The 72,089-nt window shown below is 46.4% G+C and overlaps 2 long non-coding RNA genes across 2 annotated transcripts; both read right to left on the minus strand.

Moving 5' to 3' along the window:
• Nucleotides 1-10,792: 10,792 nt before the first annotated feature.
• Nucleotides 10,793-14,015, minus strand: LOC309797602. The gene is made up of 3 exons (XR_016039671.1): nt 13,927-14,015; nt 12,358-12,474; nt 10,793-10,910 (listed from the first exon to the last, which is right to left on the minus strand). It is a non-coding gene; the product is annotated as an uncharacterized lncRNA (long non-coding RNA).
• Nucleotides 14,016-18,802: 4,787 nt separating this feature from the next.
• LOC309797605 lies at nt 18,803-25,956 on the minus strand. Its single transcript, XR_016039673.1, has 4 exons — nt 25,871-25,956; nt 24,302-24,418; nt 22,691-22,851; nt 18,803-19,032 (listed from the first exon to the last, which is right to left on the minus strand). It is a non-coding gene; the product is annotated as an uncharacterized lncRNA (long non-coding RNA).
• Nucleotides 25,957-72,089: the final 46,133 nt, after the last annotated feature.

Below are 72,089 nucleotides of genomic sequence, written 5' to 3' on the forward strand. Positions count from 1 at the left end.
CTATCTGTCATCTACATCTGTATCTTTCAAGGTTTGTGAACAAGCTTTCACATAAGCACTAGAGACGTCCGCCAGCATTTTCCAGAAGAGGCCTGCAAATTGCTGGGGACTCCTCACAAAGAGGGAACGGCCACAACCCCTGCCACACAGACTCTGCGCGTGGCCCTCCTGACGTACTCCCACTCTCTCTCTGAATTTCCCAACGTCTGAGATGAGGGTGCTGGCTGGAGGCAATGATCACGTGCAGGCTGAATCTTCTCCAGATTCTGATTCTCTTCCTGGGCATATCGTCCTCAAGCACAGTTTCCATGTCCCTGGCCACACTGATCTCTCTCCTTCAGTCCTTCCCTCCCTCCCTCTCCTGCCTCCCAGTGCAGAGAATACTTTTTTGCATTTGAGACGACATTTATTTTTTGTTCACAGAATTCTCACCTGTTTTACTGTGGCCTCCGTTGTGAACATTCCAAAGCTGAGAAGTTTCTCTTTTTCTCCCTCATTTCTGCTGAGTCTTTACCTTCCTAATGCAGTGAGCTCACAGAGCCTAGCTGACTGGATGAGGAAAAAAAATCCAGGGAGCAAAGAGAAATAATAAAAGAATATATCAGTTAATTTTTCATAGTGTTATCCAACTACATATTTTTAAAATTTTGGAATAATATTAGGAATCTTCTCTTTATAAAAAACTGAATTATTGGGCTTCTCTGGTGGAGCAGTAGTTAAGAACATGCCTGCGAATGCAGGGGACATGGGTTCGAGCCCTTGTCTGGGAAGATCCCACGTGCCACGGAGTAACTAAGCCCACGCGCCACAACTACTGAGCCTGCGCTCTAGAGCCCGTGTGCCACATCAACCGAGCCCACGTGCCACGACTACGGAAGCCTGCGTGCCTAGAGCCCATGCTCCGCAACAAGAGAAGCCACTGCAATGAGAAGCCCGTGCACCACAGCCAAGAGGAGCCCCGGCTCACTGCAACTAGAGGACGCCCGCTAGCAGCAACAAAGACCCAATGCAGCCCAAAATAAATTAATTAATTTTAAAAAATTGAATTAGTTTCAAGGGTACAATGTATAAAAGTACAATAAAAGCCCCCCTTCATAACCCCCCAACCCCACTCTCAAGATGGAATAGATATGCTGTGATACAATTTATAGTCGTAGTACTACTACTCCTCCCACCACATCCGAAATCCTCTGAGCCAGGTGCAGCAGCTTCCTTTCACAATGCTAGGACCCGCCACAGGACACATGATAATCCCTTTGGACATTTCAAGGAGCGGCACCAAGGGAACAGTACCGGGGAAATGCCACTGACAGCTCAGAATATCCATGGCATTTCTAGAGCTTCGGCACTGCTCTCGCTCTGGGAATGAAGGTCCAAAAAGCACATCGGAGAATGTTCATAGTTGTAAACTAGCTCCACCTTTGAAACACAATCTACATAGAACCACATATACAAGCCTGCACGATGGATGAAGCCAAGGTCTCCTCCATGATTTCCCTTCTGACCACCTTATTGTCTCCTCAACCATAAAAGGTGAACTTGAAACTCAGGACCTTGCCTTGTCACCAGAAACATCCAAGCTTGGATCAGTCTTTCTAAGACCAGATACTTGCTCTCTGAACTATTAGAGACTTGTCACATACACACAGGTAGAACAGGATTATTTCTATCTACCTGGGGACGTGGAATCTTTCACATTGCTCCTGTTAAAACTCTCACAACAGCAAAACTTTACCTACAAAGGGTTCAAGCTATGACACTCCCAATTTCCACAAACCTCCTCAGCTCTTGTGAGTCACATGCAGCCAATTCCAGGAATTGGAAACATGGTTGTGAGGATGAAACTGACTTTGGGGCTCCCCTTGGATATGGTCTTCCAGACTTACCAAAAGGCCATTAAGAGGAAGGTTTATCCCACCTCAGGGAAACCCGAGGCAGTACTTGCAGTCAAGGGCTGGCCTTGGCTTCTGAGCTACATCCAAAAAGAATTTCATACTGTACCTGGATCTGCTGAAGCCATTTCTGACTGTCCGAGAGCCAGCATGTACCGCTCCTCAACTGCCTCCATTGTGGATCATCAGTAGGGCTGTCAGATTTAGTAAATAAAATTACAGGATACCCAGTTAAACTTGAACTTCACATGAATAATAAGTCATTATTTTTAGTATAAGTAGATCCTATGAACTATTTGGGGCATACTTATCTTCAAAATGTACTCATTGTTTTTCAAACATTCATATTTAACTAAACAGCCTATATTTTATCTGTCAACCCTACTCAGCAGAAATGATGGAGGCTCATAGAGATCCAGGAGACGCCTCAGCGCCTCCTCAGCTTTTACTTCTACGTCCTGGACAGCGAGCACGCACCTTCCACTCCCAGTCATTGGCTAGAATGGAGGATATTCTCTGTTTTAGAGCTTTTTCTACTTGTCATTGTTATTATCTTCCTTATTTTAAAGAGATGTTTATTTTTCCCCAAACTTAATAGCTCAATCAAAAGTCTTTCAAAGCTCATTAGACAAGGGAAAAACAACATGGTTCTGAAAAGTGAAGGAAACCGCCTGGTGTTTAGTCAAGAAGTAGTAGGGAGATTGAAAAAGCCAAACTTAATAAGCAAATCTCTCCAAGGGTATTTTCAGAGCTTGATACCCTCCCACACCCTGAAAATATTATTACATCAAGAATGTAGAACTGCTAACCAAATGTAAGGCTCCCATATGATTCTATCAAACTGAGGATGCTTCTTTACTAAGCAGTGAGCACACTTGCTGCCCCAGGGACCTTGGCAGTTGCAAGGTAGGGCTCTTCCCTTTGGGATGGAAACAGCAAGTTTTCCTGTGGTCTACACACTGGCCCCCAAAATACTACACTCCCAATACTTGTCAACTTTAAGTATTTTTCTACATATCTCCATTTTTCTGTTACTATTTGGACTACATCCCAGACTTGACACTACATAAATTGCATTCAAGAAGCTATTTTTAAAAGTTGGTAGGAAAACTTAAATCTATAGCTTGCAGTCCCTGGCTTACTTTCATCCAGGTGCATAAGGGTTTTCAAAAGTAGTCAGGTTAGTTACCCCGGATCACAGCCCCATGCTTGTGTCACCGATATAAAAATGGAACATGATATTTAAGGTTTTAGTTGCCAAATCATCAAGCCTCCCAGACAGAGGCAATAGAGCAAAATGATTACAGAGGCATGGATTTTGATTTGCTCCAGTGTCTTGGGCAAGTCACTTGGCCTCTGTATTTATTTGTACTTATCTGCCCTTTTCTGTCACTTGGGGGTCATAATTGTACCTGGTCCATGGCTACGTTGTACAAATGATCTGTAAAGTAGTTACAAGAAACCGACACAGAGTAAGCACTCCACAGACATTGGCTATTAGCTATTGGAAATAGTTCTCCGTGAAACAGATGACTTTATCAGTGGATGACTCGGTGGGAGACAGTGAATCACAGAATCACAGCATGTTGAAAGTGACCTAGTTCACACTCTTATGTGAAAAGAAGAATAGTGTGCATGGGTAGAAAATGTCTGAAACTTTACCTAACAAATAGTTCATCGTGTTAGCATGGAGGATTAGAATAAATCAGGAAAGGAGGAAAGAAAAACTTGAGTGTAATTCCATTTCTCTATCATTTGTGTTTCTACACTGAGACTCTGAATACACTGGAAGTGCAATTTTTTTTTAATGTGGCGGGATAAAGGTTTTCAAGTTTTCCTGATCCATCCGTATTATTATCTCAGAATTGCTGGCAGTTCTTGCCATCTTCGGAACTACACCCATGTGAGTCAGTGGGCCATTCTGGACGGAGGAGATAATAGAGCAGAAGTGAAGTGAGAGGAAAGGAGAGACAAGATTTTCTCTTTTCTCTTCAAAGAGGAAAGGTCTTTGGAATGGGAACAACTCACAACCAAACTTTGGGGAAAGGATGTGATGGAAAATGAGACAAACATCCTACCCCTGTGATGAGAAGGATTCCCTGGGCTGGATGGAGGGAGGTCACAGGTGGCTGGACAAGGAAACCAACTAGGGAGAAACACACACAAGTGCAGGGCAAACACCCTGAGGCCACTCAGCCTGACTCCATGCAAACATGTGTCCAGCAGCCAGCCCTTCACCTGTGGTTCCCCAGCAAGACAGGTACCTCGGGGGTGCCAACTCATTCTGAGTCCGTTATGCCTGGCCATTCATAAACCGCTGTCTAACGTGTGAGGAATAAACTCTCAATGTTTATGAGGAAACTGGGGAAGGAGATTGAAAGGTTACTTAAACGGAAAAAAAAAGAAGTTCAGGAAGGCAGGATGGTAGAGAGACAAGAAAAAGACCTTAAAAGATAGAAAGGATTTGCCAAAGAAGAGAAAGAAAAAGAAATGATTCCGAATGGGTTAACCTGCAGCTAGGAAGTTAAGGAAGATTATTGATGGGTGAAGACTATGGAATAAAGTGAATAAAATTTATCAGAAGTTGCTGAGAATATGGTAAGCAGCATGATTATCAAATTATGAATTGGCTGCAATGGCATTCTAGGGGGACACTAGGAAGGGGAAGCAAATGTTCATGAGATGACAGTGGCAGGTGGAAAGTTGTTTCAGGGGAAGATCAGTCTTGCAGAGGGTGTATCAGAGGAGGGCAAGTGTGAGCAAGCAAGGAAATACTAAGTGTATACGGTTCCTTCACTGAGTGCACCCAGCCCCGCGCTCAGCCTTCAGAACAAGCAGGACTTCAGGTACTGGAGCTACATTTCAGTCATCAAGACTTGAGAAGACACCCTTAACTCAGGTCTTCTCTTCAAAGTCCATCTTTCCTTCTTGACCTTCATTTGGCCTCTTCCCTTACCCTCAAGCTGTGGACTGAGGCCACAGAGCAAGATGGGTCACTAGTGTCCTCCATCCCCTGGCGACTGTGGTTCACATCAGTGGAGTACCAAAGGCAATAACCAAGTAACAGACACAAGAGTGTATGAAGAAGAAGAGATTCTGATAAGGCTTTCTGTGACAGTGTGGGCCAAGTCGGATCTATATGGCTGGTATCACGTGAATTATGAGCAGCCTTAGGGGAGAAGTTCTCAGAAGGCAGAGCCTGGCTCTCTAGAGGCTCTGCGTGCTCACAGCCCACTCCAAGACCTCAGTTACAGCTTCGGCCCCCAATATCTCTCCCTCTGCCTGCTCACAGTTTTTGAAGTCTTCTTTCCTCCACATTTCTCTTGAGAGGTGGAGGGGGAAGATGAGGTTCAGGCCAGCTCAGACTCCCCTGGGATCCCAGCAGGATGCCTATCATTAACCTCCCACTTTCTAGGAAGCTCCTAAGATCTTCACATTTGGGACAGTTCTCATTTCAGCTGTGCTTCAAATTGCTGGCTGGAGACGGCCTGTTGGAAGGTGGCTAAAAGCAAGTAGCAATCCTTCGGGCAGCCTGGCCCTTCTCGACTGTCAGACATCTTCAGGGATATTCTAGGAAATGTTGTTTGTTCTAGAGAAGGGAGGGAAACAATCCAAGTGTCCAATAATGCTTGAATGGAAAATAAATGATGCTATATGCATGTGATCAAATAATATCAAACAGTCAAAAATCAAAGACCTAGATCTATATGGATTCACGTGGATAAATCTTGAAAACATAATATTGATTGAAAGAAAATAAGATAAAGAATGTTAGATTGTGATAACAGGTATGTAAGTATTTAAATATTTAAATCAATTCAACATATTGCTTCTATATAGAGAGATGCAAGAAAATAAACTTTATCCAAAGAACACATTATTTACATTTAATAGGCTCATTTATCTAGGAGACCCAAAAGAACCCACAGATAAACTAGCAGGAACTAATAAGACGGTTCAACAAGGCACACACATACAAGATCAATAAATTTTAAAAGTCAATCAGGCTCCTCTACACTGGCGATAACAAATTAGAAACTGTAAAAGAAAATAAGAAAAAAAGAAGATCTAAAAATTGTCACAAGAGCCATATAAATTATTTAGAGCTAAGCATACGTAGAAGGCAATATAACTAACAAACTGAGTACGAACAGATAAACTCCGCCCAACCTAAGGTTAGGAAAAGACTGTTGTTACTTTATGAGAACAGACCCTCTTCTTAAGGAGCAGATCAGTAAGTGAGAGTGAATCAAAGAAACACAGCATTTGAAAAGTCAGCTAGTCCAAGCCTCTTGATCACACATACAGAAGCTGAAGCCCAGATAGGTTGAGTTACTTGCTAAAGGGCCCAATGTCCTGACTCAAGGACTAGCATTTTTCACTCAGTCGCAAGACACAATCAAATGCAGCACCTTGGAAAGAGATGGGGAAAAAATGAAGACATCAATTATATAGTTCCTCATCTTTAAGTACAGAAATAGCCGTGACAAAATTACACGTATTGAGGGAAAATTGAAGTGCAGAGTTTAAAATGTCAATAATCCACAGGGAAACTGGAGACCATTTAAAATATTCATATTAAAGCTCTCTAGAAAAGACATTAAAAGATCTCCAATCAAAATGTGAATTTTATAATAGACATGGTATGATACAATTTATAATAGATATGGTATGAACCTTTCCCTTTCACGGGAAAGCTTCGGCTGGGAAAAAGGAATTGTTCTTGAAAATGGGGCCTGTGCTACTGCAGACACTGTGCTCAACCTAGGTCCACCGAATGCTCTGATGTCATCACTGAGGTCACAGAATTCCACTGTGCACCTGGCAACCTTGCAAACATAACAGCCCTGGTGAGCACTAGGCAGTACTGGTGGTTCACCAAGTGGTACAAGTTTTTCAGCCATTTAGGAGACTTGACCATTTTTATTTGTATTGAATCATTTCAACGGATTGCCCAAGAGCCAAGAAGGGCCAACCTGTAGGGAAGAGGAGGAGTTGGACATCTCTTGAGGCATCTTCTAAGGGAGACTTCTAGTTGGTACGATGGAACGGCGACAAAAGAGGAAACATCTGGGAAATGAAGAGTCCCAGGAAACTGCCGAGAACGGAGGAGGTATGTGGGGGGCAACTTGTCTGGGGCACATGGGTTTCTGCCAAACTGAAGCTTCTCTAGGAAACGGGGGACTGAGAACGTGTCACCTGTGAAGCAGGGAGCGAGAGACCTTGTCTCACTGATGCTGCCGTATCTATCCGGAGGGTCCCTGTGGTGTGAGACGGCACAGAACGGCCAGATGCCCCCTGGGAGATGGGAGGTCAGCTCCGCTGGTCTGAGGACTCTCTCCTGGGGCAGCCGGGCCTGGAGCTTTGTCGGACTCATAGCAGGCTGCATCCTGCTTGCACAGACCTAGAGGTGCAGCTTTTCTCAGTCCCCAATTTCTCTCTTATTCTCTTGGATCTTTCCCTGGGGTCATGAGGTGGGGGATGTGAAGGATGCAAGGATGCTGAGAGAGACCCATGAGTTGCTTGGCCTCTTTTACCAAAGTGGAAAGAGAAGCCCCATGAGTTGAAGGCCCTGTTGAAAAATATCTTGACAAGTGGAATGCACTTTGAAAGAAGATTGTTTGTCTAGGGATGGTGTCCTATTGAAAGCAAGGAGGTTTTATTCCTTCAACAGGAAGAATTTCCCAAAGGAGATCAAGGGAAGGGAAGGGTTTTCCAGAGACTGAGACCACGTGAGCGGGGGTGAGAAATGTCCTCAGGGTCCTGCGGGGAGCTCTGAGAGCCACGGGCCACGTGGTGCCTGCGTGCATGAAATGTAGGCGAGTAGCTTGCCCTGGGAGAGGGGTGGTCACCCCAGAGCTCCAGCTAGAGGCCTCTGCCCCAGATTAGAGCCCAGTAGCTCCTACCAGGCCCAGGGCCCTGGAGACTGTACGATGGGCCCTGGGAATGGAGCTCTAGACAGCAGGCAGATTTCCAGGCAGTGGCTGGGACAGGCTGGGGAAGGCAATGACTGACCCTGACCATTCAGAATATTTTGCTCTATGTTCCTGTGTGTGTGTGTGTGTGTGAGTGTGTGTGTGTGTGTGTGTGTGTGTGTGTGTGTGTGGTAATGCAGAGAAGAGCGAGATGAATGGGGGTAGAGTGCTTACCAGATATAAAGTCTGCATGGTAAAATTCTTGTCAACCTGTCTGGACCTGGCTGGCACTCGGTGTACGTAAGAGTGTATACAGAATTCTTGTTAGGGGTGTTTTATGAGACAGTAACTCATACACCCATGTACACTCTGATGCAGCAAAAATATCACACACCCCACATATAACTTCCTTAGTAAACCACACACAGCACATGGAGGTATATACACGGATCCCTCCTGTACTACGTTCTCATACAACCCACCTGTATCACAATCCTCTCCTCCAACACCAAACGCTGGAGATGAGATATACAGACACACACACTATATATATAGGACACACACACAAACACACAATATATATACATGTATCTCCTCAACTCTTGCACAAACACAGCTAACTTCAGCCATCTCTAAATACCTCTGTAAGAACCAGTCACGTGTCATACACACCACACTTATAACACATTCTTGAGTAATGCCAGACCCGCTTTGTACAAACCACAGTAAACCACAGTCTCAGTAACCCATGTCAGGATTGCCAGAGAAAATATGGGCTATCCAGTTCAATTTGAATTCCAGATAAACAACAAGTAATTTTTCAGTATCCGTATGTCCCACATATTGTATGGGCCATACTTACACTAAAACTAAGTCAGGCCAAATACTGCATGGGAATACTTACACTAAAAAATTATTCTGGGTTTATCTGAAACTGAAATTTAACTGGGTGCCTTGTATTCTTGTTCGCTAAGTCTGGCAACCCTTATATACTTACCACCAGCTGATGTATTATATAGTTATTGTAGTTTTGTTTAGTGTGTGTCTTCCCCTACTAGAATGTGCAGCGTTACCAAAGACTACAACACTGGAAGAGTGCCGGATACACAGGAGTAGCTGCTTACTGAATCTTGGTGAATGAATGAATGAACACGCACCATAACTACAAGCCACACCATGTAATGAGGAAAAGTTACATGTCCCAGAATTCCTGACTTGTGAACAGAAACCATGCACACAAAGGCCACAGACACAGATAGACACGTCTGCACTGTGCTCCCCATGCCAACCCCACACTTACCACAGACTTAACTGATACACATCACTCACTCTTCCCACACACTCACAGTCACCACCGAGGCCTACATTACCAACTAGACAGTGAGAGAATAAGTATTGATTGGAATTAAATCCTGGAGGATCCACTGGGAACCACACTCTCAACTGTGTGTATTCACTGCACCTGACACGTGTCACACACTCAGTAAATATTTGTGGACAGAGGACTGATGAACCCACCCTGAGCCTTTCATTCCTCCCTCAGGAATCTCGAAGTCACAAGAGGATCCCCCTCGGCTTGGATCCACTGTGGTGGCCCAAGGCTGCAGCCCAGGGGCAGGGGAGGTCTCCTCTGCCTCTAAATACTTCTTCCGTACTTCTACTCTGCGCAAGCTCAGCTACGCTGGTAAGGGCGCGGGGCTCCTCAGGTGAGGGGGTGCTTGGCTGTGAGGCAGGAGGCACACAGATCCCAGGGAGGCTGAGAGGAAATCCAGGGTCATCAGAGGTGATGAGGGCTCTGTGGAGGAGCCTGGGCAGGATGGCTGAGCTGTTCCGAGGGCGTGGATGCCAGCTGAGTCTGGGGGTGTGTGTGTGAATACTGCTACCACCATGGTGGGGAAGTCAAGGAGCAGGGGCCGGAAAGGTCTGGGCTTGAGGTGGAGGGAAGAGGGACCAGATTAAGCATCTTCAGAGGAAAATGTAGGCTTTGTCTTTGCCTTTGCTTCCAGAGAAGGACAGAGTTCTGCATCATACACCTCCAGCCTGAGAGCAGGACCACCCAGCTCAGGTGCACACAGCTCACACATACACGCGCCCTCCAGGCACAGCCCTTCTCAGTGCACATCAACCCCAAGCACGTGCTCCACAGTACTCTCCTGCACCACAGCCCCATTCCACAAGGAATGCACAACCGATATTCCCAAACTCACACTCCTCGTCGTACACGCATCCAGCCGCATCCCTCACATACTACAGCCCTCACCACCATACTCCACACCCCTGTATACAGACACCGCTCCAGTATCCCCCCCCACGCACATGAAAAGCCCACAGATGACACCAGATACACCACTCCGTCCTACGGCCAACAGACACCAAGCTCACGACATAGCTATGTCGTGCCAATGTCCCTCTCTCGTCTACCACACCTGCTCCCTCAGCTTCCGGCAGGGCCCATGCATGTTATTATGATTTTAATTTCCTTTTTCAGGAATCCGGAGATTTCATCGAGACACTGCCCAGCCTAGACCACCCCTAACCCAGGATCAGGAAGAAGGAGAGACCGCTTCCCCATCACACTGTGTCTCCTCCTCACCCTCTTCACCCTGTAAGAACTATCTGCACCCAGACAAAGAGGAAAGGGGCATGAAAATATACTACATGCAGGTACAAGTGAACAAGGGTGTCGCTGTCTCCTGGAAGACAAAGAAACCCTTGGAGTTGCCTGAAAAGCAGCTGAGGATAGAAGAAGTGACCCTTCCTGAGGATGTGTGCGCAGTAGCCACTGACCCCTCTTCTGATGTGTCCACCGAAAGCCTCCTGTCTGACAGTGAGCCCACTGGGGAGGAGAAAGAGTATGAGGAAAGGGCAGAGCCAGGCAGCCCATCAGGGCCCCCTGCCGTCGAGGAGAGACCCAGCGCCAAGACAGCGGACTGGATGCTGACCATGGAGACCGGCTTCAGGTGCATGGCCTGCTGCCGGGTCTTCCACACCTTGGAGATCCTCCAGCAGCACGTGAAGTTCGGCGTCCTGCAGGGCTTCAGCTGCCGTGTCTTTCATCTCAACATGGCCCAGTGGATGGGCAATGTGGAATCCGAGAGCACCCCTGAGGAGGAGGACGAGGAGGAGGAGGAGGAGAACGAGGAGGAGGAGGAGGAGGAGGAGGAGGAGGAGGAAGAGGAAGAGAAGCAAGAAGAAAAGGAGAATGAGGGAGAGCAGCCCACGGGGGAAGGCCCCAGCCCAAAGAGACCCCGCAGGCAGGGTCTTTTCTCTCCTTTGAGTTCCAAACAGCAACTGAGATTCATGGGACAGAAGATCCTGGAAGACGGTGTGGCCGTCCCTTGGAAGAGGTAAGGCTTGAGGCTGGCAGTCTTCTGAGCCTATGTCACGAGGGCCCAGAGGAGTCTAAGGGAAGGGGCCGCACACATGTGCTGGTTTACCTAATGGCTCTGCAGTTGCATCAAATGGGACACACCCAGCACTAACAAAGGCATTGACCTCTGTTGACGTAAACAAGAAGGTGGAGCCTTTTCCTAGTTTTCTCAGGGTCTGCACGATGGACCTCAACTCTTAGAGGACGTACTGCCAGCAGCTCCTTCTCGGCAGAGAGAGCCAGGAGTGGTCTCAAGAGAGGACAGGGGCCCTTGCAGGACCAGAACTTTGAGGTCTGAGAGGCTTGGGCCTGAGCCGAGATCTCACCCTGACCACTGGACCTAGCCTTCTGTGACAAAGGGGAATATGAAAGAGAGTCACGTGGAAATGAGGTCCCCCGAGATATGGAAATGTTCCAGAACCTTCGTTGCGTGGTAGTTGATCTGGAGCCAAGCTCACTGTGGTGTGTGTGGCTCTGAGCATTAAGGCAATGCTGGAGGGTAACCCTGACCAGCAGAGCTTGGAGTGTTTCTTGTCTCTTCCTGTTCTACCTCATTTGTTTTATCCCTTCCAGGGAGAAGAAAGGACCCTCGGGAGAGTAGCAGACAGAATGCCGTGGTCTGAAGGAGGATGAAGGGACCGGCACTCAGTCTAACATCATATGACAATAGAAGCGTCCTATGCAATAAAGGGCATTTTCCAAACCTTTCCTGGAGCTTTTATTTAATGACATTTTTCTATCTATGCATCTATCTGTCATCTACATCTGTATCTTTCAAGGTTTGTGAACAAGCTTTCACATAAGCACTAGAGACGTCCGCCAGCATTTTCCAGAAGAGGCCTGCAAATTGCTGGGGACTCCTCACAAAGAGGGAACGGCCACAACCCCTGCCACACAGACTATGCGCGTGGCCCTCCTGACGTACTCCCACTCTCTCTCTGAATTTCCCAACGTCTGAGATGAGGGTGCTGGCTGGAGGCAATGATCACGTGCAGGCTGAATCTTCTCCAGATTCTGATTCTCTTCCTGGGCATATCGTCCTCAAGCACAGTTTCCATGTCCCTGGCCACACTGATCTCTCTCCTTCAGTCCTTCCCTCCCTCCCTCTCCTGCCTCCCAGTGCAGAGAATACTTTTTTGCATTTGAGACGACATTTATTTTTTGTTCACAGAATTCTCACCTGTTTTACTGTGGCCTCCGTTGTGAACATTCCAAAGCTGAGAAGTTTCTCTTTTTCTCCCTCATTTCTGCTGAGTCTTTACCTTCCTAATGCAGTGAGCTCACAGTGCCTAGCTGACTGGATGAGGAAAAAAAATCCAGGGAGCAAAGAGAAATAATAAAAGAATATATCAGTTAATTTTTCATAGTGTTATCCAACTACATATTTTTAAAATTTTGGAATAATATTAGGAATCTTCTCTTTATAAAAATCTGAATTATTGGGCTTCTCTGGTGGAGCAGTAGTTAAGAATATGCCTGCGAATGCAGGGGACATGGGTTCGAGCCCTGGTCTGGGAAGATCCCACGTGCCACGGAGTAACTAAGCCCGCGCGCCACAACTACTGAGCCTGCGCTCTAGAGCCCGTGTGCCACATCAACCGAGCCCACGTGCCACGACTACGGAAGCCTGCGTGCCTAGAGCCCATGCTCCGCAACAAGAGAAGCCACTGCAATGAGAAGCCCGTGCACCACAGCCAAGAGGAGCCCCGGCTCACTGCAACTAGAGAACGCCCGCTAGCAGCAACAAAGACCCAATGCAGCCCAAAATAAATTAATTAATTTTAAAAAATTGAATTAGTTTCAAGGGTACAATGTGTAAAAGTACAATAAAAGCCCCCCTTCATAACCCCCCAACCCCACTCTCAAGATGCAATAGATATGCTGTGATACAATTTATAGTCGTAGTACTACTACTCCTCCCACGACATCCGAAATCCTCTGAGCCAGGTGCAGCAGCTTCCTTTCACAATGCTAGGACCCGCCACAAGACACATGATAATCCCTTTGGACATTTCAAGGAGCGGCACCAAGGGAACAGTACCGGGGAAATGCCACTGACAGCTCAGAATATCCATGGCATTTCTAGAGCCTCGGCACTGCTCTCGCTCTGGGAATGAAGGTCCAAAAAGCACATCGGAGAATGTTCATAGTTGTAAACAAGCTCCACCTTTGAAACACAATCTACATAGAACCACATATACAAGCCTGCACGATGGATGAAGCCAAGGTCTCCTCCATGATTTCCCTTCTGACCACCTTATTGTCTCCTCAACCATAAAAGGTGAACTTGAAACTCAGGACCTTGCCTTGTCACCAGAAACATCCAAGCTTGGATCAGTCTTTCTAAGACCAGATACTTGCTCTCTGAACTATTAGAGACTTGTCACATACACACAGGTAGAACAGGATTATTTCTATCTACCTGGGGACCTGGAGTCTTTCACATTGCTCCTGTTAAAACTCTCACAACAGCAAAACTTTACCTACAAAGGGTTCAAGCTATGACACTCCCAATTTCCACAAACCTCCTCAGCTCTTGTGAGTCACATGCAGCCAATTCCAGGAATTGGAAACATGGTTGTGAGGATGAAACTGACTTTGGGGCTCCCCTTGGATATGGTCTTCCAGACTTACCAAAAGGCCATTAAGAGGAAGGTTTACCCCACCTCAGGGAAACCCGAGGCAGTACTTGCAGTCAAGGGCTGGCCATGGCTTCTGAGCTACATCCAAAAAGAATTTCATACTGTACCTGGATCTGCTGAAGCCATTTCTGACTGTCCGAGAGCCAGCATGTACCGCTCCTCAACTGCCTCCATTGTGGATCATCAGTAGGGCTGTCAGATTTAGTAAATAAAAATACAGGATACCCAGTTAAACTTGAACTTCACATGAATAATAAGTCATTATTTTTAGTATAAGTAGATCCTATGAACTATTTGGGGCATACTTATCTTCAAAATGTACTCGTTGTTTTTCAAACATTCATATTTAACTAAACAGCCTATATTTTATCTGTCAACCCTACTCAGCAGAAATGATGGAGGCTCATAGAGATCCAGGAGACGCCTCAGCGCCTCCTCAGCTTTTACTTCTACGTCCTGGACAGCAAGCACGCACCTTCCACTCCCAGTCATTGGCTAGAATGGAGGATATTCTCTGTTTTAGAGCTTTTTCTACTTGTCATTGTTATTATCTGCCTTATTTTAAAGAGATGTTTATTTTTCCCCAAACTTAATAGCTCAATCAAAAGTCTTTCAAAGCTCATTAGACAAGGGAAAAACAACATGGTTCTGAAAAGTGAAGGAAACCGCCTGGTGTTTAGTCAAGAAGTAGTAGGGAGATTGAAAAAGCCAAACTTAATAAGCAAATCTCTCCAAGGGTATTTTCAGAGCTTGATACCCTCCCACACCCTGAAAATATTATTACATCAAGAATGTAGAACTGCTAACCAAATGTAAGGCTCCCATATGATTCTATCAAACTGAGGATGCTTCTTTACTAAGCAGTGAGCACACTTGCTGCCCCAGGGACCTTGGCAGTTGCAAGGTAGGGCTCTTCCCTTTGGGATGGAAACAGCAAGTTTTCCTGTGGTCTACACACTGGCCCCCAAAATACTACACTCCCAATACTTGTCAACTTTAAGTATTTTTCTACATATCTCCATTTTTCTGTTACTATTTGGACTACATCCCAGACTTGACACTACATAAATTGCATTCAAGAAGCTATTTTTAAAAGTTGGTAGGAAAACTTAAATCTATAGCTTGCAGTCCCTGGCTTACTTTCATCCAGGTGCATAAGGGTTTTCAAAAGTAGTCAGGTTAGTTACCCCGGATCACAGCCCCATGCTTGTGTCACCGATATAAAAATGGAACATGATATTTAAGGTTTTAGTTGCCAAATCATCAAGCCTCCCAGACAGAGGCAATAGAGCAAAATGATTACAGAGGCATGGATTTTGATTTGCTCCAGTGTCTTGGGCAAGTCACTTGGCCTCTGTATTTATTTGTACTTATCTGCCCTTTTCTGTCACTTGGGGGTCATAATTGTACCTGGTCCATGGCTACGTTGTACAAATGATCTGTAAAGTAGTTACAAGAAACCGACACAGAGTAAGCACTCCACAGACATTGGCTATTAGCTATTGGAAATAGTTCTCCGTGAAACAGATGATTTTATCAGTGGATGACTCTATCAGTGGATGACTCGGTGGGAGACAGTGAATCACAGAATCACAGCATGTTGAAAGTGACCTAGTTCACACTCTTATGTGAAAAGAATAATAGTGTGCATGGGTAGAAAATGTCTGAAACTTTACCTAACAAATAGTTCATCGTGTTAGCATGGAGGATTAGAATAAATCAGGAAAGGAGGAAAGAAAAACTTGAGTGTAATTCCATTTCTCTATCATTTGTGTTTCTACACTGAGACTCTGAATACACTGGAAGTGCAATTTTTTTTTAATGTGGCGGGATAAAGGTTTTCAAGTTTTCCTGATCCATCCGTATTATTATCTCAGAATTGCTGGCAGTTCTTGCCATCTTCGGAACTACACCCATGTGAGTCAGTGGGCCATTCTGGACGGAGGAGATAATAGAGCAGAAGTGAAGTGAGAGGAAAGGAGAGACAAGATTTTCTCTTTTCTCTTCAAAGAGGAAAGGTGTTTGGAATGGGAACAACTCACAACCAAACTTTGGGGAAAGGATGTGATGGAAAATGAGACAAACATCCTACCCCTGTGATGAGAAGGATTCCCTGGGCTGGATGGAGGGAGGTCACAGGTGGCTGGACAAGGAAACCAACTAGGGAGAAACACACACAAGTGCAGGGCAAACACCCTGAGGCCACTCAGCCTGACTCCATGCAAACATGTGTCCAGCAGCCAGCCCTTCACCTGTGGTTCCCCAGCAAGACAGGTACCTCGGGGGTGCCAACTCATTCTGAGTCCGTTATGCCTGGCCATTCATAAACCGCTGTCTAACGTGTGAGGAATAAACTCTCAATGTTTATGAGGAAACTGGGGAAGGAGATTGAAAGGTTACTTAAACGGAAAAAAAAAGAAGTTCAGGAAGGCAGGATGGTAGAGAGACAAGAAAAAGACCTTAAAAGATAGAAAGGATTTGCCAAAGAAGAGAAAGAAAAAGAAATGATTCCGAATGGGTTAACCTGCAGCTAGGAAGTTAAGGAAGATTATTGATGGGTGAAGACTATGGAATAAAGTGAATAAAATTTATCAGAAGTTGCTGAGAATATGGTAAGCAGCATGATTATCAAATTATGAATTGGCTGCAATGGCATTCTAGGGGGACACTAGGAAGGGGAAGCAAATGTTCATGAGATGACAGTGGCAGGTGGAAAGTTGTTTCAGGGGAAGATCAGTCTTGCAGAGGGTGTATCAGAGGAGGGCAAGTGTGAGCAAGCAAGGAAATACTAAGTGTATACGGTTCCTTCACTGAGTGCACCCAGCCCCACGCTCAGCCTTCAGAACAAGCAGGACTTCAGGTACTGGAGCTACATTTCAGTCATCAAGACTTGAGAAGACACCCTTAACTCAGGTCTTCTCTTCAAAGTCCATCTTTCCTTCTTGACCTTCATTTGGCCTCTTCCCTTACCCTCAAGCTGTGGACTGAGGCCACAGAGCAAGATGGGTCACTAGTGTCCTCCATCCCCTGGCGACTGTGGTTCACATCAGTGGAGTACCAAAGGCAATAACCAAGTAACAGACACAAGAGTGTATGAAGAAGAAGAGATTCTGATAAGGCTTTCTGTGACAGTGTGGGCCAAGTCGGATCTATATGGCTGGTATCACGTGAATTATGAGCAGCCTTAGGGGAGAAGTTCTCAGAAGGCAGAGCCTGGCTCTCTAGAGGCTCTGCGTGCTCACAGCCCACTCCAAGACCTCAGTTACAGCTTCGGCCCCCAATATCTCTCCCTCTGCCTGCTCACAGTTTTTGAAGTCTTCTTTCCTCCACATTTCTCTTGAGAGGTGGAGGGGGAAGATGAGGTTCAGGCCAGCTCAGACTCCCCTGGGATCCCAGCAGGATGCCTATCATTAACCTCCCACTTTCTAGGAAGCTCCTAAGATCTTCACATTTGGGACAGTTCTCATTTCAGCTGTGCTTCAAATTGCTGGCTGGAGACGGCCTGTTGGAAGGTGGCTAAAAGCAAGTAGCAATCCTTCGGGCAGCCTGGCCCTTCTCGACTGTCAGACATCTTCAGGGATATTCTAGGAAATGTTGTTTGTTCTAGAGAAGGGAGGGAAACAATCCAATTGTCCAATAATGCTTGAATGGAAAATAAATGATGCTATATGCATGTGATCAAATAATATCAAACAGTCAAAAATCAAAGACCTAGATCTATATGGATTCACGTGGATAAATCTTGAAAACATAATATTGATTGAAAGAAAATAAGATAAAGAATGTTAGATTGTGATAACAGGTATGTAAGTATTTAAATATTTAAATCAATTCAACATATTGCTTCTATATAGAGAGATGCAAGAAAATAAACTTTATCCAAAGAACACATTATTTACATTTAATAGGCTCATTTATCTAGGAGACCCAAAAGAACCCACAGATAAACTAGCAGGAACTAATAAGACGGTTCAACAAGGCACACACATACAAGATCAATAAATTTTAAAAGTCAATCAGGCTCCTCTACACTGGCGATAACAAATTAGAAACTGTAAAAGAAAATAAGAAAAAAAGAAGATCTAAAAATTGTCACAAGAGCCATATAAATTATTTAGAGCTAAGCATACGTAGAAGGCAATATAACTAACAAACTGAGTACGAACAGATAAACTCCGCCCAACCTAAGGTTAGGAAAAGACTGTTGTTACTTTATGAGAACAGACCCTCTTCTTAAGGAGCAGATCAGTAAGTGAGAGTGAATCAAAGAAACACAGCATTTGAAAAGTCAGCTAGTCCAAGCCTCTTGATCACACATACAGAAGCTGAAGCCCAGATAGGTTGAGTTACTTGCTAAAGGGCCCAATGTCCTGACTCAAGGACTAGCATTTTTCACTCAGTCGCAAGACACAATCAAATGCAGCACCTTGGAAAGAGATGGGGAAAAAATGAAGACATCAATTATATAGTTCCTCATCTTTAAGTACAGAAATAGCCGTGACAAAATTACACGTATTGAGGGAAAATTGAAGTGCAGAGTTTAAAATGTCAATAATCCACAGGGAAACTGGAGACCATTTAAAATATTCATATTAAAGCTCTCTAGAAAAGACATTAAAAGATCTCCAATCAAAATGTGAATTTTATAATAGACATGGTATGATACAATTTATAATAGATATGGTATGAACCTTTCCCTTTCACGGGAAAGCTTCGGCTGGGAAAAAGGAATTGTTCTTGAAAATGGGGCCTGTGCTACTGCAGACACTGTGCTCAACCTAGGTCCACCGAATGCTCTGATGTCATCACTGAGGTCACAGAATTCCACTGTGCACCTGGCAACCTTGCAAACATAACAGCCCTGGTGAGCACTAGGCAGTACTGGTGGTTCACCAAGTGGTACAAGTTTTTCAGCCATTTAGGAGACTTGACCATTTTTATTTGTATTGAATCATTTCAACGGATTGCCCAAGAGCCAAGAAGGGCCAACCTGTAGGGAAGAGGAGGAGTTGGACATCTCTTGAGGCATCTTCTAAGGGAGACTTCTAGTTGGTACGATGGAACGGCGACAAAAGAGGAAACATCTGGGAAATGAAGAGTCCCAGGAAACTGCCGAGAACGGAGGAGGTATGTGGGGGGCAACTTGTCTGGGGCACATGGGTTTCTGCCAAACTGAAGCTTCTCTAGGAAGCGGGGGACTGAGAACGTGTCACCTGTGAAGCAGGGAGCGAGAGACCTTGTCTCACTGATGCTGCCGTATCTATCCGGAGGGTCCCTGTGGTGTGAGACGGCACAGAACGGCCAGATGCCCCCTGGGAGATGGGAGGTCAGCTCCGCTGGTCTGAGGACTCTCTCCTGGGGCAGCCGGGCCTGGAGCTTTGTCGGACTCATAGCAGGCTGCATCCTGCTTGCACAGACCTAGAGGTGCAGCTTTTCTCAGTCCCCAATTTCTCTCTTATTCTCTTGGATCTTTCCCTGGGGTCATGAGGTGGGGGATGTGAAGGATGCAAGGATGCTGAGAGAGACCCATGAGTTGCTTGGCCTCTTTTACCAAAGTGGAAAGAGAAGCCCCATGAGTTGAAGGCCCTGTTGAAAAATATCTTGACAAGTGGAATGCACTTTGAAAGAAGATTGTTTGTCTAGGGATGGTGTCCTATTGAAAGCAAGGAGGTTTTATTCCTTCAACAGGAAGAATTTCCCAAAGGAGATCAAGGGAAGGGAAGGGTTTTCCAGAGACTGAGACCACGTGAGCGGGGGTGAGAAATGTCCTCAGGGTCCTGCGGGGAGCTCTGAGAGCCACGGGCCACGTGGTGCCTGCGTGCATGAAATGTAGGCGAGTAGCTTGCCCTGGGAGAGGGGTGGTCACCCCAGAGCTCCAGCTAGAGGCCTCTGCCCCAGATTAGAGCCCAGTAGCTCCTACCAGGCCCAGGGCCCTGGAGACTGTACGATGGGCCCTGGGAATGGAGCTCTAGACAGCAGGCAGATTTCCAGGCAGTGGCTGGGACAGGCTGGGGAAGGCAATGACTGACCCTGACCATTCAGAATATTTTGCTCTATGTTCCTGTGTGTGTGTGTGTGTGTGAGTGTGTGTGTGTGTGTGTGTGTGTGTGTGTGTGTGTGGTAATGCAGAGAAGAGCGAGATGAATGGGGGTAGAGTGCTTACCAGATATAAAGTCTGCATGGTAAAATTCTTGTCAACCTGTCTGGACCTGGCTGGCACTCGGTGTACGTAAGAGTGTATACAGAATTCTTGTTAGGGGTGTTTTATGAGACAGTAACTCATACACCCATGTACACTCTGATGCAGCAAAAATATCACACACCCCACATATAACTTCCTTAGTAAACCACACACAGCACATGGAGGTATATACACGGATCCCTCCTGTACTACGTTCTCATACAACCCACCTGTATCACAATCCTCTCCTCCAACACCAAACGCTGGAGATGAGATATACAGACACACACACTATATATATAGGACACACACACAAACACACAATATATATACATGTATCTCCTCAACTCTTGCACAAACACAGCTAACTTCAGCCATCTCTAAATACCTCTGTAAGAACCAGTCACGTGTCATACACACCACACTTATAACACATTCTTGAGTAATGCCAGACCCGCTTTGTACAAACCACAGTAAACCACAGTCTCAGTAACCCATGTCAGGATTGCCAGAGAAAATATGGGCTATCCAGTTCAATTTGAATTCCAGATAAACAACAAGTAATTTTTCAGTATCCGTATGTCCCACATATTGTATGGGCCATACTTACACTAAAACTAAGTCAGGCCAAATACTGCATGGGAATACTTACACTAAAAAATTATTCTGGGTTTATCTGAAACTGAAATTTAACTGGGTGCCTTGTATTCTTGTTCGCTAAGTCTGGCAACCCTTATATACTTACCACCAGCTGATGTATTATATAGTTATTGTAGTTTTGTTTAGTGTGTGTCTTCCCCTACTAGAATGTGCAGCGTTACCAAAGACTACAACACTGGAAGAGTGCCGGATACACAGGAGTAGCTGCTTACTGAATCTTGGTGAATGAATGAATGAACACGCACCATAACTACAAGCCACACCATGTAATGAGGAAAAGTTACATGTCCCAGAATTCCTGACTTGTGAACAGAAACCATGCACACAAAGGCCACAGACACAGATAGACACGTCTGCACTGTGCTCCCCATGCCAACCCCACACTTACCACAGACTTAACTGATACACATCACTCACTCTTCCCACACACTCACAGTCACCACCGAGGCCTACATTACCAACTAGACAGTGAGAGAATAAGTATTGATTGGAATTAAATCCTGGAGGATCCACTGGGAACCACACTCTCAACTGTGTGTATTCACTGCACCTGACACGTGTCACACACTCAGTAAATATTTGTGGACAGAGGACTGATGAACCCACCCTGAGCCTTTCATTCCTCCCTCAGGAATCTCGAAGTCACAAGAGGATCCCCCTCGGCTTGGATCCACTGTGGTGGCCCAAGGCTGCAGCCCAGGGGCAGGGGAGGTCTCCTCTGCCTCTAAATACTTCTTCCGTACTTCTACTCTGCGCAAGCTCAGCTACGCTGGTAAGGGCGCGGGGCTCCTCAGGTGAGGGGGTGCTTGGCTGTGAGGCAGGAGGCACACAGATCCCAGGGAGGCTGAGAGGAAATCCAGGGTCATCAGAGGTGATGAGGGCTCTGTGGAGGAGGCTGGGCAGGATGGCTGAGCTGTTCCGAGGGCGTGGATGCCAGCTGAGTCTGGGGGTGTGTGTGTGAATACTGCTACCACCATGGTGGGGAAGTCAAGGAGCAGGGGCCGGAAAGGTCTGGGCTTGAGGTGGAGGGAAGAGGGACCAGATTAAGCATCTTCAGAGGAAAATGTAGGCTTTGTCTTTGCCTTTGCTTCCAGAGAAGGACAGAGTTCTGCATCATACACCTCCAGCCTGAGAGCAGGACCACCCAGCTCAGGTGCACACAGCTCACACATACACGCGCCCTCCAGGCACAGCCCTTCTCAGTGCACATCAACCCCAAGCACGTGCTCCACAGTACTCTCCTGCACCACAGCCCCATTCCACAAGGAATGCACAACCGATATTCCCAAACTCACACTCCTCGTCGTACACGCATCCAGCCGCATCCCTCACATACTACAGCCCTCACCACCATACTCCACACCCCTGTATACAGACACCGCTCCAGTATCCCCCCACACGCACATGAAAAGCCCACAGATGACACCAGATACACCACTCCGTCCTACGGCCAACAGACACCAAGCTCACGACATAGCTATGTCGTGCCAATGTCCCTCTCTCGTCTACCACACCTGCTCCCTCAGCTTCCGGCAGGGCCCATGCATGTTATTATGATTTTAATTTCCTTTTTCAGGAATCCGGAGATTTCATCGAGACACTGCCCAGCCTAGACCACCCCTAACCCAGGATCAGGAAGAAGGAGAGACCGCTTCCCCATCACACTGTGTCTCCTCCTCACCCTCTTCACCCTGTAAGAACTATCTGCACCCAGACAAAGAGGAAAGGGGCATGAAAATATACTACATGCAGGTACAAGTGAACAAGGGTGTCGCTGTCTCCTGGAAGACAAAGAAACCCTTGGAGTTGCCTGAAAAGCAGCTGAGGATAGAAGAAGTGACCCTTCCTGAGGATGTGTGCGCAGTAGCCACTGACCCCTCTTCTGATGTGTCCACCGAAAGCCTCCTGTCTGACAGTGAGCCCACTGGGGAGGAGAAAGAGTATGAGGAAAGGGCAGAGCCAGGCAGCCCATCAGGGCCCCCTGCCGTCGAGGAGAGACCCAGCGCCAAGACAGCGGACTGGATGCTGACCATGGAGACCGGCTTCAGGTGCATGGCCTGCTGCCGGGTCTTCCACACCTTGGAGATCCTCCAGCAGCACGTGAAGTTCGGCGTCCTGCAGGGCTTCAGCTGCCGTGTCTTTCATCTCAACATGGCCCAGTGGATGGGCAATGTGGAATCCGAGAGCACCCCTGAGGAGGAGGACGAGGAGGAGGAGGAGGAGAACGAGGAGGAGGAGGAGGAGGAGGAGGAGGAGGAGGAGGAAGAGGAAGAGAAGCAAGAAGAAAAGGAGAATGAGGGAGAGCAGCCCACGGGGGAAGGCCCCAGCCCAAAGAGACCCCGCAGGCAGGGTCTTTTCTCTCCTTTGAGTTCCAAACAGCAACTGAGATTCATGGGACAGAAGATCCTGGAAGACGGTGTGGCCGTCCCTTGGAAGAGGTAAGGCTTGAGGCTGGCAGTCTTCTGAGCCTATGTCACGAGGGCCCAGAGGAGTCTAAGGGAAGGGGCCGCACACATGTGCTGGTTTACCTAATGGCTCTGCAGTTGCATCAAATGGGACACACCCAGCACTAACAAAGGCATTGACCTCTGTTGACGTAAACAAGAAGGTGGAGCCTTTTCCTAGTTTTCTCAGGGTCTGCACGATGGACCTCAACTCTTAGAGGACGTACTGCCAGCAGCTCCTTCTCGGCAGAGAGAGCCAGGAGTGGTCTCAAGAGAGGACAGGGGCCCTTGCAGGACCAGAACTTTGAGGTCTGAGAGGCTTGGGCCTGAGCCGAGATCTCACCCTGACCACTGGACCTAGCCTTCTGTGACAAAGGGGAATATGAAAGAGAGTCACGTGGAAATGAGGTCCCCCGAGATATGGAAATGTTCCAGAACCTTCGTTGCGTGGTAGTTGATCTGGAGCCAAGCTCACTGTGGTGTGTGTGGCTCTGAGCATTAAGGCAATGCTGGAGGGTAACCCTGACCAGCAGAGCTTGGAGTGTTTCTTGTCTCTTCCTGTTCTACCTCATTTGTTTTATCCCTTCCAGGGAGAAGAAAGGACCCTCGGGAGAGTAGCAGACAGAATGCCGTGGTCTGAAGGAGGATGAAGGGACCGGCACTCAGTCTAACATCATATGACAATAGAAGCGTCCTATGCAATAAAGGGCATTTTCCAAACCTTTCCTGGAGCTTTTATTTAATGACATTTTTCTATCTATGCATCTATCTGTCATCTACATCTGTATCTTTCAAGGTTTGTGAACAAGCTTTCACATAAGCACTAGAGACGTCCGCCAGCATTTTCCAGAAGAGGCCTGCAAATTGCTGGGGACTCCTCACAAAGAGGGAACGGCCACAACCCCTGCCACACAGACTATGCGCGTGGCCCTCCTGACGTACTCCCACTCTCTCTCTGAATTTCCCAACGTCTGAGATGAGGGTGCTGGCTGGAGGCAATGATCACGTGCAGGCTGAATCTTCTCCAGATTCTGATTCTCTTCCTGGGCATATCGTCCTCAAGCACAGTTTCCATGTCCCTGGCCACACTGATCTCTCTCCTTCAGTCCTTCCCTCCCTCCCTCTCCTGCCTCCCAGTGCAGAGAATACTTTTTTGCATTTGAGACGACATTTATTTTTTGTTCACAGAATTCTCACCTGTTTTACTGTGGCCTCCGTTGTGAACATTCCAAAGCTGAGAAGTTTCTCTTTTTCTCCCTCATTTCTGCTGAGTCTTTACCTTCCTAATGCAGTGAGCTCACAGTGCCTAGCTGACTGGATGAGGAAAAAAAATCCAGGGAGCAAAGAGAAATAATAAAAGAATATATCAGTTAATTTTTCATAGTGTTATCCAACTACATATTTTTAAAATTTTGGAATAATATTAGGAATCTTCTCTTTATAAAAATCTGAATTATTGGGCTTCTCTGGTGGAGCAGTAGTTAAGAATATGCCTGCGAATGCAGGGGACATGGGTTCGAGCCCTGGTCTGGGAAGATCCCACGTGCCACGGAGTAACTAAGCCCGCGCGCCACAACTACTGAGCCTGCGCTCTAGAGCCCGTGTGCCACATCAACCGAGCCCACGTGCCACGACTACGGAAGCCTGCGTGCCTAGAGCCCATGCTCCGCAACAAGAGAAGCCACTGCAATGAGAAGCCCGTGCACCACAGCCAAGAGGAGCCCCGGCTCACTGCAACTAGAGAACGCCCGCTAGCAGCAACAAAGACCCAATGCAGCCCAAAATAAATTAATTAATTTTAAAAAATTGAATTAGTTTCAAGGGTACAATGTGTAAAAGTACAATAAAAGCCCCCCTTCATAACCCCCCAACCCCACTCTCAAGATGGAATAGATATGCTGTGATACAATTTATAGTCGTAGTACTACTACTCCTCCCACGACATCCGAAATCCTCTGAGCCAGGTGCAGCAGCTTCCTTTCACAATGCTAGGACCCGCCACAAGACACATGATAATCCCTTTGGACATTTCAAGGAGCGGCACCAAGGGAACAGTACCGGGGAAATGCCACTGACAGCTCAGAATATCCATGGCATTTCTAGAGCCTCGGCACTGCTCTCGCTCTGGGAATGAAGGTCCAAAAAGCACATCGGAGAATGTTCATAGTTGTAAACAAGCTCCACCTTTGAAACACAATCTACATAGAACCACATATACAAGCCTGCACGATGGATGAAGCCAAGGTCTCCTCCATGATTTCCCTTCTGACCACCTTATTGTCTCCTCAACCATAAAAGGTGAACTTGAAACTCAGGACCTTGCCTTGTCACCAGAAACATCCAAGCTTGGATCAGTCTTTCTAAGACCAGATACTTGCTCTCTGAACTATTAGAGACTTGTCACATACACACAGGTAGAACAGGATTATTTCTATCTACCTGGGGACCTGGAGTCTTTCACATTGCTCCTGTTAAAACTCTCACAACAGCAAAACTTTACCTACAAAGGGTTCAAGCTATGACACTCCCAATTTTCACAAACCTCCTCAGCTCTTGTGAGTCACATGCAGCCAATTCCAGGAATTGGAAACATGGTTGTGAGGATGAAACTGACTTTGGGACTCCCCTTGGATATGGTCTTCCAGACTTACCAAAAGGCCATTAAGAGGAAGGTTTACCCCACCTCAGGGAAACCCGAGGCAGTACTTGCAGTCAAGGGCTGGCCATGGCTTCTGAGCTACATCCAAAAAGAATTTCATACTGTACCTGGATCTGCTGAAGCCATTTCTGACTGTCCGAGAGCCAGCATGTACCGCTCCTCAACTGCCTCCATTGTGGATCATCAGTAGGGCTGTCAGATTTAGTAAATAAAAATACAGGATACCCAGTTAAACTTGAACTTCACATGAATAATAAGTCATTATTTTTAGTATAAGTAGATCCTATGAACTATTTGGGGCATACTTATCTTCAAAATGTACTCGTTGTTTTTCAAACATTCATATTTAACTAAACAGCCTATATTTTATCTGTCAACCCTACTCAGCAGAAATGATGGAGGCTCATAGAGATCCAGGAGACGCCTCAGCGCCTCCTCAGCTTTTACTTCTACGTCCTGGACAGCGAGCACGCACCTTCCACTCCCAGTCATTGGCTAGAATGGAGGATATTCTCTGTTTTAGAGCTTTTTCTACTTGTCATTGTTATTATCTGCCTTATTTTAAAGAGATGTTTATTTTTCCCCAAACTTAGTAGCTCAATCAAAAGTCTTTCAAAGCTCATTAGACAAGGGAAAAACAACATGGTTCTGAAAAGTGAAGGAAACCGCCTGGTGTTTAGTCAAGAAGTAGTAGGGAGATTGAAAAAGCCAAACTTAATAAGCAAATCTCTCCAAGGGTATTTTCAGAGCTTGATACACTCCCACACCCTGAAAATATTATTACATCAAGAATGTAGAACTGCTAACCAAATGTAAGGCTCCCATATGATTCTATCAAACTGAGGATGCTTCTTTACTAAGCAGTGAGCACACTTGCTGCCCCAGGGACCTTGGCAGTTGCAACGTAGGGCTCTTCCCTTTGGGATGGAAACAGCAAGTTTTCCTGTGGTCTACACGCTGGCCCCAAAAATACTACACTCCCAATACTTGTCAACTTTAAGTATTTTTCTACATATCTCCATTTTTCTGTTACTATTTGGACTACATCCTAGACTTGACACTACGTAAATTGCATTCAAGAAGCTATTTATAAAAGTTGGTAGGAAACCTTAAATCTATAGCTTGCAGTCCCTGGCTTACTTTCATCCAGGTGCATAAGGGTTTTCAAAAGTAGTCAGGTTAGTTACCCCATATCACAGCCCCACGCTTGTGTCACAGATATAAAAATGGAACATGATATTTAAGGTTTTAGTTGCCAAATCATCAAGCCTCCCAGACAGAGGCAATAGAGCAAAATGATTACAGAGGCATGGATTTTGATTTGCTCCAGTGTCTTGGGCAAGTCACTTGGTCTCTGTATTTATTTGTACTTATCTGCACTTATCTGTCACTTGGGGGTCATAATTGTACCTGGTCCATGGGTACGTTGTACAAATGATCTGTAAAGTAGTTACAAGAAACCGACACAGAGTAAGCACTCCACAGACATTGGCTATTAGCTATTGGAAATAGTTCTCCGTGAAACAGATGACTTTATCAGTGGATGACTCGGTGGGAGACAGTGAATCACAGAATCACAGCATGTTGAAAGTGACCTAGTTCACACTCTTATGTGAAAAGAAGAAAAGTGTGCATGGGTAGAAAATGTCTGAAACTTTACCTAACAAATAGTTCATCATGTTAGCATGGAGGATTAGAATAAATCGGGAAAGGAGGAAAGAAAAACTTGAGTGTAATTCAATTTCTCTATCATTTGTGTTTCTACACTGAGACTCTGAATACACTGGAAGTGCAATTTTTTTTTAATGTGGCGGGATAAAGGTTTTCAAGTTTTCCTGATCCATCCGTATTATTATCTCAGAATTGCTGGCAGTTCTTGCCATCTTCGGAACTACACCCATGTGAGTCAGTGGGCCATTCTGGATGGAGGAGATAATAGAGCAGAAGTGAAGTGAGAGGAAAGGAGAGACAAGATTTTCTCTTTTCTCTTCAAAGAGGAAAGGTCTTTGGAATGGGAACAACTCACAACCAAACTTTGGGGAAAGGATGTGATGGAAAATGAGACAAACATCCTACCCCTGTGATGAGAAGGATTCCCTGGGCTGGATGGAGGGAGGTCACAGGTGGCTGGACAAGGAAACCAACTAGGGAGAAACACACACAAGTGCAGGGCAAACACCCTGAGGCCACTCAGCCTGACTCCATGCAAACATGTGTCCAGCAGCCAGCCCTTCACCTCTGGTTCCCCAGCAAGACAGGTACCTCGGGGGTGCCAACTCATTCTGAGTCCGTTATGCCTGGCCATTCATAAACGGCTGTCTAACGTGTGAGGAATAAACTCTCAATGTTTAGGAGGAATCTGGGGAAGGAGATTGAAAGGTTACTTAAACGGAAAAAAAAGAAGTTCAGGAAGGCAGGATGGTAGAGAGACAAGAAAAAGACCTTAAAAGATAGAAAGGATTTGCCAAAGAAGAGAAAGAAAAAGAAATGATTCCGAATGGGTTAACCTGCAGCTAGGAAGTTAAGGAAGATTATTGATGGGTGAAGACTATGGAATAAAGTGAATAAAATTTATCAGAAGTTGCTGAGAATATGGTAAGCAGCATGATTATCAAATTATGAAATGGCTGCAATGGCATTCTAGGGGGACACTAGGAAGGGGAAGCAAATGTTCATGAGATGACAGTGGCAGGTGGAAAGTTGTTTCAGGGGAAGATCAGTCTTGCAGAGTGTGTATCAGAGGAGGGCCAGTGTGAGCAAGCAAGGAAATACTAAGTGTATACGGTTCCTTCACTGAGTGCACCCAGCCCCGTGGTCAGCCTTGAGAACAAGCAGGACTTCAGGTACTGGAGCTACATTTCAGTCATCAAGACTTGAGAAGACACCCTTAACTCAGGTCTTCTCTTCAAACTCCCTCTTTCCTTCTTGACCTTCATTTGGCCTCTTCCTTTACCCTCAAGCTGTGGACTAAGGCCACAAGAGCAAGATGGGTCACTAGTGTCCTCCATCCCCTAGCGACTGTGCTTCACATCAGTGGAGTACCGAAGGCAATAACCAAGTAACAGACACAAGAGTGTATGAAGACGAAGAGATTCTGATAAGGCTTTCTGTGACAGTGTGGGCCGAGTCGGCTGTATATGCCTGCTATCACCTGAAGGATGAGCAGCCTTAGGGGAGAAGTGCTCAGAAGGCAGAGCCTGGCTCTCTAGAGGCTCTGCGTCCTCACAGCCCACTCCAAGACCTCAGTTGCAGCTTCGGCCCCCAATCTCTCTCCCTCTGCCTACTCACAGTTTTTGAAGTCTTCTTTCCTCCACATTTCTCTTGAGAGGTGGGGGAGGAAGATGAGGTTCAGGCCAGCTCAGACTCCCCTGGGATCCCAGCAGGATGCCTATCATGAACCTCCCACCTTCTAGGAAGCTCCTAAGATCTCCACACTTGGGGGAGGTTTCATTTCATCTGTGCTTCAAATTGCTGGCTGGAGATGGCCTGTTGGAAGGTGGCTAAAAGCAAGTAGGAATCTTCGGGCAGCCTGGCCCTTCTCGACTGTCAGACATCTTCAGGGATATTCTAGGAAACGTTGTTTGTTCTAGAGAAGGGAGGGAAACAATCCAATTGTCCAATAATGCTTGAATGGAAAATAAATGATGCTATACGCATGTGATGAAATAATATCAAACAGTCAAAAATCAAAGACCTAGATCTATATGGACTGATGTGGATAAACCTTGAAAAGATAATATTGATTGAAAGAAAATAAGATAAAGAATCTTAGATTATGATAACAGGTATGTAAGTATTTAAATATTTAAATCAATTCAACATATTGCTTCTATATATAGAGATGCAAGAAAATAAACTTTATCCAAAGAACACATTATTTACATTTAATATGTTCATTTATCTAGGAAACCCCAAAGAACCCACAGATAAACTAGCAGGAACTAAGAAGACGGTTCAACAAGGCACACACATACAAGATCAATACATTTTAAAAATCAATCAGGCTCCTCTACACTGGCGATAATAAATTAGAAACTGTAAAAGAAAATAAGAAAAAAAGAAGATCTAAAAAGAGTCACAAGAGCCATATAAATTATTTAGAGCTAAGCATACGTAAAAGTAAATATAACTAACAAACTGAGTACGACCACTTAAACTCCGCCCAACCCAAGGATTAAAAAACGCCTGTTCTTACTTTATGAGAACAGGCCCTCTTCTTAAGTAGCAGATCAGTAAAATAAGTGAGAGTGAATCAAAGAAACACAGCATTTGAAAAGTCAGCTAGGCCAAGCCTCTCGATCGCACAGACAGAAGCTGAAGCCCAGACAGGTTGAGTTACTTGGTAAAGGGCCCAAGGTCCTGACTCAAGGACTAGCATTTTTCACTCATTCGTAAGATACAGTCAAATTCAGTACCTTGGAAAGAGATGGGAAAAAATGAAGAAATCAATTATATAGTTACTCATCTTTAAGTACAGAAATAGCCGTGACAAAATTACAGGTATTGAGGGAAAATTGAAGCGCAGAGTTTAAAATGTCAATAATCCACAGGGAAACTGGAGACCATTTAAAATATTAATATTAAATCTCTATATAAGACATTAAAAGATCTCCAATCAAAATGTTCATTTTATTTTATTTTATTTTTTTTTTTTTTTTTTTTTTTGCTGTACACGGGCCTCTCACTGTTGTGGCCTCTCCCGTTGCGGAGCACAGGCTCCGGACGCACAGGCTCAGCGGCCATGGCTCACGGGCCCAGCCGCTCCGCGGCATATGGGATCCTCCCAGACCGGGGCACGAACCCGTATCCCCTGCATCGGCAGGCGGACTCTCAACCACTGCGCCACCAGGGAGGCCCCAAAATGTTCATTTTATAATAGATATGGTATGATACAATTTATAATAGATGTGGTACGAACCTTTCCCTTTCATGGGAAAGGTTCGGCTGGGAAACAGGAATTGTTCTTGAAAACGGGGCCTGTGCTATTGCAGAGACTGTGCTGTACCTAGGTCAACAGAATGCTCCAATGTCATCATTGAGGTCACAGAGTCCTGCTGTGCGCCTGGCAACCTTGGAAACTTAACAGCCCTGGTGAGCACTAGGCAGCACTGCTGGTTCAATAAGTGGTACCAGTTTTTCAGCCATTTAGGAGACTTGACTATTTTTACTTGTATTGAATCATTTCAACGGATTGCCCAAGAGCCAACAAGGGCCAACCTGTAGGGAAGAGGAGGAGTTGGACATCTCTTGAGGCATCTTCTAAGGGAGACTTCTAGTTGGTACGATGAAACGGCGACAAAAGAGGAAACATCTGGAAAATGAAGAGTCCCAGGAAACTGCCGAGAAGGGAGGAGGTATGTGGGGGGCAACTTGGCTGGGGCACATGGGTTTCTGCCAAACTGAACCTTCTCTAGGAAGAGGGGGACTGAGAACGTGTCACCTGTGAAGCAGGGAGCGAGAGACCTTGTCTCACTGATGCTGCCGTATCCATCCGGAGCGTCCCTGTGGTGTGAGACGGCACAGAACGGCCGGATGCCCCCTGGGAGATGGGAGGTCAGCTCCGCTGCTCTGAGGACTCTCTCCTGGGGCTGCCGGGCCTGGAGCTTTGTCGGACTCACAGCAGGCTGCATCCTGCTTGCACAGACCTAGAGGTGCAGCTTTTCTCAGTCCCCGATTTCTCTCTTATTCTCTTGGATCTTTCGCTGGGGTCATGAGGTGGGGGATGTGAAGGATGCAAGGATGCTGAGAGAGACCCATGAGTTGCTCGGCCTCTTTTACCAAAGTGGAAAGAGAAGCCCCATGAGTTGAAGACCCTGTTGAAAAATATCTTGACAAGTGGAATGCAGTTCGAAAGACGATTGTTTGCCTAGGGGTGGTGTCATATTGAAAGCAAGGAGGTTTTATTCCTTCAACAGGAACAATTTCCCAAAGGAGACCAAGGGAAGGGAAGGGCTTTCCAGAGACTGAGACCGCGTGGGCAACGGTGAGAAATGTCCTCAGGGTCCTGCGGGGAGCTCTGAGAGCCACGGGCCACGTGGTGCCTGCGTGCATTAAATGTAGGCGAGTAGCTTGCCCTGGGAGGGGGTGGTCACCCCAGTGATCCAGCTAGAGGTCTCTGCCCCAGATTAGAGCCCAGGAGCTCCTACCAGGCCCAGGGCCCTGGAGACTGTAGGATGAGCCCTGGGAATGGAGGTCTAGACAGCAGGCAGATTTTCAGGCAGTGGCTGGGACAGGCTGGGGAAGGCAATGACTGCCCCTGACCATTCAGAATATTTTTCTCTATGTTCCTGTGTGTGTGTGGGGGGGGGCGGAGGGGGTAGTGCAGAGAAGAGCAGAATGAATGGGTGTAGAGTTCTTATCAGATATAAACTCTGCGTGGTACAGTTCTTGTCACCCTGCCTGGACCTGGCTGACACTCGGTGTACGTAAGAGTGTATACAGAACACTTGTTAGGGGTGTTTTATGAGACAGTAACTCATACACCCATGTACACTCTGATACAGCAAAAATATCACTCCCCACATATAACTTCCGTATTTAAACCACACACAGCACATGGAGGTATATACACGCATCCCTCCTGTACTACGTTCTCATACAACCCACCTGTATCACAATCCTCTCCTCCAACACCAAACGCTGGAGATGAGATATGTATATAGACACACACACTATATATATAGGACACACACACACACACACTATATATATATATCTCCTCAACTCTCGCACAAACACACCTAACTTCAGCCATCTCTAAATACCTCTAAAAGAACCAGTCACGTGTCATACACACCACACTTGTAACACATTCTTGAGTAATGCCAGACCCGCTTTGTACAAACCACAGTAAACCACAGTCTCACTAACCCATGTCAGGGTTGCCAGAGAAAATATGGGCTATCCAGTTCAATTTGAATTCCAGATAAAGAACAAGTAATTTTTCAGTATCAGTATGTCCCAAATATTGTATGGGCCATACTTACACTAAAACTAAGTCAGGCCAAATACTGCATGGGAATACTTACACTAAAAAATTATTCTGGGTTTATCTGAAACTGAAATTTAACTGGGTGCCCTGTATTTTTCTTCGCTTAGTCTGGCAACCCTTATATACTTACCACCAGCTCAGGTATTATATATTTATTGAATTTTTGTTTAGTGTGTGTCTTCCTCTACTAGAATGTGCAGCGTTACCAGAGACTACAACAATGCAAGAGTGCCGGATACACAGGAGTAGCTGCTTACTGAATCTTGGTGAATGAATGAATGAACACACACCATAAATACAAGCCACACCATGTAATGAGGAAAAGTTACATGTCCCAGAATTCCTGACTTGTGAACAGAAACCATGCACACAAAGGCCACAGTCACAGATAAGACACATCTCCACCGTGCTCCCCATGCCAACCCCACACTTACCACAGACTTAACTGATACACATCACTCACTCTTCCCACATACTCACGGTCACCACCGAGGCCTACATTACCAACAAGACAGTGACAGAGTAAGTACTGGTTTGAATTAAATACTGGAGTATCCACTGGGAACCACACTCTCAACTGTGTGTATTCACTGCACCTGACACGTGCCAGACACTCGGTAAGTATTTGTGGACAGAGGACTGATGAACCCACCCTGAGCCTTTCATTCCTCCCTCAGGAATCTCGAAGTCACAAGAGGATCCCCCTCACCTTGGATCCACTGTGGTGGCCCAAGGCTGCAGCCCAGGGGCAGGGGAGGTCTCCTCTGCCTCTACATACTTCTCCTGTGCTTCTTCTCCGCGCAAGCTCATCTACGCTGGTAAGGGCGTGGGGCTCCTCAGGTGAGGGGGTGCTTGGCTGTGAGGCAGGAGGCACACAGATCCCAGTGAGGCTGAGAGGAAACCCAGGGACATCAGAGGTGATGAGGGCTCTGTGGAGGAGCCTGGGCAGGATGGCTGAGCTGTTACGAGGGCGTGGATCCCAGCTGAGTCTGGGACGGGGGTGTGTGAATCCTGGTACTACCATGGTGGCGAAGTCAAGGAGCAGGGGCCGGAAAGGTCTGGGCTTGAGGTGGAGGGAAGAGGGACCAGATTAAGCATCTTCAGAGGAAAATGTAGGCTTTGTCTTTGCCTTTGCTTCCAGAGAAGGACAGAGTTCTACATCATAGATCTCCAGCCTGAGAGCAGGACCATCCAGCTCAGGTCCACACAGCTCACACATACATCCGCCCTCCAGGCACAGCCCTTCTCAGTGCACACAGAAACCCCAAGCACCACAGCCCCATTCCACAAGTAATGCACCACTGATATTCCCCAAATCACACTCCTCGTCGTACACGCATCCACCCGCGTCGCTCACATACCACAGCCCTCACCACCATACTCCACACCCCTGTATACAGACACCGCTCCAGTATCCCCCCACACGCACATGAAAAGCCCACAGATGACACCAGATACACCGCTCCGTCCTACGGCCAACAGACACCAAGCTCACGACATAGCTACGTCATGCAAATGTCCCTCTCTCGTCTACCACACCTGCTCCCTCAGCTTCTGGCACGGCCCATGCATGTTATTATGTTTTTAATTTCCTTTTTCAGGAATCCGGAGATCACATCGAGACACTGCCCAGCCTAAAGCACACCTAGCCCAGGTTCAGGAAAAAGGGGAGACTGCTCCCCCATCACACTGTGTCTCCTCCTCACCCTCTTCACCCTGTAAGCACTATCTGCACCCAGACAAAGAGGAAAGGGGCATGAAAATATACTACATGCAGGTACAAGTGAACAAGGGTGTAGCTGTCTCCTGGAAGACAAAGAAACCCTTGGAGTTGCCTGAAAAGCAGCTGACGATAGAAGAAGTGACCCTTCCTGAGGATGTGTGCACAGTAGGCACTTACCCCTCTGATGTGTTCACCAAAAGCCTCCTGTCTGACAGTGAGCCCACTGGGGAGGAGAAAGAGTATGAGGAAAGGGCAGAGCCAGGCAGCCCATCAGGGTCACCTGCAGTCCAGGAGACACCCAGGGCCAAGACACCGGCCTGGATGGTGACCATGGAGACCGGCTTCAGGTGCATGGCCTGCTGCCGGGTCTTCCACACCTCGGAGATCCTCCAGCAGCACATGAAGGGCGGCGTCCTGGAGGGCTTCGGCTGCAGTTTCTTTCATCTCAACATCGCCCAGTGGATGGCCAATGTGGAATTCGAGAGCACCCCTGAGGAGGAGGGCAGTGTGGAACCCGAGACCACCTCTGAGGACGAGGAGGACGAGGAGGACGAGGAAGAGAAGCTAGAAGGCCCCAGCCCGAAGAGACCCCGCAGGCAGGGTCTTTTCTCTCTTTTGAGTTCCACACAGCAACTGAGATTCATGGGACAGAAGATCCTGGAGACGGTGTGGCCTTGGAAGAGGTAAGGCTTGAGGCTGGCACTCTTCTGAGCCTATGTCACGAGGGCCCAGAGGAGTCTAAGGGAAGGGGCCGCACACATGTGCTGGTTTACCTAATGGCTCTGCAGTTGCATCAACTTGGGACACACCCAGCACTTCCAAAGGAATTGAGCTCTGTTGACTTCAACAAGAATGTGGAGCCTTTTCCTAGGAGTTTTCTCAGGGTCTGCACGATGGACCTCAACTCTTAGAGGACGTACCACCAGCAGCTCCTTGTCGGCAGAGAGAGCCAGGAGTGGTCTGAAGAGAGGACAGGGGCCCTTGCAGGACCGGAACTTTGAGGTCTGAGAGCCTTGGGCCTGAGCTGAGATCTCACCCGGACCACTGGACCTAGCCTTCTGTGACAAAGGGGAATATGAAAGAGAGTCACGTGGAAATGAGGTTCCCCGAGATATGGAAGTGTTCCAGAACCTTCGTTGCGTGGTAGTTGATCTGGAGCCAAGCTCACTGTGGTGTGTGTGGCTCTGAGCATTAAGGCAACGCTGGAGGGTAACCTTGACCAGCAGAGTTTGGAGTGCTTCTTGTCTCTTCCTGTTCTACCTCAGTTGTTTTATCCCTTCCAGGGAGAAGAAAGGACCCTCGGGAGAGTAGCAGACAGAATGCCATGGTCTCAAGGAGGATGAAGGGACCGGCACTCAGTCTAACATCATATGACAATAGGAACGTCCTATGCAATAAAGGGCACTTTCCAAACCTTTCCTGGATGTTTTAGTTAATTACATTTTTCTATCTATGCATCTATCTATCAGTCATCTATATCTGTATCTTTCAAGGTTTGTGAACAAGCTTTCACATAAGCACTAGAGACGTCCGCCAGCATTTTCCAGAAGGAGGCCTGGAAATTGCTGGGGACTTCTCACAAATAGGGAATGGCCACAACCCCTGCCACACAGACTATGCGCGTGGCCCTCCTGACTTACTCCCACTCTCTCTCTGAATTTCCCAAGGTCTGAGATGAGGGTGCTGGCTGGAGGCAATGATCGCGGGCAGGCTGAATCTTCTCCAGATTCTGATTCTCTTCCTGGGCCTATCGTCCTCAAGCACAGTCTCCATGTCCCTGGTCACACTGATCTCTCTCCTTCAGTCCTTCCCTCCCTCCCTCTCCTGCCTCCCAGTGCAAAGAATACTTTTTTACATTTGAGACGAGATTTATTGTTTGTGCACAGAATTCTCACCTGTTCTACTGTGGCCTCTGTTTTGAACATTCCAAAGCTGAGAATTTTCTTTTTTTCTCCCTCATTTCTGCTGAGTCTTTACCTTCCTAATGCAGTGAACTCAGAGTGCCTAGCTGACTGGAGGGGGAAAAAAATCCAGGCAGCAAAGAGAAATAATAAAAAAAGTATCAGTTAATTTTTCATAGTGTTATCCAACTATATATTTTTAAAATTTTGGATTAATATTAGGAATATACTCTTTATAAAAAACTGAATTATTGGGCTTCCCTGGTGGAGCAGTCGTTAAGAATATGCCTGCGAATGCAGGGGACATGGGTTCGAGCCCTGTTCTGGGAAGATCCCACATGCCACGGAGTAACTAAGCCCGCGCACCACAACTACTGAGCCTGCGCTCTAGAGCCCGTGTGTCACAACTACTGAGCCCACGTGCCACAACTACGGAAGCCTGCGTGCCTAGAGCCCGTGCTCCGCAACAAGAGAAGCCACTGCAATGAGAAGTCCGTGCACCACAGCCAAGAGGAGCCCCCGCTCACTGCAACTATGGAACACCCGCTAGCAGCAACAAAGACCCAATGCAGCCCCAAATAAATTAACTAATTTTTAAAAATTGAATTAATTTCAAGGGGACAATGTATAAAAGTATAATAAAAGCCCCCCTTCATAACCCCCCAACCCCACTCTCAAGATGGAATAGATATGCTGTGATACAATTTATAGTCGTAGTACTACTACTCCTCCCACCACATCCGAAATCCTCTGAGCCAGGTGCAGCAGCTTCCTTTCACAATGCTAGGACCGGCCACAAAACAGATGATAATCCCTTTGGACATTTCAAGGAGCAGCACCAAGGGAACAGTACCTGGGAAATGCCACTGACAGCTCAGAATATCCATGGCATTTCTAGGGCCTCAGCACTGCTCTTGCTCTGGGAATGAAGGTCCAAAAAGCACATCGGAGAATGTTCGTAATTGTAAACAAGCTCCACCTTTGAAACACAATCTACATAGAACCACATATACAAGCCTGCACAATGGATGAAGCCAACGTCTTCTCCATGATTGCCCTTCTGACAACTTTGTTGTCTCCTCAACCATAAAAGGTGAACTTCAAACTCACGACCTTGCCTTGTCACCAGAAACATCCAAGCTTGGATCACTCTTTCTAAGACCAGATATTTGCTCTGTGAACTATTAGAGACTTGTCACATACACAGAAGTAGAACAGGATTATTTCTATCTACCTGGGGACCTGGAGTCTTTCACATTGCTCCTGTTAAAACTCTCAGAACACCAAAACTTTACCTACAAAGGGTTCAAGCTATGACACTCCCAATTTTCACAAACCTCCTCATCTCTTGTGAGTCACATGCAGCCAATTCCAGGAATTGGAAACATGGTTGTGAGGATGAAACTGACTTTGGGGCTCCCCTTGGATATGGTCTTCCAGACTTACCAAAAGGCCATTAAGAGGACGGTTTACCCCACCTCAGGGAAACCCGAGGCAGTACTTGCAGTCAAGGGCTGGCCATGGCTTCTGAGCTACATCCAGAAAGAATTTCATACTGTACCTGGATCTGCTGAAGCCATTTCTGACTGTCCGAGAGCCAGCATGGACCGCTCCTCAACTGCCTCCATTGTGGATCATCAGTAGGGCTGTCAGATTTACTAAATAAAAATACAGGATACCCAGTTAAACTTGAACTTCACATGAATAGTAAGTCATCACTTTTAGTATAAGTAGATCCTATGTACTATTTGGGGCATACTTATCTTCAAAATATACTCGTTGTTTTTCTGACATTCATAGTTAACGGAACAGCCTATATTTTATCTGTCAACCCTACTCATCAGAAATGATGGAGTCTTATAGAGATCCAAGAGATGCCTCAGAGCATCCTCAGCTTTTATTTCTATGTCCTGGACAGTGAGCACGAGCTTCCCACTCACATTAATTGGCTATAATGGAGTATATTCTCCATTTTAGAGCCTTTTGTACTTGTCATTGTTATCATCTTCCTTATTTTAAAGAGAGGTTTATTTTTTTCCAAACTTAATAGCTCATCCAAAAGTATTTGGAAGTTCATTCGACAAGGGAAAAACAACATGATTCTGAAAAGTGAAGGAAACCGCCTGGTGTTTAGTCAAGAAGTAGTAGGGAGATTGAAAAAGCCAAACTTAATAAGCAAATCTCTCCAAGGGTATTTTCCGAGCTTGATACCCTCCCACACCCTGAAAATATTATTACATCAAGAAGGTAGAACCTGCTAACCAAAGGTAAGGCTCCCATATGATTCTATCAAACTGAGGATGCTTCTTTACTAAGCAGTGAGCACACTTGCTGCCCCAGGGACCTTGGCAGTTGCAATACAGAGCTCTTCCCTTTGGGATGGAAACAGCAAGTTTTCCTGTGGTCTACACGCTGGCCCCAAAAATACTACACTCCCAATACTTGTCAACTTTAAGTATTTTTCTACATATCTCCATTTTTCTGTTACTATTTGGACTACATCCTAGCCTGGACATTACATAAATTGCATTCAAGAAGCTATTTTTAAAAGTTGGTAGGAAATCTTAAACATATAGCTTACAGTCCCTGGCTTACTTTCATCCAGGTGCATAAGGGTTTTCAAAAGTAGTCAGGTTAGTTACCCCGTATCACAGCCCCACGCTTTTGTCAGAGATACAAAAATGTAACATGGTATTTAAGGTTTTAGTGGCCAAATCATCAAGCCTCCCAGACAGAGGCAATAGAGCAAAATGATTACAGAGGCATGGATTTTGATTTGCTCCAGTGTCTTGGGCAAGTCACTTGGCCTCTGTATTTATTTGTACTTATCTGCCCTTTTCTGTCCCTTGGGATTTATAATTGTACCTGGTCCATGGGTATGTTGTACAAATGATCTGTAAAGTAGTTAGAAGAAACCGACACAGAGTAAGCACTCCACAGACATTGGCTATTAGCTACTGGAAATATTTCTCCATGAAACAGATTACTTTATCAGTGGATGACTCGGTGGGAGAGAGTGAATCACAGAATCACAGCATGTTGAAAGTGACCTAGTTCACACTCTTATGTGAAAAAAAGAAAAGTGTGCATGCGTAGAAAATGTCTGAAAGTTTACATAACGAGTAGTTCATCATGTTAACTTTGAGGATTAGAATAAATCAGGAAAGGAGGAAAGAAAAACTTGAGTGTCATTCAATTTCTACATCATTTGTGTTTCTATACTGAGACTCTGAATACACGGGAAGTGCAATTTTTTTTAACGTGGCGGGATAAAGGTTTTCAAGTTCTCCTGATACATCCGTATTATTATTTCAGAATTGCTGGCATTTCTTGCCATCTTCGGATCTACACCCATTTGAGTCAGGGGGCCATTCTGGACGGAGGAGATAATAGAGCAGAAGTGAAGTGAGAGAAAAGGAGAGAAAAGATTTTCTCTTTTCTCTTCAAAGAGGAAAGGTCTTTGGAATGGGAACAACTCACAACCAAACTTTGGGGAAAGGATGTGATGGAAAACGAGACAAACATCCTACCCCTGTGATGAGAAGGATTCCCTGGGCTGGATGGAGTGAGGTCACAGGTGGCTGGACAAGGAAACCAACTAGGGAGAAACACACACAAGTGCAGAGCAAACACCCCGAGGCCACTCAGCCTGACTCCATGCAAACATGTGTCCAGCAGCCAGCCCTTCACCTGTGGCTCCCCAGCAAGACAGGTACCTCGGGGGTGCCGACTCATTCTGAGTCCATTATGCCTGGTCATTCATAAACCGCTGTCTAACTTGTGAGGAATAAACTCTCAATGTTTATGAGGAAATTGGGGAAAGAGATTGGAAGGTTACTTAAATGGAAAAAAAAAAAGAGTTCAGGAAGGCAGGATGGGAGAGGGAAAAGAAAAGGACCTTAAAAGATGGAAAGGATTTGCCAAAGAGGAGAAAGAAAAAGAAATGATTCCGAATGGGTTAACCTGCACCTAGGAAGCTAAGGAAGATTATTGATGTGTGAAGACTATGGAATAAAGTGAATAAAATTTATCAGAAGTTGCTGAGACTATGGTAAGAAGCATGATTATCAAATTATGAATTGGCTGCAATGGCATTCTAGGGGGACACTAGGAAGGGGAAACAAATGTTCATGAGATGACAGTGGCAGGTGGAAAGTTGTTTCAGGGGAAGATCAGTCTTGCAGAGTGTGTATCAGAGGAGGGCCAGTGTGAGCAAGCAAGGAAATACTAAGTGTATACGGTTCCTTCACTGAGTGCACCCAGCCCCGTGGTCAGCCTTGAGAACAAGCAGGACTTCAGGTACTGGAGCTACATTTCAGTCATCAAGACTTGAGAAGACACCCTTAACTCAGGTCTTCTCTTCAAACTCCCTCTTTCCTTCTTGACCTTCATTTGGCCTCTTCCTTTACCCTCAAGCTGTGGACTAAGGCCACAAGAGCAAGATGGGTCACTAGTGTCCTCCATCCCCTAGCGACTGTGCTTCACATCAGTGGAGTACCGAAGGCAATAACCAAGTAACAGACACAAGAGTGTATGAAGACGAAGAGATTCTGATAAGGCTTTCTGTGACAGTGTGGGCCGAGTCGGCTGTATATGCCTGCTATCACCTGAAGGATGAGCAGCCTTAGGGGAGAAGTGCTCAGAAGGCAGAGCCTGGCTCTCTAGAGGCTCTGCGTGCTCACAGCCCACTCCAAGACCTCAGTTGCAGCTTCGGCCCCCAATCTCTCTCCCTCTGCCTACTCACAGTTTTTGAAGTCTTCTTTCCTCCACATTTCTCTTGAGAGGTGGGGGAGGAAGATGAGGTTCAGGCCAGCTCAGACTCCCCTGGGATCCCAGCAGGATGCCTATCATGAACCTCCCACCTTCTAGGAAGCTCCTAAGATCTCCACACTTGGGGGAGGTTTCATTTCATCTCTGCTTCAAATTGCTGGCTGGAGATGGCCTGTTGGAAGGTGGCTAAAAGCAAGTAGGAATCTTCGGGCCGCCTGGCCCTTCTCGACTGTCAGACATCTTCAGGGATATTCTAGGAAACGTTGTTTGTTCTAGAGAAGGGAGGGAAACAATCCAATTGTCCAATAATGCTTGAATGGAAAATAAATGATGCTATACGCATGTGATGAAATAATATCAAACAGTCAAAAATCAAAGACCTAGATCTATATGGACTGATGTGGATAAACCTTGAAAAGATAATATTGATTGAAAGAAAATAAGATAAAGAATCTTAGATTATGATAACAGGTATGTAAGTATTTAAATATTTAAATCAATTCAACATATTGCTTCTATATAGAGAGATGCAAGAAAATAAACTTTATCCAAAGAACACATTATTTACATTTAATATGTTCATTTATCTAGGAAACCCCAAAGAACCCACAGATAAACTAGCAGGAACTAAGAAGACGGTTCAACAAGGCACACACATACAAGATCAATACATTTTAAAAATCAATCAGGCTCCTCTACACTGGCGATAATAAATTAGAAACTGTAAAAGAAAATAAGAAAAAAAGAAGATCTAAAAAGAGTCACAAGAGCCATATAAATTATTTAGAGCTAAGCATACGTAAAAGTAAATATAACTAACAAACTGAGTACGACCACTTAAACTCCGCCCAACCCAAGGATTAAAAAACGCCTGTTCTTACTTTATGAGAACAGGCCCTCTTCTTAAGTAGCAGATCAGTAAAATAAGTGAGAGTGAATCAAAGAAACACAGCATTTGAAAAGTCAGCTAGGCCAAGCCTCTCGATCGCACAGACAGAAGCTGAAGCCCAGACAGGTTGAGTTACTTGGTAAAGGGCCCAAGGTCCTGACTCAAGGACTAGCATTTTTCACTCATTCGTAAGATACAGTCAAATTCAGTACCTTGGAAAGAGATGGGAAAAAATGAAGAAATCAATTATATAGTTACTCATCTTTAAGTACAGAAATAGCCGTGACAAAATTACAGGTATTGAGGGAAAATTGAAGCGCAGAGTTTAAAATGTCAATAATCCACAGGGAAACTGGAGACCATTTAAAATATTAATATTAAATCTCTATATAAGACATTAAAAGATCTCCAATCAAAATGTTCATTTTATAATAGATATGGTATGATACAATTTATAATAGATGTGGTACGAACCTTTCCCTTTCATGGGAAAGGTTCGGCTGGGAAACAGGAATTGTTCTTGAAAACGGGGCCTGTGCTATTGCAGAGACTGTGCTGTACCTAGGTCAACAGAATGCTCCGATGTCATCATTGAGGTCACAGAGTCCTGCTGTGCGCCTGGCAACCTTGGAAACTTAACAGCCCTGGTGAGCACTAGGCAGCACTGCTGGTTCAATAAGTGGTACCAGTTTTTCAGCCATTTAGGAGACTTGACTATTTTTACTTGTATTGAATCATTTCAACGGATTGCCCAAGAGCCAACAAGGGCCAACCTGTAGGGAAGAGGAGGAGTTGGACATCTCTTGAGGCATCTTCTAAGGGAGACTTCTAGTTGGTACGATGAAACGGCGACAAAAGAGGAAACATCTGGAAAATGAAGAGTCCCAGGAAACTGCCGAGAAGGGAGGAGGTATGTGGGGGGCAACTTGGCTGGGGCACATGGGTTTCTGCCAAACTGAACCTTCTCTAGGAAGAGGGGGACTGAGAACGTGTCACCTGTGAAGCAGGGAGCGAGAGACCTTGTCTCACTGATGCTGCCGTATCCATCCGGAGCGTCCCTGTGGTGTGAGACGGCACAGAACGGCCGGATGCCCCCTGGGAGATGGGAGGTCAGCTCCGCTGCTCTGAGGACTCTCTCCTGGGGCTGCCGGGCCTGGAGCTTTGTCGGACTCACAGCAGGCTGCATCCTGCTTGCACAGACCTAGAGGTGCAGCTTTTCTCAGTCCCCGATTTCTCTCTTATTCTCTTGGATCTTTCGCTGGGGTCATGAGGTGGGGGATGTGAAGGATGCAAGGATGCTGAGAGAGACCCATGAGTTGCTCGGCCTCTTTTACCAAAGTGGAAAGAGAAGCCCCATGAGTTGAAGACCCTGTTGAAAAATATCTTGACAAGTGGAATGCAGTTCGAAAGACGATTGTTTGCCTAGGGGTGGTGTCATATTGAAAGCAAGGAGGTTTTATTCCTTCAACAGGAACAATTTCCCAAAGGAGACCAAGGGAAGGGAAGGGCTTTCCAGAGACTGAGACCGCGTGGGCAAGGGTGAGAAATGTCCTCAGGGTCCTGCGGGGAGCTCTGAGAGCCACGGGCCACGTGGTGCCTGCGTGCATTAAATGTAGGCGAGTAGCTTGCCCTGGGAGGGGGTGGTCACCCCAGAGATCCAGCTAGAGGTCTCTGCCCCAGATTAGAGCCCAGGAGCTCCTACCAGGCCCAGGGCCCTGGAGACTGTAGGATGAGCCCTGGGAATGGAGCTCTAGACAGCAGGCAGATTTTCAGGCAGTGGCTGGGACAGGCTGGGGAAGGCAATGACTGCCCCTGACCATTCAGAATATTTTTCTCTATGTTCCTGTGTGTGTGGGGGGGGAGGGGGTAGTGCAGAGAAGAGCAGAATGAATGGGGGTAGAGTTCTTATCAGATATGAACTCTGCGTGGTACAGTTCTTGTCACCCTGCCTGGACCTGGCTGACACTCGGTGTATGTAAGAGTGTGTACAGAACACTTGTTAGGGGTGTTTTATGAGACAGTAACTCATACACCCATGTACACTCTGATACAGCAAAAATATCACACACCCCACATATAACTTCCGTATTTAAACCACACACAGCACATGGAGGTATATACACGCATCCCTCCTGTACTACGTTCTCATACAACCCACCTGTATCACAATCCTCTCCTCCAACACCAAACGCTGGAGATGAGATATGTATATAGACACACACACTATATATATAGGACACACACACACACACTATATATATATATCTCCTCAACTCTCGCACAAACACACCTAACTTCAGCCATTTCTAAATACCTCTAAAAGAACCAGTCACGTGTCATACACACACTTGTAACACATTCTTGAGTAATGCCAGACCTGCTTTGTACAAACCAGAGTAAACCACAGTCTCACTAACCCATGTCAGGGTTGCCAGAGAAAATATGGGCTATCCAGTTCAATTTGAATTCCAGATAAAGAACAAGTAATTTTTCAGAATCAGTATGTCCCAAATATTGTATGGGCCATACTTACACTAAAACTAAGTCAGGCCAAATACTGCATGGGAATACTTACACTAAAAAATTATTCTGGGTTTATCTGAAACTGAAATTTAACTGGGTGCCCTGTATTTTTCTTCGCTTAGTCTGGCAACCCTTATATACTTACCACCAGCTCAGGTATTATATATTTATTGAATTTTTGTTTAGTGTGTGTCTTCCTCTACTAGAATGTGCAGCGTTACCAGAGACTACAACAATGCAAGAGTGCCGGATACACAGGAGTAGCTGCTTACTGAATCTTGGTGAATGAATGAATGAACACACACCATAAATACAAGCCACACCATGTAATGAGGAAAAGTTACATGTCCCAGAATTCCTGACTTGTGAACAGAAACCATGCACACAAAGGCCACAGTCACAGATAAGACACATCTCCACCGTGCTCCCCATGCCAACCCCACACTTACCACAGACTTAACTGATACACATCACTCACTCTTCCCACATACTCACGGTCACCACCGAGGCCTACATTACCAACAAGACAGTGACAGAGTAAGTACTGGTTTGAATTAAATACTGGAGTATCCACTGGGAACCACACTCTCAACTGTGTGTATTCACTGCACCTGACACGTGCCAGACACTCGGTAAGTATTTGTGGACAGAGGACTGATGAACCCACCCTGAGCCTTTCATTCCTCCCTCAGGAATCTCGAAGTCACAAGAGGATCCCCCTCACCTTGGATCCACTGTGGTGGCCCAAGGCTGCAGCCCAGGGGCAGGGGAGGTCTCCTCTGCCTCTACATACTTCTCCTGTGCTTCTTCTCCGCGCAAGCTCATCTACGCTGGTAAGGGCGTGGGGCTCCTCAGGTGAGGGGGTGCTTGGCTGTGAGGCAGGAGGCACACAGATCCCAGTGAGGCTGAGAGGAAACCCAGGGACATCAGAGGTGATGAGGGCTCTGTGGAGGAGCCTGGGCAGGATGGCTGAGCTGTTACGAGGGCGTGGATCCCAGCTGAGTCTGGGACGGGGGTGTGTGAATCCTGGTACTACCATGGTGGCGAAGTCAAGGAGCAGGGGCCGGAAAGGTCTGGGCTTGAGGTGGAGGGAAGAGGGACCAGATTAAGCATCTTCAGAGGAAAATGTAGGCTTTGTCTTTGCCTTTGCTTCCAGAGAAGGACAGAGTTCTACATCATAGATCTCCAGCCTGAGAGCAGGACCATCCAGCTCAGGTCCACACAGCTCACACATACATCCGCCCTCCAGGCACAGCCCTTCTCAGTGCACACAGAAACCCCAAGCACCACAGCCCCATTCCACAAGTAATGCACCACTGATATTCCCCAAATCACACTCCTCGTCGTACACGCATCCACCCGCGTCGCTCACATACCACAGCCCTCACCACCATACTCCACACCCCTGTATACAGACACCGCTCCAGTATCCCCCCACACGCACATGAAAAGCCCACAGATGACACCAGATACACCGCTCCGTCCTATGGCCAACAGACACCAAGCTCACGACATAGCTACGTCATGCAAATGTCCCTCTCTCGTCTACCACACCTGCTCCCTCAGCTTCTGGCACGGCCCATGCATGTTATTATGTTTTTAATTTCCTTTTTCAGGAATCCGGAGATCACATCGAGACACTGCCCAGCCTAAAGCACACCTAGCCCAGGTTCAGGAAAAAGGGGAGACTGCTCCCCCATCACACTGTGTCTCCTCCTCACCCTCTTCACCCTGTAAGCACTATCTGCACCCAGACAAAGAGGAAAGGGGCATGAAAATATACTACATGCAGGTACAAGTGAACAAGGGTGTAGCTGTCTCCTGGAAGACAAAGAAACCCTTGGAGTTGCCTGAAAAGCAGCTGACGATAGAAGAAGTGACCCTTCCTGAGGATGTGTGCACAGTAGGCACTTACCCCTCTGATGTGTTCACCAAAAGCCTCCTGTCTGACAGTGAGCCCACTGGGGAGGAGAAAGAGTATGAGGAAAGGGCAGAGCCAGGCAGCCCATCAGGGTCACCTGCAGTCCAGGAGACACCCAGGGCCAAGACACCGGCCTGGATGGTGACCATGGAGACCGGCTTCAGGTGCATGGCCTGCTGCCGGGTCTTCCACACCTCGGAGATCCTCCAGCAGCACATGAAGGGCGGCGTCCTGGAGGGCTTCGGCTGCAGTTTCTTTCATCTCAACATCGCCCAGTGGATGGCCAATGTGGAATTCGAGAGCACCCCTGAGGAGGAGGGCAGTGTGGAACCCGAGACCACCTCTGAGGACGAGGAGGACGAGGAGGACGAGGAAGAGAAGCTAGAAGGCCCCAGCCCGAAGAGACCCCGCAGGCAGGGTCTTTTCTCTCTTCTGAGTTCCACACAGCAACTGAGATTCATGGGACAGAAGATCCTGGAGACGGTGTGGCCTTGGAAGAGGTAAGGCTTGAGGCTGGCAGTCTTCTGAGCCTATGTCACGAGGGCCCAGAGGAGTCTAAGGGAAGGGGCCGCACACATGTGCTGGTTTACCTAATGGCTCTGCAGTTGCATCAACTTGGGACACACCCAGCACTTCCAAAGGAATTGAGCTCTGTTGACTTCAACAAGAATGTGGAGCCTTTTCCTAGGAGTTTTCTCAGGGTCTGCACGATGGACCTCAACTCTTAGAGGACGTACCACCAGCAGCTCCTTGTCGGCAGAGAGAGCCAGGAGTGGTCTGAAGAGAGGACATGGGCCCTTGCAGGACCGGAACTTTGAGGTCTGAGAGCCTTGGGCCTGAGCTGAGATCTCACCCGGACCACTGGACCTAGCCTTCTGTGACAAAGGGGAATATGAAAGAGAGTCACGTGGAAATGAGGTTCCCCGAGATATGGAAGTGTTCCAGAACCTTCGTTGCGTGGTAGTTGATCTGGAGCCAAGCTCACTGTGGTGTGTGTGGCTCTGAGCATTAAGGCAACGCTGGAGGGTAACCTTGACCAGCAGAGTTTGGAGTGCTTCTTGTCTCTTCCTGTTCTACCTCAGTTGTTTTATCCCTTCCAGGGAGAAGAAAGGACCCTCGGGAGAGTAGCAGACAGAATGCCATGGTCTCAAGGAGGATGAAGGGACCGGCACTCAGTCTAACATCATATGACAATAGGAACGTCCTATGCAATAAAGGGCACTTTCCAAACCTTTCCTGGATGTTTTAGTTAATTACATTTTTCTATCTATGCATCTATCTATCAGTCATCTATATCTGTATCTTTCAAGGTTTGTGAACAAGCTTTCACATAAGCACTAGAGACGTCCGCCAGCATTTTCCAGAAGGAGGCCTGGAAATTGCTGGGGACTTCTCACAAATAGGGAATGGCCACAACCCCTGCCACACAGACTATGCGCGTGGCCCTCCTGACTTACTCCCACTCTCTCTCTGAATTTCCCAAGGTCTGAGATGAGGGTGCTGGCTGGAGGCAATGATCGCGGGCAGGCTGAATCTTCTCCAGATTCTGATTCTCTTCCTGGGCCTATCGTCCTCAAGCACAGTCTCCATGTCCCTGGTCACACTGATCTCTCTCCTTCAGTCCTTCCCTCCCTCCCTCTCCTGCCTCCCAGTGCAAAGAATACTTTTTTACATTTGAGACGAGATTTATTGTTTGTGCACAGAATTCTCACCTGTTCTACTGTGGCCTCTGTTTTGAACATTCCAAAGCTGAGAATTTTCTTTTTTTCTCCCTCATTTCTGCTGAGTCTTTACCTTCCTAATGCAGTGAACTCAGAGTGCCTAGCTGACTGGAGGGGGAAAAAAATCCAGGCAGCAAAGAGAAATAATAAAAAAAGTATCAGTTAATTTTTCATAGTGTTATCCAACTATATATTTTTAAAATTTTGGATTAATATTAGGAATATACTCTTTATAAAAAACTGAATTATTGGGCTTCCCTGGTGGAGCAGTCGTTAAGAATATGCCTGCGAATGCAGGGGACATGGGTTCGAGCCCTGTTCTGGGAAGATCCCACATGCCACGGAGTAACTAAGCCCACGCACCACAACTACTGAGCCTGCGCTCTAGAGCCCGTGTGTCACAACTACTGAGCCCACGTGCCACAACTACGGAAGCCTGCGTGCCTAGAGCCCGTGCTCCGCAACAAGAGAAGCCACTGCAATGAGAAGCCCGTGCACCACAGCCAAGAGGAGCCCCCGCTCACTGCAACTAGAGAACGCCCGCTAGCAGCAACAAAGACCCAATGCAGCCCCAAATAAATTAATTAATTTTTAAAAATTGAATTAATTTCAAGGGGACAATGTATAAAAGTATAATAAAAGCCCCCCTTCATAACCCCCCAACCCCACTCTCAAGATGGAATAGATATGCTGTGATACAATTTATAGTCGTAGTACTACTACTCCTCCCACCACATCCGAAATCCTCTGAGCCAGGTGCAGCAGCTTCCTTTCACAATGCTAGGACCGGCCACAAAACAGATGATAATCCCTTTGGACATTTCAAGGAGCAGCACCAAGGGAACAGTACCTGGGAAATGCCACTGACAGCTCAGAATATCCATGGCATTTCTAGCGCCTCGGCACTGCTCTTGCTCTGGGAATGAAGGTCCAAAAAGCACATCGGAGAATGTTCGTAATTGTAAACAAGCTCCACCTTTGAAACACAATCTACATAGAACCACATATACAAGCCTGCACAATGGATGAAGCCAACGTCTTCTCCATGATTGCCCTTCTGACAACTTTGTTGTCTCCTCAACCATAAAAGGTGAACTTCAAACTCACGACCTTGCCTTGTCACCAGAAACATCCAAGCTTGGATCAGTCTTTCTAAGACCAGATATTTGCTCTGTGAACTATTAGAGACTTGTCACATACACAGAAGTAGAACAGGATTATTTCTATCTACCTGGGGACCTGGAGTCTTTCACATTGCTCCTGTTAAAACTCTCAGAACACCAAAACTTTACCTACAAAGGGTTCAAGCTATGACACTCCCAATTTTCACAAACCTCCTCATCTCTTGTGAGTCACATGCAGCCAATTCCAGGAATTGGAAACATGGTTGTGAGGATGAAACTGACTTTGGGGCTCCCCTTGGATATGGTCTTCCAGACTTACCAAAAGGCCATTAAGAGGACGGTTTACCCCACCTCAGGGAAACCCGAGGCAGTACTTGCAGTCAAGGGCTGGCCATGGCTTCTGAGCTACATCCAGAAAGAATTTCATACTGTACCTGGATCTGCTGAAGCCATTTCTGACTGTCCGAGAGCCAGCATGGACCGCTCCTCAACTGCCTCCATTGTGGATCATCAGTAGGGCTGTCAGATTTACTAAATAAAAATACAGGATACCCAGTTAAACTTGAACTTCACATGAATAGTAAGTCATCACTTTTAGTATAAGTAGATCCTATGTACTATTTGGGGCATACTTATCTTCAAAATATACTCGTTGTTTTTCTGACATTCATAGTTAACGGAACAGCCTATATTTTATCTGTCAACCCTACTCATCAGAAATGATGGAGTCTTATAGAGATCCAAGAGATGCCTCAGAGCATCCTCAGCTTTTATTTCTATGTCCTGGACAGTGAGCACGAGCTTCCCACTCACATTAATTGGCTATAATGGAGTATATTCTCCATTTTAGAGCCTTTTGTACTTGTCATTGTTATCATCTTCCTTATTTTAAAGAGAGGTTTATTTTTTTCCAAACTTAATAGCTCATCCAAAAGTATTTGGAAGTTCATTCGACAAGGGAAAAACAACATGATTCTGAAAAGTGAAGGAAACCGCCTGGTGTTTAGTCAAGAAGTAGTAGGGAGATTGAAAAAGCCAAACTTAATAAGCAAATCTCTCCAAGGGTATTTTCCGAGCTTGATACCCTCCCACACCCTGAAAATATTATTACATCAAGAAGGTAGAACCTGCTAACCAAAGGTAAGGCTCCCATATGATTCTATCAAACTGAGGATGCTTCTTTACTAAGCAGTGAGCACACTTGCTGCCCCAGGGACCTTGGCAGTTGCAATACAGAGCTCTTCCCTTTGGGATGGAAACAGCAAGTTTTCCTGTGGTCTACACGCTGGCCCCAAAAATACTACACTCCCAATACTTGTCAACTTTAAGTATTTTTCTACATATCTCCATTTTTCTGTTACTATTTGGACTACATCCTAGCCTGGACATTACATAAATTGCATTCAAGAAGCTATTTTTAAAAGTTGGTAGGAAATCTTAAACATATAGCTTACAGTCCCTGGCTTACTTTCATCCAGGTGCATAAGGGTTTTCAAAAGTAGTCAGGTTAGTTACCCCGTATCACAGCCCCACGCTTTTGTCAGAGATACAAAAATGTAACATGGTATTTAAGGTTTTAGTGGCCAAATCATCAAGCCTCCCAGACAGAGGCAATAGAGCAAAATGATTACAGAGGCATGGATTTTGATTTGCTCCAGTGTCTTGGGCAAGTCACTTGGCCTCTGTATTTATTTGTACTTATCTGCCCTTTTCTGTCCCTTGGGAGTTATAATTGTACCTGGTCCATGGGTATGTTGTACAAATGATCTGTAAAGTAGTTAGAAGAAACCGACACAGAGTAAGCACTCCACAGACATTGGCTATTAGCTACTGGAAATATTTCTCCATGAAACAGATTACTTTATCAGTGGATGACTCGGTGGGAGAGAGTGAATCACAGAATCACAGCATGTTGAAAGTGACCTAGTTCACACTCTTATGTGAAAAAAAGAAAAGTGTGCATGCGTAGAAAATGTCTGAAAGTTTACATAACGAGTAGTTCATCATGTTAACTTTGAGGATTAGAATAAATCAGGAAAGGAGGAAAGAAAAACTTGAGTGTCATTCAATTTCTACATCATTTGTGTTTCTATACTGAGACTCTGAATGCACGGGAAGTGCAATTTTTTTTAACGTGGCGGGATAAAGGTTTTCAAGTTCTCCTGATACATCCGTATTATTATTTCAGAATTGCTGGCATTTCTTGCCATCTTCGGATCTACACCCATTTGAGTCAGGGGGCCATTCTGGACGGAGGAGATAATAGAGCAGAAGTGAAGTGAGAGAAAAGGAGAGAAAAGATTTTCTCTTTTCTCTTCAAAGAGGAAAGGTCTTTGGAATGGGAACAACTCACAACCAAACTTTGGGGAAAGGATGTGATGGAAAACGAGACAAACATCCTACCCCTGTGATGAGAAGGATTCCCTGGGCTGGATGGAGTGAGGTCACAGGTGGCTGGACAAGGAAACCAACTAGGGAGAAACACACACAAGTGCAGAGCAAACACCCCGAGGCCACTCAGCCTGACTCCATGCAAACATGTGTCCAGCAGCCAGCCCTTCACCTGTGGCTCCCCAGCAAGACAGGTACCTCGGGGGTGCCGACTCATTCTGAGTCCATTATGCCTGGTCATTCATAAACCGCTGTCTAACTTGTGAGGAATAAACTCTCAATGTTTATGAGGAAATTGGGGAAAGAGATTGGAAGGTTACTTAAATGGAAAAAAAAAAAGAGTTCAGGAAGGCAGGATGGGAGAGGGAAAAGAAAAGGACCTTAAAAGATGGAAAGGATTTGCCAAAGAGGAGAAAGAAAAAGAAATGATTCCGAATGGGTTAACCTGCACCTAGGAAGCTAAGGAAGATTATTGATGTGTGAAGACTATGGAATAAAGTGAATAAAATTTATCAGAAGTTGCTGAGACTATGGTAAGAAGCATGATTATCAAATTATGAATTGGCTGCAATGGCATTCTAGGGGGACACTAGGAAGGGGAAACAAATGTTCATGAGATGACAGTGGCAGGTGGAAAGTTGTTTCAGGGGAAGATCAGTCTTGCAGAGTGTGTATCAGAGGAGGGCCAGTGTGAGCAAGCAAGGAAATACTAAGTGTATACGGTTCCTTCACTGAGTGCACCCAGCCCCGTGGTCAGCCTTGAGAACAAGCAGGACTTCAGGTACTGGAGCTACATTTCAGTCATCAAGACTTGAGAAGACACCCTTAACTCAGGTCTTCTCTTCAAACTCCCTCTTTCCTTCTTGACCTTCATTTGGCCTCTTCCTTTACCCTCAAGCTGTGGACTAAGGCCACAAGAGCAAGATGGGTCACTAGTGTCCTCCATCCCCTAGCGACTGTGCTTCACATCAGTGGAGTACCGAAGGCAATAACCAAGTAACAGACACAAGAGTGTATGAAGACGAAGAGATTCTGATAAGGCTTTCTGTGACAGTGTGGGCCGAGTCGGCTGTATATGCCTGCTATCACCTGAAGGATGAGCAGCCTTAGGGGAGAAGTGCTCAGAAGGCAGAGCCTGGCTCTCTAGAGGCTCTGCGTCCTCACAGCCCACTCCAAGACCTCAGTTGCAGCTTCGGCCCCCAATCTCTCTCCCTCTGCCTACTCACAGTTTTTGAAGTCTTCTTTCCTCCACATTTCTCTTGAGAGGTGGGGGAGGAAGATGAGGTTCAGGCCAGCTCAGACTCCCCTGGGATCCCAGCAGGATGCCTATCATGAACCTCCCACCTTCTAGGAAGCTCCTAAGATCTCCACACTTGGGGGAGGTTTCATTTCATCTCTGCTTCAAATTGCTGGCTGGAGATGGCCTGTTGGAAGGTGGCTAAAAGCAAGTAGGAATCTTCGGGCAGCCTGGCCCTTCTCGACTGTCAGACATCTTCAGGGATATTCTAGGAAACGTTGTTTGTTCTAGAGAAGGGAGGGAAACAATCCAATTGTCCAATAATGCTTGAATGGAAAATAAATGATGCTATACGCATGTGATGAAATAATATCAAACAGTCAAAAATCAAAGACCTAGATCTATATGGACTGATGTGGATAAACCTTGAAAAGATAATATTGATTGAAAGAAAATAAGATAAAGAATCTTAGATTATGATAACAGGTATGTAAGTATTTAAATATTTAAATCAATTCAACATATTGCTTCTATATATAGAGATGCAAGAAAATAAACTTTATCCAAAGAACACATTATTTACATTTAATATGTTCATTTATCTAGGAAACCCCAAAGAACCCACAGATAAACTAGCAGGAACTAAGAAGACGGTTCAACAAGGCACACACATACAAGATCAATACATTTTAAAAATCAATCAGGCTCCTCTACACTGGCGATAATAAATTAGAAACTGTAAAAGAAAATAAGAAAAAAAGAAGATCTAAAAAGAGTCACAAGAGCCATATAAATTATTTAGAGCTAAGCATACGTAAAAGTAAATATAACTAACAAACTGAGTACGACCACTTAAACTCCGCCCAACCCAAGGATTAAAAAACGCCTGTTCTTACTTTATGAGAACAGGCCCTCTTCTTAAGTAGCAGATCAGTAAAATAAGTGAGAGTGAATCAAAGAAACACAGCATTTGAAAAGTCAGCTAGGCCAAGCCTCTCGATCGCACAGACAGAAGCTGAAGCCCAGACAGGTTGAGTTACTTGGTAAAGGGCCCAAGGTCCTGACTCAAGGACTAGCATTTTTCACTCATTCGTAAGATACAGTCAAATTCAGTACCTTGGAAAGAGATGGGAAAAAATGAAGAAATCAATTATATAGTTACTCATCTTTAAGTACAGAAATAGCCGTGACAAAATTACAGGTATTGAGGGAAAATTGAAGCGCAGAGTTTAAAATGTCAATAATCCACAGGGAAACTGGAGACCATTTAAAATATTAATATTAAATCTCTATATAAGACATTAAAAGATCTCCAATCAAAATGTTCATTTTATAATAGATATGGTATGATACAATTTATAATAGATGTGGTACGAACCTTTCCCTTTCATGGGAAAGGTTCGGCTGGGAAACAGGAATTGTTCTTGAAAACGGGGCCTGTGCTATTGCAGAGACTGTGCTGTACCTAGGTCAACAGAATGCTCCGATGTCATCATTGAGGTCACAGAGTCCTGCTGTGCGCCTGGCAACCTTGGAAACTTAACAGCCCTGGTGAGCACTAGGCAGCACTGCTGGTTCAATAAGTGGTACCAGTTTTTCAGCCATTTAGGAGACTTGACTATTTTTACTTGTATTGAATCATTTCAACGGATTGCCCAAGAGCCAACAAGGGCCAACCTGTAGGGAAGAGGAGGAGTTGGACATCTCTTGAGGCATCTTCTAAGGGAGACTTCTAGTTGGTACGATGAAACGGCGACAAAAGAGGAAACATCTGGAAAATGAAGAGTCCCAGGAAACTGCCGAGAAGGGAGGAGGTATGTGGGGGGCAACTTGGCTGGGGCACATGGGTTTCTGCCAAACTGAACCTTCTCTAGGAAGAGGGGGACTGAGAACGTGTCACCTGTGAAGCAGGGAGCGAGAGACCTTGTCTCACTGATGCTGCCGTATCCATCCGGAGCGTCCCTGTGGTGTGAGACGGCACAGAACGGCCGGATGCCCCCTGGGAGATGGGAGGTCAGCTCCGCTGCTCTGAGGACTCTCTCCTGGGGCTGCCGGGCCTGGAGCTTTGTCGGACTCACAGCAGGCTGCATCCTGCTTGCACAGACCTAGAGGTGCAGCTTTTCTCAGTCCCCGATTTCTCTCTTATTCTCTTGGATCTTTCGCTGGGGTCATGAGGTGGGGGATGTGAAGGATGCAAGGATGCTGAGAGAGACCCATGAGTTGCTCGGCCTCTTTTACCAAAGTGGAAAGAGAAGCCCCATGAGTTGAAGACCCTGTTGAAAAATATCTTGACAAGTGGAATGCAGTTCGAAAGACGATTGTTTGCCTAGGGGTGGTGTCATATTGAAAGCAAGGAGGTTTTATTCCTTCAACAGGAACAATTTCCCAAAGGACACCAAGGGAAGGGAAGGGCTTTCCAGAGACTGAGACCGCGTGGGCAAGGGTGAGAAATGTCCTCAGGGTCCTGCGGGGAGCTCTGAGAGCCACGGGCCACGTGGTGCCTGCGTGCATTAAATGTAGGCGAGTAGCTTGCCCTGGGAGGGGGTGGTCACCCCAGAGATCCAGCTAGAGGTCTCTGCCCCAGATTAGAGCCCAGGAGCTCCTACCAGGCCCAGGGCCCTGGAGACTGTAGGATGAGCCCTGGGAATGGAGCTCTAGACAGCAGGCAGATTTTCAGGCAGTGGCTGGGACAGGCTGGGGAAGGCAATGACTGCCCCTGACCATTCAGAATATTTTTCTCTATGTTCCTGTGTGTGTGGGGGGGGAGGGGGTAGTGCAGAGAAGAGCAGAATGAATGGGGGTAGAGTTCTTATCAGATATGAACTCTGCGTGGTACAGTTCTTGTCACCCTGCCTGGACCTGGCTGACACTCGGTGTATGTAAGAGTGTGTACAGAACACTTGTTAGGGGTGTTTTATGAGACAGTAACTCATACACCCATGTACACTCTGATACAGCAAAAATATCACACACCCCACATATAACTTCCGTATTTAAACCACACACAGCACATGGAGGTATATACACGCATCCCTCCTGTACTACGTTCTCATACAACCCACCTGTATCACAATCCTCTCCTCCAACACCAAACGCTGGAGATGAGATATGTATATAGACACACACACTATATATATAGGACACACACACACACACTATATATATATATCTCCTCAACTCTCGCACAAACACACCTAACTTCAGCCATTTCTAAATACCTCTAAAAGAACCAGTCACGTGTCATACACACACTTGTAACACATTCTTGAGTAATGCCAGACCTGCTTTGTACAAACCAGAGTAAACCACAGTCTCACTAACCCATGTCAGGGTTGCCAGAGAAAATATGGGCTATCCAGTTCAATTTGAATTCCAGATAAAGAACAAGTAATTTTTCAGTATCAGTATGTCCCAAATATTGTATGGGCCATACTTACACTAAAACTAAGTCAGGCCAAATACTGCATGGGAATACTTACACTAAAAAATTATTCTGGGTTTATCTGAAACTGAAATTTAACTGGGTGCCCTGTATTTTTCTTCGCTTAGTCTGGCAACCCTTATATACTTACCACCAGCTCAGGTATTATATATTTATTGAATTTTTGTTTAGTGTGTGTCTTCCTCTACTAGAATGTGCAGCGTTACCAGAGACTACAACAATGCAAGAGTGCCGGATACACAGGAGTAGCTGCTTACTGAATCTTGGTGAATGAATGAATGAACACACACCATAAATACAAGCCACACCATGTAATGAGGAAAAGTTACATGTCCCAGAATTCCTGACTTGTGAACAGAAACCATGCACACAAAGGCCACAGTCACAGATAAGACACATCTCCACCGTGCTCCCCATGCCAACCCCACACTTACCACAGACTTAACTGATACACATCACTCACTCTTCCCACATACTCACGGTCACCACCGAGGCCTACATTACCAACAAGACAGTGACAGAGTAAGTACTGGTTTGAATTAAATACTGGAGTATCCACTGGGAACCACACTCTCAACTGTGTGTATTCACTGCACCTGACACGTGCCAGACACTCGGTAAGTATTTGTGGACAGAGGACTGATGAACCCACCCTGAGCCTTTCATTCCTCCCTCAGGAATCTCGAAGTCACAAGAGGATCCCCCTCACCTTGGATCCACTGTGGTGGCCCAAGGCTGCAGCCCAGGGGCAGGGGAGGTCTCCTCTGCCTCTACATACTTCTCCTGTGCTTCTTCTCCGCGCAAGCTCATCTACGCTGGTAAGGGCGTGGGGCTCCTCAGGTGAGGGGGTGCTTGGCTGTGAGGCAGGAGGCACACAGATCCCAGTGAGGCTGAGAGGAAACCCAGGGTCATCAGAGGTGATGAGGGCTCTGTGGAGGAGCCTGGGCAGGATGGCTGAGCTGTTACGAGGGCGTGGATCCCAGCTGAGTCTGGGACGGGGGTGTGTGAATCCTGGTACTACCATGGTGGCGAAGTCAAGGAGCAGGGGCCGGAAAGGTCTGGGCTTGAGGTGGAGGGAAGAGGGACCAGATTAAGCATCTTCAGAGGAAAATGTAGGCTTTGTCTTTGCCTTTGCTTCCAGAGAAGGACAGAGTTCTACATCATAGATCTCCAGCCTGAGAGCAGGACCATCCAGCTCAGGTCCACACAGCTCACACATACATCCGCCCTCCAGGCACAGCCCTTCTCAGTGCACACAGAAACCCCAAGCACCACAGCCCCATTCCACAAGTAATGCACCACTGATATTCCCCAAATCACACTCCTCGTCGTACACGCATCCACCCGCGTCGCTCACATACCACAGCCCTCACCACCATACTCCACACCCCTGTATACAGACACCGCTCCAGTATCCCCCCACACGCACATGAAAAGCCCACAGATGACACCAGATACACCACTCCGTCCTACGGCCAACAGACACCAAGCTCACGACATAGCTACGTCATGCAAATGTCCCTCTCTCGTCTACCACACCTGCTCCCTCAGCTTCTGGCACGGCCCATGCATGTTATTATGTTTTTAATTTCCTTTTTCAGGAATCCGGAGATCACATCGAGACACTGCCCAGCCTAAAGCACACCTAGCCCAGGTTCAGGAAAAAGGGGAGACTGCTCCCCCATCACACTGTGTCTCCTCCTCACCCTCTTCACCCTGTAAGCACTATCTGCACCCAGACAAAGAGGAAAGGGGCATGAAAATATACTACATGCTGGTACAAGTGAACAAGGGTGTAGCTGTCTCCTGGAAGACAAAGAAACCCTTGGAGTTGCCTGAAAAGCAGCTGACGATAGAAGAAGTGACCCTTCCTGAGGATGTGTGCACAGTAGGCACTTACCCCTCTGATGTGTTCACCAAAAGCCTCCTGTCTGACAGTGAGCCCACTGGGGAGGAGAAAGAGTATGAGGAAAGGGCAGAGCCAGGCAGCCCATCAGGGTCACCTGCAGTCCAGGAGACACCCAGGGCCAAGACACCGGCCTGGATGGTGACCATGGAGACCGGCTTCAGGTGCATGGCCTGCTGCCGGGTCTTCCACACCTCGGAGATCCTCCAGCAGCACATGAAGGGCGGCGTCCTGGAGGGCTTCGGCTGCAGTTTCTTTCATCTCAACATCGCCCAGTGGATGGCCAATGTGGAATTCGAGAGCACCCCTGAGGAGGAGGGCAGTGTGGAACCCGAGACCACCTCTGAGGACGAGGAGGACGAGGAGGACGAGGAAGAGAAGCTAGAAGGCCCCAGCCCGAAGAGACCCCGCAGGCAGGGTCTTTTCTCTCTTTTGAGTTCCACACAGCAACTGAGATTCATGGGACAGAAGATCCTGGAGACGGTGTGGCCTTGGAAGAGGTAAGGCTTGAGGCTGGCACTCTTCTGAGCCTATGTCACGAGGGCCCAGAGGAGTCTAAGGGAAGGGGCCGCACACATGTGCTGGTTTACCTAATGGCTCTGCAGTTGCATCAACTTGGGACACACCCAGCACTTCCAAAGGAATTGAGCTCTGTTGACTTCAACAAGAATGTGGAGCCTTTTCCTAGGAGTTTTCTCAGGGTCTGCACGATGGACCTCAACTCTTAGAGGACGTACCACCAGCAGCTCCTTGTCGGCAGAGAGAGCCAGGAGTGGTCTGAAGAGAGGACAGGGGCCCTTGCAGGACCGGAACTTTGAGGTCTGAGAGCCTTGGGCCTGAGCTGAGATCTCACCCGGACCACTGGACCTAGCCTTCTGTGACAAAGGGGAATATGAAAGAGAGTCACGTGGAAATGAGGTTCCCCGAGATATGGAAGTGTTCCAGAACCTTCGTTGCGTGGTAGTTGATCTGGAGCCAAGCTCACTGTGGTGTGTGTGGCTCTGAGCATTAAGGCAACGCTGGAGGGTAACCTTGACCAGCAGAGTTTGGAGTGCTTCTTGTCTCTTCCTGTTCTACCTCAGTTGTTTTATCCCTTCCAGGGAGAAGAAAGGACCCTCGGGAGAGTAGCAGACAGAATGCCATGGTCTCAAGGAGGATGAAGGGACCGGCACTCAGTCTAACATCATATGACAATAGGAACGTCCTATGCAATAAAGGGCACTTTCCAAACCTTTCCTGGATGTTTTAGTTAATTACATTTTTCTATCTATGCATCTATCTATCAGTCATCTATATCTGTATCTTTCAAGGTTTGTGAACAAGCTTTCACATAAGCACTAGAGACGTCCGCCAGCATTTTCCAGAAGGAGGCCTGGAAATTGCTGGGGACTTCTCACAAATAGGGAATGGCCACAACCCCTGCCACACAGACTATGCGCGTGGCCCTCCTGACTTACTCCCACTCTCTCTCTGAATTTCCCAAGGTCTGAGATGAGGGTGCTGGCTGGAGGCAATGATCGCGGGCAGGCTGAATCTTCTCCAGATTCTGATTCTCTTCCTGGGCCTATCGTCCTCAAGCACAGTCTCCATGTCCCTGGTCACACTGATCTCTCTCCTTCAGTCCTTCCCTCCCTCCCTCTCCTGCCTCCCAGTGCAAAGAATACTTTTTTACATTTGAGACGAGATTTATTGTTTGTGCACAGAATTCTCACCTGTTCTACTGTGGCCTCTGTTTTGAACATTCCAAAGCTGAGAATTTTCTTTTTTTCTCCCTCATTTCTGCTGAGTCTTTACCTTCCTAATGCAGTGAACTCAGAGTGCCTAGCTGACTGGAGGGGGAAAAAAATCCAGGCAGCAAAGAGAAATAATAAAAAAAGTATCAGTTAATTTTTCATAGTGTTATCCAACTATATATTTTTAAAATTTTGGATTAATATTAGGAATATACTCTTTATAAAAAACTGAATTATTGGGCTTCCCTGGTGGAGCAGTCGTTAAGAATATGCCTGCGAATGCAGGGGACATGGGTTCGAGCCCTGTTCTGGGAAGATCCCACATGCCACGGAGTAACTAAGCCCGCGCACCACAACTACTGAGCCTGCGCTCTAGAGCCCGTGTGTCACAACTACTGAGCCCACGTGCCACAACTACGGAAGCCTGCGTGCCTAGAGCCCGTGCTCCGCAACAAGAGAAGCCACTGCAATGAGAAGTCCGTGCACCACAGCCAAGAGGAGCCCCCGCTCACTGCAACTAGAGAATGCCCGCTAGCAGCAACAAAGACCCAATGCAGCCCCAAATAAATTAACTAATTTTTAAAAATTGAATTAATTTCAAGGGGACAATGTATAAAAGTATAATAAAAGCCCCCCTTCATAACCCCCCAACCCCACTCTCAAGATGGAATAGATATGCTGTGATACAATTTATAGTCGTAGTACTACTACTCCTCCCACCACATCCGAAATCCTCTGAGCCAGGTGCAGCAGCTTCCTTTCACAATGCTAGGACCGGCCACAAAACAGATGATAATCCCTTTGGACATTTCAAGGAGCAGCACCAAGGGAACAGTACCTGGGAAATGCCACTGACAGCTCAGAATATCCATGGCATTTCTAGGGCCTCGGCACTGCTCTTGCTCTGGGAATGAAGGTCCAAAAAGCACATCGGAGAATGTTCGTAATTGTAAACAAGCTCCACCTTTGAAACACAATCTACATAGAACCACATATACAAGCCTGCACAATGGATGAAGCCAACGTCTTCTCCATGATTGCCCTTCTGACAACTTTGTTGTCTCCTCAACCATAAAAGGTGAACTTCAAACTCACGACCTTGCCTTGTCACCAGAAACATCCAAGCTTGGATCACTCTTTCTAAGACCAGATATTTGCTCTGTGAACTATTAGAGACTTGTCACATACACAGAAGTAGAACAGGATTATTTCTATCTACCTGGGGACCTGGAGTCTTTCACATTGCTCCTGTTAAAACTCTCAGAACACCAAAACTTTACCTACAAAGGGTTCAAGCTATGACACTCCCAATTTTCACAAACCTCCTCATCTCTTGTGAGTCACATGCAGCCAATTCCAGGAATTGGAAACATGGTTGTGAGGATGAAACTGACTTTGGGGCTCCCCTTGGATATGGTCTTCCAGACTTACCAAAAGGCCATTAAGAGGACGGTTTACCCCACCTCAGGGAAACCCGAGGCAGTACTTGCAGTCAAGGGCTGGCCATGGCTTCTGAGCTACATCCAGAAAGAATTTCATACTGTACCTGGATCTGCTGAAGCCATTTCTGACTGTCCGAGAGCCAGCATGGACCGCTCCTCAACTGCCTCCATTGTGGATCATCAGTAGGGCTGTCAGATTTACTAAATAAAAATACAGGATACCCAGTTAAACTTGAACTTCACATGAATAGTAAGTCATCACTTTTAGTATAAGTAGATCCTATGTACTATTTGGGGCATACTTATCTTCAAAATATACTCGTTGTTTTTCTGACATTCATAGTTAACGGAACAGCCTATATTTTATCTGTCAACCCTACTCATCAGAAATGATGGAGTCTTATAGAGATCCAAGAGATGCCTCAGAGCATCCTCAGCTTTTATTTCTATGTCCTGGACAGTGAGCACGAGCTTCCCACTCACATTAATTGGCTATAATGGAGTATATTCTCCATTTTAGAGCCTTTTGTACTTGTCATTGTTATCATCTTCCTTATTTTAAAGAGAGGTTTATTTTTTTCCAAACTTAATAGCTCATCCAAAAGTATTTGGAAGTTCATTCGACAAGGGAAAAACAACATGATTCTGAAAAGTGAAGGAAACCGCCTGGTGTTTAGTCAAGAAGTAGTAGGGAGATTGAAAAAGCCAAACTTAATAAGCAAATCTCTCCAAGGGTATTTTCCGAGCTTGATACCCTCCCACACCCTGAAAATATTATTACATCAAGAAGGTAGAACCTGCTAACCAAAGGTAAGGCTCCCATATGATTCTATCAAACTGAGGATGCTTCTTTACTAAGCAGTGAGCACACTTGCTGCCCCAGGGACCTTGGCAGTTGCAATACAGAGCTCTTCCCTTTGGGATGGAAACAGCAAGTTTTCCTGTGGTCTACACGCTGGCCCCAAAAATACTACACTCCCAATACTTGTCAACTTTAAGTATTTTTCTACATATCTCCATTTTTCTGTTACTATTTGGACTACATCCTAGCCTGGACATTACATAAATTGCATTCAAGAAGCTATTTTTAAAAGTTGGTAGGAAATCTTAAACATATAGCTTACAGTCCCTGGCTTACTTTCATCCAGGTGCATAAGGGTTTTCAAAAGTAGTCAGGTTAGTTACCCCGTATCACAGCCCCACGCTTTTGTCAGAGATACAAAAATGTAACATGGTATTTAAGGTTTTAGTGGCCAAATCATCAAGCCTCCCAGACAGAGGCAATAGAGCAAAATGATTACAGAGGCATGGATTTTGATTTGCTCCAGTGTCTTGGGCAAGTCACTTGGCCTCTGTATTTATTTGTACTTATCTGCCCTTTTCTGTCCCTTGGGAGTTATAATTGTACCTGGTCCATGGGTATGTTGTACAAATGATCTGTAAAGTAGTTAGAAGAAACCGACACAGAGTAAGCACTCCACAGACATTGGCTATTAGCTACTGGAAATATTTCTCCATGAAACAGATTACTTTATCAGTGGATGACTCGGTGGGAGAGAGTGAATCACAGAATCACAGCATGTTGAAAGTGACCTAGTTCACACTCTTATGTGAAAAAAAGAAAAGTGTGCATGCGTAGAAAATGTCTGAAAGTTTACATAACGAGTAGTTCATCATGTTAACTTTGAGGATTAGAATAAATCAGGAAAGGAGGAAAGAAAAACTTGAGTGTCATTCAATTTCTACATCATTTGTGTTTCTATACTGAGACTCTGAATGCACGGGAAGTGCAATTTTTTTTAACGTGGCGGGATAAAGGTTTTCAAGTTCTCCTGATACATCCGTATTATTATTTCAGAATTGCTGGCATTTCTTGCCATCTTCGGATCTACACCCATTTGAGTCAGGGGGCCATTCTGGACGGAGGAGATAATAGAGCAGAAGTGAAGTGAGAGAAAAGGAGAGAAAAGATTTTCTCTTTTCTCTTCAAAGAGGAAAGGTCTTTGGAATGGGAACAACTCACAACCAAACTTTGGGGAAAGGATGTGATGGAAAACGAGACAAACATCCTACCCCTGTGATGAGAAGGATTCCCTGGGCTGGATGGAGTGAGGTCACAGGTGGCTGGACAAGGAAACCAACTAGGGAGAAACACACACAAGTGCAGAGCAAACACCCCGAGGCCACTCAGCCTGACTCCATGCAAACATGTGTCCAGCAGCCAGCCCTTCACCTGTGGCTCCCCAGCAAGACAGGTACCTCGGGGGTGCCGACTCATTCTGAGTCCATTATGCCTGGTCATTCATAAACCGCTGTCTAACTTGTGAGGAATAAACTCTCAATGTTTATGAGGAAATTGGGGAAAGAGATTGGAAGGTTACTTAAATGGAAAAAAAAAAAGAGTTCAGGAAGGCAGGATGGGAGAGGGAAAAGAAAAGGACCTTAAAAGATGGAAAGGATTTGCCAAAGAGGAGAAAGAAAAAGAAATGATTCCGAATGGGTTAACCTGCACCTAGGAAGCTAAGGAAGATTATTGATGTGTGAAGACTATGGAATAAAGTGAATAAAATTTATCAGAAGTTGCTGAGACTATGGTAAGCAGCATGATTATCAAATTATGAATTGGCTGCAATGGCATTCTAGGGGGACACTAGGAAGGGGAAACAAATGTTCATGAGATGACAGTGGCAGGTGGAAAGTTGTTTCAGGGGAAGATCAGTCTTGCAGAGTGTGTATCAGAGGAGGGCCAGTGTGAGCAAGCAAGGAAATACTAAGTGTATACGGTTCCTTCACTGAGTGCACCCAGCCCCGTGGTCAGCCTTGAGAACAAGCAGGACTTCAGGTACTGGAGCTACATTTCAGTCATCAAGACTTGAGAAGACACCCTTAACTCAGGTCTTCTCTTCAAACTCCCTCTTTCCTTCTTGACCTTCATTTGGCCTCTTCCTTTACCCTCAAGCTGTGGACTAAGGCCACAAGAGCAAGATGGGTCACTAGTGTCCTCCATCCCCTAGCGACTGTGCTTCACATCAGTGGAGTACCGAAGGCAATAACCAAGTAACAGACACAAGAGTGTATGAAGACGAAGAGATTCTGATAAGGCTTTCTGTGACAGTGTGGGCCGAGTCGGCTGTATATGCCTGCTATCACCTGAAGGATGAGCAGCCTTAGGGGAGAAGTGCTCAGAAGGCAGAGCCTGGCTCTCTAGAGGCTCTGCGTCCTCACAGCCCACTCCAAGACCTCAGTTGCAGCTTCGGCCCCCAATCTCTCTCCCTCTGCCTACTCACAGTTTTTGAAGTCTTCTTTCCTCCACATTTCTCTTGAGAGGTGGGGGAGGAAGATGAGGTTCAGGCCAGCTCAGACTCCCCTGGGATCCCAGCAGGATGCCTATCATGAACCTCCCACCTTCTAGGAAGCTCCTAAGATCTCCACACTTGGGGGAGGTTTCATTTCATCTCTGCTTCAAATTGCTGGCTGGAGATGGCCTGTTGGAAGGTGGCTAAAAGCAAGTAGGAATCTTCGGGCAGCCTGGCCCTTCTCGACTGTCAGACATCTTCAGGGATATTCTAGGAAACGTTGTTTGTTCTAGAGAAGGGAGGGAAACAATCCAATTGTCCAATAATGCTTGAATGGAAAATAAATGATGCTATACGCATGTGATGAAATAATATCAAACAGTCAAAAATCAAAGACCTAGATCTATATGGACTGATGTGGATAAACCTTGAAAAGATAATATTGATTGAAAGAAAATAAGATAAAGAATCTTAGATTATGATAACAGGTATGTAAGTATTTAAATATTTAAATCAATTCAACATATTGCTTCTATATATAGAGATGCAAGAAAATAAACTTTATCCAAAGAACACATTATTTACATTTAATATGTTCATTTATCTAGGAAACCCCAAAGAACCCACAGATAAACTAGCAGGAACTAAGAAGACGGTTCAACAAGGCACACACATACAAGATCAATACATTTTAAAAATCAATCAGGCTCCTCTACACTGGCGATAATAAATTAGAAACTGTAAAAGAAAATAAGAAAAAAAGAAGATCTAAAAAGAGTCACAAGAGCCATATAAATTATTTAGAGCTAAGCATACGTAAAAGTAAATATAACTAACAAACTGAGTACGACCACTTAAACTCCGCCCAACCCAAGGATTAAAAAACGCCTGTTCTTACTTTATGAGAACAGGCCCTCTTCTTAAGTAGCAGATCAGTAAAATAAGTGAGAGTGAATCAAAGAAACACAGCATTTGAAAAGTCAGCTAGGCCAAGCCTCTCGATCGCACAGACAGAAGCTGAAGCCCAGACAGGTTGAGTTACTTGGTAAAGGGCCCAAGGTCCTGACTCAAGGACTAGCATTTTTCACTCATTCGTAAGATACAGTCAAATTCAGTACCTTGGAAAGAGATGGGAAAAAATGAAGAAATCAATTATATAGTTACTCATCTTTAAGTACAGAAATAGCCGTGACAAAATTACAGGTATTGAGGGAAAATTGAAGCGCAGAGTTTAAAATGTCAATAATCCACAGGGAAACTGGAGACCATTTAAAATATTAATATTAAATCTCTATATAAGACATTAAAAGATCTCCAATCAAAATGTTCATTTTATAATAGATATGGTATGATACAATTTATAATAGATGTGGTACGAACCTTTCCCTTTCATGGGAAAGGTTCGGCTGGGAAACAGGAATTGTTCTTGAAAACGGGGCCTGTGCTATTGCAGAGACTGTGCTGTACCTAGGTCAACAGAATGCTCCGATGTCATCATTGAGGTCACAGAGTCCTGCTGTGCGCCTGGCAACCTTGGAAACTTAACAGCCCTGGTGAGCACTAGGCAGCACTGCTGGTTCAATAAGTGGTACCAGTTTTTCAGCCATTTAGGAGACTTGACTATTTTTACTTGTATTGAATCATTTCAACGGATTGCCCAAGAGCCAACAAGGGCCAACCTGTAGGGAAGAGGAGGAGTTGGACATCTCTTGAGGCATCTTCTAAGGGAGACTTCTAGTTGGTACGATGAAACGGCGACAAAAGAGGAAACATCTGGAAAATGAAGAGTCCCAGGAAACTGCCGAGAAGGGAGGAGGTATGTGGGGGGCAACTTGGCTGGGGCACATGGGTTTCTGCCAAACTGAACCTTCTCTAGGAAGAGGGGGACTGAGAACGTGTCACCTGTGAAGCAGGGAGCGAGAGACCTTGTCTCACTGATGCTGCCGTATCCATCCGGAGCGTCCCTGTGGTGTGAGACGGCACAGAACGGCCGGATGCCCCCTGGGAGATGGGAGGTCAGCTCCGCTGCTCTGAGGACTCTCTCCTGGGGCTGCCGGGCCTGGAGCTTTGTCGGACTCACAGCAGGCTGCATCCTGCTTGCACAGACCTAGAGGTGCAGCTTTTCTCAGTCCCCGATTTCTCTCTTATTCTCTTGGATCTTTCGCTGGGGTCATGAGGTGGGGGATGTGAAGGATGCAAGGATGCTGAGAGAGACCCATGAGTTGCTCGGCCTCTTTTACCAAAGTGGAAAGAGAAGCCCCATGAGTTGAAGACCCTGTTGAAAAATATCTTGACAAGTGGAATGCAGTTCGAAAGACGATTGTTTGCCTAGGGGTGGTGTCATATTGAAAGCAAGGAGGTTTTATTCCTTCAACAGGAACAATTTCCCAAAGGAGACCAAGGGAAGGGAAGGGCTTTCCAGAGACTGAGACCGCGTGGGCAAGGGTGAGAAATGTCCTCAGGGTCCTGCGGGGAGCTCTGAGAGCCACGGGCCACGTGGTGCCTGCGTGCATTAAATGTAGGCGAGTAGCTTGCCCTGGGAGGGGGTGGTCACCCCAGAGATCCAGCTAGAGGTCTCTGCCCCAGATTAGAGCCCAGGAGCTCCTACCAGGCCCAGGGCCCTGGAGACTGTAGGATGAGCCCTGGGAATGGAGCTCTAGACAGCAGGCAGATTTTCAGGCAGTGGCTGGGACAGGCTGGGGAAGGCAATGACTGCCCCTGACCATTCAGAATATTTTTCTCTATGTTCCTGTGTGTGGGGGGGGGGAGGGGGTAGTGCAGAGAAGAGCAGAATGAATGGGGGTAGAGTTCTTATCAGATATGAACTCTGCGTGGTACAGTTCTTGTCACCCTGCCTGGACCTGGCTGACACTCGGTGTATGTAAGAGTGTGTACAGAACACTTGTTAGGGGTGTTTTATGAGACAGTAACTCATACACCCATGTACACTCTGATACAGCAAAAATATCACACACCCCACATATAACTTCCGTATTTAAACCACACACAGCACATGGAGGTATATACACGCATCCCTCCTGTACTACGTTCTCATACAACCCACCTGTATCACAATCCTCTCCTCCAACACCAAACGCTGGAGATGAGATATGTATATAGACACACACACTATATATATAGGACACACACACACACACTATATATATATATCTCCTCAACTCTCGCACAAACACACCTAACTTCAGCCATTTCTAAATACCTCTAAAAGAACCAGTCACGTGTCATACACACACTTGTAACACATTCTTGAGTAATGCCAGACCTGCTTTGTACAAACCAGAGTAAACCACAGTCTCACTAACCCATGTCAGGGTTGCCAGAGAAAATATGGGCTATCCAGTTCAATTTGAATTCCAGATAAAGAACAAGTAATTTTTCAGTATCAGTATGTCCCAAATATTGTATGGGCCATACTTACACTAAAACTAAGTCAGGCCAAATACTGCATGGGAATACTTACACTAAAAAATTATTCTGGGTTTATCTGAAACTGAAATTTAACTGGGTGCCCTGTATTTTTCTTCGCTTAGTCTGGCAACCCTTATATACTTACCACCAGCTCAGGTATTATATATTTATTGAATTTTTGTTTAGTGTGTGTCTTCCTCTACTAGAATGTGCAGCGTTACCAGAGACTACAACAATGCAAGAGTGCCGGATACACAGGAGTAGCTGCTTACTGAATCTTGGTGAATGAATGAATGAACACACACCATAAATACAAGCCACACCATGTAATGAGGAAAAGTTACATGTCCCAGAATTCCTGACTTGTGAACAGAAACCATGCACACAAAGGCCACAGTCACAGATAAGACACATCTCCACCGTGCTCCCCATGCCAACCCCACACTTACCACAGACTTAACTGATACACATCACTCACTCTTCCCACATACTCACGGTCACCACCGAGGCCTACATTACCAACAAGACAGTGACAGAGTAAGTACTGGTTTGAATTAAATACTGGAGTATCCACTGGGAACCACACTCTCAACTGTGTGTATTCACTGCACCTGACACGTGCCAGACACTCGGTAAGTATTTGTGGACAGAGGACTGATGAACCCACCCTGAGCCTTTCATTCCTCCCTCAGGAATCTCGAAGTCACAAGAGGATCCCCCTCACCTTGGATCCACTGTGGTGGCCCAAGGCTGCAGCCCAGGGGCAGGGGAGGTCTCCTCTGCCTCTACATACTTCTCCTGTGCTTCTTCTCCGCGCAAGCTCATCTACGCTGGTAAGGGCGTGGGGCTCCTCAGGTGAGGGGGTGCTTGGCTGTGAGGCAGGAGGCACACAGATCCCAGTGAGGCTGAGAGGAAACCCAGGGTCATCAGAGGTGATGAGGGCTCTGTGGAGGAGCCTGGGCAGGATGGCTGAGCTGTTACGAGGGCGTGGATCCCAGCTGAGTCTGGGACGGGGGTGTGTGAATCCTGGTACTACCATGGTGGCGAAGTCAAGGAGCAGGGGCCGGAAAGGTCTGGGCTTGAGGTGGAGGGAAGAGGGACCAGATTAAGCATCTTCAGAGGAAAATGTAGGCTTTGTCTTTGCCTTTGCTTCCAGAGAAGGACAGAGTTCTACATCATAGATCTCCAGCCTGAGAGCAGGACCATCCAGCTCAGGTCCACACAGCTCACACATACATCCGCCCTCCAGGCACAGCCCTTCTCAGTGCACACAGAAACCCCAAGCACCACAGCCCCATTCCACAAGTAATGCACCACTGATATTCCCCAAATCACACTCCTCGTCGTACACGCATCCACCCGCGTCGCTCACATACCACAGCCCTCACCACCATACTCCACACCCCTGTATACAGACACCGCTCCAGTATCCCCCCACACGCACATGAAAAGCCCACAGATGACACCAGATACACCACTCCGTCCTACGGCCAACAGACACCAAGCTCACGACATAGCTACGTCATGCAAATGTCCCTCTCTCGTCTACCACACCTGCTCCCTCAGCTTCTGGCACGGCCCATGCATGTTATTATGTTTTTAATTTCCTTTTTCAGGAATCCGGAGATCACATCGAGACACTGCCCAGCCTAAAGCACACCTAGCCCAGGTTCAGGAAAAAGGGGAGACTGCTCCCCCATCACACTGTGTCTCCTCCTCACCCTCTTCACCCTGTAAGCACTATCTGCACCCAGACAAAGAGGAAAGGGGCATGAAAATATACTACATGCTGGTACAAGTGAACAAGGGTGTAGCTGTCTCCTGGAAGACAAAGAAACCCTTGGAGTTGCCTGAAAAGCAGCTGACGATAGAAGAAGTGACCCTTCCTGAGGATGTGTGCACAGTAGGCACTTACCCCTCTGATGTGTTCACCAAAAGCCTCCTGTCTGACAGTGAGCCCACTGGGGAGGAGAAAGAGTATGAGGAAAGGGCAGAGCCAGGCAGCCCATCAGGGTCACCTGCAGTCCAGGAGACACCCAGGGCCAAGACACCGGCCTGGATGGTGACCATGGAGACCGGCTTCAGGTGCATGGCCTGCTGCCGGGTCTTCCACACCTCGGAGATCCTCCAGCAGCACATGAAGGGCGGCGTCCTGGAGGGCTTCGGCTGCAGTTTCTTTCATCTCAACATCGCCCAGTGGATGGCCAATGTGGAATTCGAGAGCACCCCTGAGGAGGAGGGCAGTGTGGAACCCGAGACCACCTCTGAGGACGAGGAGGACGAGGAGGACGAGGAAGAGAAGCTAGAAGGCCCCAGCCCGAAGAGACCCCGCAGGCAGGGTCTTTTCTCTCTTTTGAGTTCCACACAGCAACTGAGATTCATGGGACAGAAGATCCTGGAGACGGTGTGGCCTTGGAAGAGGTAAGGCTTGAGGCTGGCACTCTTCTGAGCCTATGTCACGAGGGCCCAGAGGAGTCTAAGGGAAGGGGCCGCACACATGTGCTGGTTTACCTAATGGCTCTGCAGTTGCATCAACTTGGGACACACCCAGCACTTCCAAAGGAATTGAGCTCTGTTGACTTCAACAAGAATGTGGAGCCTTTTCCTAGGAGTTTTCTCAGGGTCTGCACGATGGACCTCAACTCTTAGAGGACGTACCACCAGCAGCTCCTTGTCGGCAGAGAGAGCCAGGAGTGGTCTGAAGAGAGGACAGGGGCCCTTGCAGGACCAGAACTTTGAGGTCTGAGAGCCTTGGGCCTGAGCTGAGATCTCACCCGGACCACTGGACCTAGCCTTCTGTGACAAAGGGGAATATGAAAGAGAGTCACGTGGAAATGAGGTTCCCCGAGATATGGAAGTGTTCCAGAACCTTCGTTGCGTGGTAGTTGATCTGGAGCCAAGCTCACTGTGGTGTGTGTGGCTCTGAGCATTAAGGCAACGCTGGAGGGTAACCTTGACCAGCAGAGTTTGGAGTGCTTCTTGTCTCTTCCTGTTCTACCTCAGTTGTTTTATCCCTTCCAGGGAGAAGAAAGGACCCTCGGGAGAGTAGCAGACAGAATGCCATGGTCTCAAGGAGGATGAAGGGACCGGCACTCAGTCTAACATCATATGACAATAGGAACGTCCTATGCAATAAAGGGCACTTTCCAAACCTTTCCTGGATGTTTTAGTTAATTACATTTTTCTATCTATGCATCTATCTATCAGTCATCTATATCTGTATCTTTCAAGGTTTGTGAACAAGCTTTCACATAAGCACTAGAGACGTCCGCCAGCATTTTCCAGAAGGAGGCCTGGAAATTGCTGGGGACTTCTCACAAATAGGGAATGGCCACAACCCCTGCCACACAGACTATGCGCGTGGCCCTCCTGACTTACTCCCACTCTCTCTCTGAATTTCCCAAGGTCTGAGATGAGGGTGCTGGCTGGAGGCAATGATCGCGGGCAGGCTGAATCTTCTCCAGATTCTGATTCTCTTCCTGGGCCTATCGTCCTCAAGCACAGTCTCCATGTCCCTGGTCACACTGATCTCTCTCCTTCAGTCCTTCCCTCCCTCCCTCTCCTGCCTCCCAGTGCAAAGAATACTTTTTTACATTTGAGACGAGATTTATTGTTTGTGCACAGAATTCTCACCTGTTCTACTGTGGCCTCTGTTTTGAACATTCCAAAGCTGAGAATTTTCTTTTTTTCTCCCTCATTTCTGCTGAGTCTTTACCTTCCTAATGCAGTGAACTCAGAGTGCCTAGCTGACTGGAGGGGGAAAAAAATCCAGGCAGCAAAGAGAAATAATAAAAAAAGTATCAGTTAATTTTTCATAGTGTTATCCAACTATATATTTTTAAAATTTTGGATTAATATTAGGAATATACTCTTTATAAAAAACTGAA

The sequence above is a fragment of the Mesoplodon mirus genome, assembly GCF_964341445.2.
Source record: "Mesoplodon mirus genome assembly, contig: HAP1_SCAFFOLD_791, whole genome shotgun sequence".
Classification (NCBI taxonomy): domain Eukaryota; kingdom Metazoa; phylum Chordata; class Mammalia; order Artiodactyla; family Ziphiidae; genus Mesoplodon; species Mesoplodon mirus.